Source organism: Papaver somniferum, chromosome 11 (assembly GCF_003573695.1).
Source record: "Papaver somniferum cultivar HN1 chromosome 11, ASM357369v1, whole genome shotgun sequence".
Taxonomy (NCBI): domain Eukaryota; kingdom Viridiplantae; phylum Streptophyta; class Magnoliopsida; order Ranunculales; family Papaveraceae; genus Papaver; species Papaver somniferum.
The window spans coordinates 126122478-126177049 of NC_039368.1; the positions used below are offsets into that span (position 1 = coordinate 126122478).

Here is a 54572-nt window from a genome sequence, read left to right on the forward strand (position 1 = left end):
TGGCACTGATGATGAAGATTCTTCTGAGGGTGAGAAAGAGACTTCTACTCGCACAAAGCTTAAGGGCAAAACCATTGCTTCCAAGTCCCCTACGAAGAATGTCAACAAGAAGACTAATCCCAAAAAGAGGAGGAAGACTTCCTCTACTACCTCGTCTCCTAATCCTTCAGTTCCTCATTCTCATGGAAATGAGCTACCGTTCCCTGATGATTTTATTTCAGCTTCCCCCATGAGCTAACTATCTCTCATCTTCAAAGATTCCTTCGCAGCTGTTGGTGATCATAATTTAGCTCGCACCTGCCAAATGATTTCTTCCATATGTGATGCTCCCACTTTGAGCCATGAATCTCTGCGAGGATCTTCCTCAGCCATATCTCTAGAGTTCCTATTTGCTATGGCTTCCATGGTACGTCTCCTCCTTCTCTTATAGGCTGGGGTGAGTTTAAGCTAATGTTTCTTCTTTGTATTTTAATTATTTTGAATTCCTTTGTCTTCTGGTCCTTACAGGTGGCGCGAGTTTCTCATGCGATTTCCTCTGATTCGCATAGGAAGAATCACTCCTTGGAGGTTGAGTGTGCGAAGCTTAAAGGGGACCTTTTGAGTAAGACACAGGAGGAAGATACTCTTCGTCAGAGGAACAATCAGTTAATATGTGTGTTTCCTTTCGCTCCCTCATACCTTGTGAATTTTTATTGTGTCTGCATATTTTTTCTATTACTTAAACCTGTATAGCTTTATAATTTAACTGAAGAGGCGTCTAGACTTCCGGATGATAATGATGCCCTTTTAGAGCTTCTTAACGCCTAGGTGGACAATTTTCCCATGCGTGGTCTAGAGAATCTTAGCTGGAAGGAATTGAGGCTAAAATCCGAAGCCCTTATATGTGATCATAGACCATTATTAATTTCTAATAGGACTTTTCAACGTCGCGCTCATGAGGATAAAGAGAGAATTAGAATTTTAGAAGCCAAAAATAATACTCTTATAACTGAGAAGGATCAGGTAACCGCTAATGGTGCGAAGTCTTTGAAGCAGTTTCAAGAGGCTCAACTCAAGATTCAGATGGAAAGGGATCGTTCCATAAGTGAGAGGGATGCTCTTCTCGCTCGTGAAAATAAACTTCGCTCTCGTCTTCTAATAGAGAATGATGTTGAGTTTGAATGGTCTGCTAGAGTCCTTGATAATGCTAGGTTGGAGTTGGCTACAAATGTTAGTTTAGAATTTGACCATGCATCCCTGGTTAAAACCATCATTTCCGAAAAAGAAGGTTTCTCATTGTATTTGTTAATAATTTTACCCCTGTTTTATCTCTTGAGTTGCGTACGTGCGATTTTGACTCTTATCATTATCTCTTCAAAGCTGCTGAGAAGGAATTCCTCGAAAAGGAGCAGAAGTATCAGAAAGATATTGAAAGCTTACAAGAGAAGTCTTCTGCTGAGATAGAAAGATTGGAAGCGAAATTCGTAGCTCGTGATACCAAGTGTCGTTGACTCAAGAAAAGGCTCAAAACCACCGTTTCCAACTTAACCAAAGATGCCATTCGCATACGTGATGGGGCTATTAAAGAGGAAGTAGGAGAGCTTTGGTCTGAACATCACATTCCTTTCCCATCTCATTATGAATTTGAGGTTCCTTCGGAAAATGAAGAAACTTCCGAAATCTCAGATAGTGATGCTGAATATGAGGATTATGGTGAAGAAGATCAAGACTCTGAGTTTGATGAAGATAATGCTGGCGAGAAGTAGTTGTTTGCTTTTCTCCTTCTTTTACGTTCTTTGTATTATACCTTCTTCTTTGTACATATACTGAGTATCTTTCATCCTTTAATATAATTCACCTTTTTTATGCTTCTCCCTCCTTCTCCTGACTATTTATCAAAAGAAATATGCTTTCCTTTCTAATAATTTGTGTTAGTTTCAGGGTATCTTATAGAAGCAAATAGTAACCTATGTGCATGAGTTTATCATATAGTAATACATGTGTATAAGTCCATCATGTGTACGAATATAACAATACATGTGTATGAATTTTTCACTTGTGCAAATATACGATTATGTGCACGAATATAACAATACATGTGTATGAACTTATCACGTGTGCGAATATATAATTTCTATCATGTTTGACACGAGGCAATTACGCTAGTGCGAATAACACATGTTTATTGTGTTTATAATCCCATTCTTGCCTCTATTAAATCCTCAGTTATGCATGTTACCTTTGTAATTCAAAATCATACCTTTATGTTTTGATCCTACCTTTGCCTTTGCATTTATTTTATCCTGCAAAAATAATGTTAATGCGGTCTTTTGTGTTTATTCGTGAGGTCTTACTGAGCCTCCCTAATTAGAGGTCTTAATCATCCTCCCCTGTTAATAGGGCTTATCTTTGCCTCAGGGTATTCATTTTGGTCGTGCGACGAAATCGCAGGCGGTCTCTACGCTTTCGCGCAGCGACCCATTGATCTCGTCTTATCATCTTTCGTATTATTGGCTCTGCAGGATTTTTTTATGCACCAATACGACAGGTCTATAATCTTGTTTGAGTTATAGTCGTATGATATTGACGTCTTTTGACACAATTCAACTCCCTAATGGAGGGTTCCGTCCTTATCTTCCCCATGGTTGTCCCTTCAAGAAGGCGTACCCCTACCGGGTTAGGGTGGGCTCCTCCCATCCAGTGATGCAACAACCAGTTGTTTTCGCGGTCTCTTTCGAGACCGCACCCTAAGTGAGGTATCTTTAGGACCGAGTATATCATATCCAGGACTTACCAAGAGCGGTGAGGTACGCTCCAGACGCCCCCGACACCCTTGGCTCAACCGTGTACCGCGACGCCCTGGTCGAGTTTCTACACTCCATGATAGTGAACTTATTACCTTAGTCTTTCAACTAAGGAGTCTCTACCGGGTAGGCTTTTATTTCACCCACAATATCCATGACTCAGGTTCCAGGGATGGTATGGCTTTCGCCCGAGCCATGCATTACTAGGTTTTCCCCAATTATGACGCGCGTTAGCGCTTATTTATATTGCCTCTTGCACAAGTGTGAACTAGGGTGCACGCCACAATTGGATACCTAGCCTCCCTAATTAGAGGTTTTAAATTTTGTTGCCCCCTAGTGAGGTCTAATTTTTGAGGTCTTATTTTTGCCTCGTTTCTTTGCTTGCATGTTAGAAGCATGTGTTGTAGAAGTAACAAAACTTTTCTATTAATAATCTTTGCTTGTACAATTCTGATTTTTCTTTCTCTTCTCTCACAAACAGAAATTTCTTACTAATAACTTATAATAATTTATTAGCTAGTTCGCCCCTTTTACTCCTCCATCCATTTCGCTTATAGGAAGTACTTTTGAATTGATGTTGTCGCGCGTCCTAACCGTAATACTGCTTTAGATATTTCTTGTTATAAAGCCTACTCTCCATTCTCTCCATATTTCTTCCATCTCTTTCCATTAACTTGTACATCCCATCTCCAACATATTTCTTCACCACATAAGGTACAACCCATGCTACTTCTTTCTTCTTACTCCCATGCTTGTGGTATGGTGGTACTTGGCTCATGACTAACTCTCCTGGTTGGAATTCTGCCCTTTCATATTTCTTCGCGTATTCATGCCTTTTTGCTATGTTGACCGTCCTCACCTGAATTTGTTCTGTACTAGTTCCTTCCTTGTTCTCTTTTTGAATCCCAACATCTACTTCCTTTGATGATTCCTTACGTTTATGACAATCATTGACTTCCCCTTCTTTTTCTATGAAGTTCACCATCAATCTTTCGCACCGCTTACTTTCTTCTGCATCGCGCTTCCAATTTCTTCTCTTACTCGGACGCACTTCACTTTTCTCAACATCAATTTCATTGCATGTTTTCGCTTCATTAACATCTCCTATGATGACTCCAACGCCTTGTGGTAATGGAAACTTGATACACTGATGATATGAGGAAGCCACACCCAGAATGCTATATAACCATGGTCTTCCAATTAATGCATTGTATGGAGATTCGACGTCTACGACACAAAAGGTTATTTCTGTAAATATTGTCTTAAGAGGGATTCGCATGGTAACCTCTCCCTTTGTCTTGTTAGCTGATCCATTGAAGCCGTATATTTTATAAGTTGAAGGAATCAAATCTTCATCTTTTCCTCCCATTGTCTTATATGTATGATAAAACAAAATGTCCACTGAGCTCCCAGAATCAATTAGTATTATATTTATTGCCCATGTGAAATCCTCTTCACCTTCTTTCTTATCCGGATTTTCTTTTGGTATTATCTCTAGCTTAACCACCAGAGGGCTCTCATGGAATTCGCCTCCTCCATATACTTCTTCTGCGCTAAATGTGATTGGCTGCTTCTGCCATTCTTTGAGTTTTGGTATCTTTGCCAGGTTCAGTATTTCATTTCCTTCAGCATCCCTCGCATATACTCGGCTCAGCACATTGTCATGAAAGTCTTCTATACTTTTGGATGAGTGTATTATTGAGTTACACTGTAGACTCTTGGCATTTGCTCCCACTTCTATGAGAAAGGTATTTTTGCCTTTGTCTGCTCCTGATGTCTTCCCACTTGTTTTTGGTTGCGATGGTGGTGGAGGAGGTAGTGGTGTAGCTAGGAAGTGGTTAAGCTTTCCTTCTCCAATCATTTTCAATATGATCCGCTGTATGTTCTTGCAGTTATTCGTTGTGTGGCCATGGAAACGATGATAAGCACAAAATTCTTTACTTCTTCTCCCAGATGGTGGTTCTTGACCTAGATTAGGTGGTGGTGTTATATCCTTCATTAATATAACAACTTCCCACACTTTGTCCATTGTTGTGTTAAGTGGTGGCATCCTGACCTCCTCATGGACTCTGTAGTTCGCGTCTTGATTATAATACCTCATGTTTCCTCCATATCCGTCTCCATGATTGTCGTATATTGCAACTTTGTTGTTTCCTTCGTGATTGTTGTATTTCCTCTCTCTTTACTCTCTCTCATATATTTATTGATCTCTGCTACTCATTGCTATTTGTTTTTGTGGTATTCGCGTAGATCCTCCATCGTTATCCTGTCCTTCATCTTGAATATCTGTGTGTACAACAAGTCAGTAGGAAATAGGGCATTGATGAATGCTAAGATGAGATTTCTTTCATCCACACGTCCTGCCATTTCGCTACACATTGTCCTCCATCTAGTATTCATTGCTCGCAGGCTTTCATTTTATCTCCTTCTTAGGATGAATACTTTCTCGATTCTTGGCCTTAACATATTATGGCTAATATATTGTCTCAAGAACAAACTCTGCAGGTGCTGGAATGATATTACTGAACCTACTGGCAATCCCTCGAACCACTTCAAAGCTTCTCCTGCGAGGCTAGCCGGGAAATACTTGCATAAGATCGCGTCGTTATCCTCATATTGCAGCAAAGCTAAACTGTACACCCTTATGTGCTGGATTGCGCATGTAGATCCATCAAAGATGCTAGGAAATATGGGTAGTGTGCATTTTGTTGGTATTGTTACTAATTGTATCCGTGGTGCGAAGGGTGTCTTTGCTGCTTCTGTTATCGCCTCTTATAGCTGCCTTCTTCCTCCATCTTTCCCTTTTGCGAGTAACTCTCTTAGCTCTGCTATCTCTCTTAAAATTTCATTATTGGGGAATGGGTTCTCCTGTTGCTGCATCGGTCTTTTCAAGCGTGCTTGCCTCAACCTGTTTTCGTGCCTGTTTTGACATATAGCCTCCCCTAGTTCTTGTTGTTCATCCTCTTCTCTCCTCCTTTTTCTCCTTTCTTGCTCATCCCTCTCGTGCACTTGTGCGGCTCTATCTCTCTCGTTTTGTCGCCTCAACATTTCTCTTCCATGGAGAATCATCCTTGCTTGTTTTGGATCATTTTCTTGTTCGAAGTTGTCTTGGATGTGGTTATACTCTTCATTTCTCTCCAATCTACCCTCTCTGCGACGTCCTCTTCTGGGTTCATTCTATCATTCCTGTACGTATCGATCTTCTATTTTATTGTGTTCGCGCTCCTCCTATATGTTATCTCCTACCTGAAGATTATTAGCCAAATTATTATCTGTAAATTGTCTCTGTTCATTGCTTCTGTGATCAGATCTGCTTCGTCTGGAGGTACTTATACTTGTCCTTGATCTTGAGCTCGCACGTGTTGTTCTGGATCTAGTTTCTGACCTTTGTTTCTGTAGTCTGTGGTTCTCTTGTCTTAGTTCATCATTCGGGCGTACCAGTTTGCACGTGTTTCCTCCTCCCTTCTTCTTTCATCGACCAACCTTTGCCTCAACTCTGCAATGGTCATGTTCTCCTCGTTTTCTCCTACCATTCCTTCCTCTTGCGTTCTCCCTTCATCTTCTTCTGCAGTATCTGTATCCGTAGTGTGAAGACTTACTTCATCATAATTTTTTTGATCATTCTCCCTTGGTTCCTGCTAGATTTGAGATCTGATCGGTTGAGATCTGTTGTTCCTCAATCCCATTCTTGATGTCTCTGCGATTTCGCCTCTTCTTCTACCTGCAATTCTTCTACTCCTCCTAATCGGTGTTGGATTTTCTCCTGCAGATGTTTGTCTCACCATTTTGTGTTCCTGAAATAATGTTTTTCTCGTATGTTTATGCAAACCAAAACTTCATTCCTAAATGAAAACCGTGTTTTGAATGAGGGAATCCGAATGTTGGAATTCCAAGAAAACAATCGAAATCTTTCACGAAAACAAGAATAACAAGTAAACCTTTGAGAAATATAATCCTTAGGATTACTCCATAGGTTCGAAATCAGCGGATACTCAAGAAACTCAACGAAAACAATTAAAAATCTTTCACAAAAACAAGAACATTAGCAATCTTCGAAAAATCTGTTTTAAACTTTCATAAACAGGTGTAATCTCTTCCCCGAGCTGTATTCAAGCACCAAAATGTAGTAGTGAAAAATGTCACTACTACACCCCTTAGATAATCTATATAACAAACTAGAAAATCATCGTGAAGAACACATATATGAATTTTATTAAGTTTAGAAATCAATACAAGAAAAAAGAAGATAAAACCATAACTTGGGGAGTAAATAACTTTCTCTCTCCTATAGTTCTATCTCAACTCTCCAAAAAGACCCCCCCGACACAAGGGTGGTTGGTCCTATATATAGGAGTTTTACATAGTGGAGGACAGCTAATAAAGCCCCTATTTTCGGATCTGACGTGCGATGTGCTCGTATGTTTACATTTGGTTCTTCTCGCACATGTTCGTGGAACTTCGCACTGGCTTCACACTTTACTCGTGAATTCATGACGTCATTGGTTCCGTCATCCATGATATGCTACCTGCGAACTCAGCTCGCTCCCTTATAATGGTACCCCTTCTCATGATACATATGGGTGCGATATTTAACCCCTACAGTACGTCTTATATTAAGTTTAATAGTTGTATTAGTCCAGTTGCAGCTTAACTGCATTTAGATATGTATCGAATGTTTCACCCTCCTCAATCAGACGCAAGAAAAGATCCAAGGGAGGACTACCCGACAATTTTCGCCATCACCGGAACTCATTGGCGAGAAATTATAGATCAAGCAGAAACAAACAGAGGCAATCAAGTATCGTTCGGGAAATACACCGTAGCATTTGAATACAATATGGATCAAGCATAAACAAACGGAGGCAATCAAGTATCGTTCGGGAAATACACCGCATCATCTAAATACAATATAGTGACTACAACTTTGGATCACTTTCATCGCAACCATCTACCTCCATCAAAATTCCTATGGACGCCGTTGTGTCCATCAAAAATACAGCCTTTCTTGTGGAAAGAGGGCATTCGACCTTCGAAACCCGGAACCATCACCACCTGCTCAATTCCAATATCAACCATCGATGCAAATTTGATTTGAAGACTGATGTTCACATTTTGAACCAATTTGCTTTAGATTCATGGTCTACCAATCCAAATGTAATGATAAATCTCAGGGTACCATGTACCCTCGTGTAATAGCTCTCTAATAGTTTAAAAAAATAATAAACATTACATTGTAACAACGTTCTTAGTTGGCATCCGAGCAACAAGCTGGGCGCCAACCCCTTTTTGAATAGTTTAATAAAATTTATGCTTGAAAAAAAATATATATACATTACCAAATTTGAGCGATAACCGCTGGTTGTCCCCTGTCGCCCACTTTATGGTCCAAGAGTTGGACAACCTTTAATATTTTTCTTTCTTTCCAACGGGTAAAAGCGTCTCTGGGGTTGTGAACATGCCATACACCGATGGGTAGCTTGATAGTGGTAAATCAAATATTTTAATGTCTCGAAAGGTGTTCATATCTATGTCATAGATGTAAAGAGTTACGAAATCTCCCCCTTCAAATGGTTGTTTGATGAAAATAAAATTGATGTCCAATTGAGCATTCAAAAGGAAGCGCAATGGTTTGTCCCAACCATGTCACCTCATCCTCGGATCTCCACAACTTCACCACATTCTTATCTAATCTGTCAACGATAGCTATGTGTCCATCTACGTCTAGGAGATACTCAGCACGCCAACAAATTTTTGGATTCCTACTAGAGCTAATGATAATGTCTGGGATTGGAATCACCCTGAACTTTTCAGTTCCGACGTTAAATGCCAAAATGACTTCAACATCTTGCGGTTTGCTGAATTTAACGCCACGATTCCTTCGGTATATTGAGCCATTTGCATACACAGCAGCTCCAAATGGTATAATTGGTGGTGACTCATCATCTATCGTCCTCCATTTATTTTCTCCTAATGTAAAAACTTGAACAATATGCTCAAGTTTTCTACCAAATCTTGTTACATCCCAAATACACAGTATCTTATATTTGCCGGTGGAAGGGTCGAAACCATAGTTTGGAATTGCATTAACACAAGGCCTTGTCTGTGATGGAACTGGTATAGAAACCCATGGAATAACTTGTCGAGTCCCAAGGTTGTAAATACAAGATAAACCACTAATGCTATCATCAAAGCAAAACAAACCATTGATATGTTTGAGTATAAAAACTTGACTCCACGGAATTGTCGGTTTATAAAGAGCTTCACGGCCTTCGAACTCATATTTAGGCGTATAGACTTGTATGGAACTATACTTGTACATCATGATAAAGAGTTGAGGATGCGATTTTGATTGGTGTAGCTTAACAAAAGATGGATCATAAGTAAGTGATTTCCAACTCTTGGATACACATCTAAATTTCATAAGAGATTTCACAGGAAGGTTGCTAAGTATTTGACGCATTAAGTTGTTGTCAAGAAGGTTTGAAAGGCTTGTTTCTTCCATATTCATCTTCTTCTGGTGCAAAAAAGAGAATCAATTAATTAACAAGCGTGTCTTAGAACACCTCTAGTTATGGATTCTGAAACATTAAATCCTTATTTATATATGTGACGCTTGAAACAGTACACGGACTCGGATTAGGAAATCACCAACGGGTGCCTTCCTTATATTGAATCCTTCTACATCTAGGACTTCTGGTTATAAAAGGAATTCGTTATATTCCACCTCAGAAATAGCCAGGAATATATCTTTGCACTATCACTTATTTTGGATATTTTAGAAAAGAGTTTTCACATCCATCTTAATGCATCCTCGATAGCACTAAATCTTAAGAAGTAGGCTTAATTGCTTATGGTGCACTTAAGCACGTGATATCACTAATATTTTTGAAAAACCCTAGAATATCACTGTTAAATCGATAGAAAAGCATTTCGTTTTCTTGTGCCTCCATTTTAAAAAATCACTGTCTAACCTAAAAAACCCCGTATGTCTTCAAAAAAAAATGCTTACAAGATATCAGAGAAAGATCGAAGCAATGTCAAGCACTCTTAAAGAAATTTACCATGAAATCATATTACGGGTACCGGCAAAATCAACATCTGTCTGCAAGTGTGTTTGCAAAACATGGATGTCGGTAATTTCTAAACCTGATTTTGTTAAACTGCACCTTGATTTTTGCATTCAAAGAAACAATTATAGTCTTATGTTTAGAAGTCTTGACGAGGATTACCAACTCTATTCTATCAGCTATGATTCATTAACACCATCATCGACAATGAAAAATTATGATGATCTTATCGAAATCGATGTCACACTCAATCCAGTAACCTATGGTTATCAGTTGTATGGTTCTTGTAATGGCATTGTCTGCCTTAGGATTTATGACAAGAATTGTTTTTTTTTTGGAACCCGGCTACCATGGAATACAAAGATGTACCTAAATCACCAAATGAATATTTTTACATCCGAAGGGACATAGATCCTTTTGGTTATAATTCCAATGACAGATATGCTTTTGGTTATGATTCCAAGAATGATGTGTTGGTATGCATAAGGTGTTATGCAGTATGTATAAGAAGTTATGCAGTATGCATAAGATGTTATGCAGTCAATATTGGATCTGCATAAGATGTTATGCAGTAAACTAAAACTGATTAAAGAAGAAACACAATTTAACGTGGTTCGGCTATAGCCTACGTCCACGGGAGAAGAATGATTAGGGTTTCTTATTATCAATGGAGGTTTTACAAGACGTGTATATATATATCCTATACATGCCACATATTCGTATAGATAGCAACATATCTAGAGAATATTTTCTTGCAGTGTGAGCCAATCATAAATACAGAAACAAAATATTCTCCTTTGTTCCAACACTCCCCCTCAAGTTGGTGCGAAGATATCAATGGAGCCCAACTTGGATAGAATTCCATTGAATTGCTTGACAGGTAAACCCTTAGTAAAAACATCTGCCAGTTGTTGATGACTACGAACGAAGGGAGTACATATTACTTTGGCCAATACCTTCTCTCTAACAAAATGTCAATCCACTTATATGTGCTTTTTACGCTCATGAAAGGTGGGATTTGATGCGATTTGTATCGCTGCTTGATTGTCACAAAACATCTTAGCTGGCTAAGGTGACAGAAAACCCAAATCTTTAAGTAATGCTCGCAGCCAAACAATCTCACAAGTTGTTGAAGCCATGGCTCTGTATTCTGCTTCAGCACTTGATCGAGAAACAACATTTTGTTTCTTGCTTCTCCATGTAACCAGATTACCACCAAAGAATATGCAGTATCCTGTTGTTGATTTACGATCAACTGGACATCCAGCATAATCAGCATCTGAATATGCTATTATACAGTAGCTAGAAATTTAATAGGCTTCATTCTTTGTCATCAAAACTCCTCTTCCTGGTGATCCTTTTAAATACTGTAGAATCCTAGTTACTGCATTTAGATGTTTAACACGAGGTATATGCATATAACGACTGACTAAGCTTACTGCATGTGCTATGTCAGGTCTGGTAACAGTGAGATAAATTAACTTGCCTACTAACCTTTGATATGACCCAATAGCACTTAACACATCACCATCATTATCAAGTTTTTTGCCAATTTCTGTAGGAGTATCACAAGGCTTTACTCCCATTTTTCCTGTAGCCTTCAGCAGGTCCAACACATATTTTCTTTGATTCAGAAAAATACCCTTCTTTGAGTAAGCAACTTCTAATCCCAGGAAATACTTCAGTATTCCTAAATCCTTGATGTCAAATCTGGAATGAAGCATTTCTTTAAGATTTCTAATTTCTTGTTGATTGTCTCCTTTAATCACAAGGTCATCAACATACACTAGAACTATAGTTGTACCAAGATTACTTCTGTTAATAAACAAGGAAGAATCAACAGAGCTCCTTTTGAACTTATTCTGGATGAGTACTGAACTTAGCTTTGCATACCATGCACGTGGTGATTGCTTTAAACCATATATTGCCTTCTTAAGCTTGCAAACCATATTGCTCTCTCCTTCTCGAGGGTGTCCAGGTGGTATACTCATATACACCTCTTCTTCTAGATCACCTTGTAAGAATGCATTCTTCACATCCATTTGAAACAATTTCCAATCTTTATTAACTGCAAGAGACATAAGAACACGAAAAGTATTCATCTTTGCAACTGGTGCAAAAGTTTCTGTGTAGTCTTCTCCATATCTCTGAGTAAAACCTCTTGCCACTAATCTTTCCTTATAACGCTCAACAGTTCCATCACTTCTGTATTTAATTTTGTACACCCATCTATATCCAACAGTCTTCTTCCCGGGAGGCAACTTGACAATACTGTATGTATTATTTACATCTAAGGACGTAACTCATTCTCCATTGGTGCCTTCCATTTTGGATTAGACTTTGCTTCATTGTAGTTTCTAGGTTCTTGATGACTAGATATAACACTTAGAAATGCAGAGTGTGAAGAACCTACATGATCATAAGTTAAATGTGCTTGTATAGGATACGCAGCGGAATGATATGTAAAGAAGTCTTTGTATTTCTCTGGAGCCTTCTTCTCACGACTTGAGGTTCTGACAATTGGTACCACTGGTTGATGATCTTGTGGAACCATAACCTCATATTCTGGAACTTGATGCGGCACATCTTGTAATCTTGTATTATCATCAGTAACACTAACATTATTGTCTGAAGCTTCTTCATGAACTGCTTCATTATGCACATCCAACACTGCATTAGGTAAGTCCACCAACTCTACCCCACCACCATTATCTCTGTGGGAATCTGTTGCAGTAGGTATCTCAGTAACAACTGGAAGTGGTGCCAAATCTGTGTAACACTCCCCCTGAGACCGACTGCCAGAATCACACTGAAAGTAAGCCACTGCTTCATCAAATACAACATCACGAGAAATCTGTAGCTTTCTAGTTGGTGGATGATAACAAATATAACCTTTCTTTGTAGATGAATAACCAAAGAACACACATTTAGTTGCCCTTGAATCCAGTTTATCACGAAGCTTTGCCTGTAAATGTACATAACAGACACAACCGAAAACTCTGAGATGAGAAATGCCAGGCTGATGACGTTTCAACACCTCTAATGGAGATTTGAACTCAAGCACACGACTAGGCAGACGATTGATCAAATAAGTGGCCGTCAGAGAACCATGAGACCAGAATTTCTTTGGAACATGCATCTGAATCATAAGAGCACGAGTAGTTTCCAGAATATGACGTAGTTTCCGTTCAGCAACACCATTTTGTTGTGAAGTACCAACACAGCTAGTTTGATGGATAATACCATGACTACGCAAATAACCTGGAAGAGTGCCTTTGACAAACTCAGTGACATTATCTGATCTAAAGATTTTAACCTGTGCATCAAATTGGTTGCGTATCATACAATGAAAAACCGCAAATACAGATGAAACTTCAGTTTTGGATTTGAGTAAATAGATCCATGTAGCACGTGACCAATCATCTATAAAGATAACAAAATACTTATACCCATCATAAGCATCAATTGGAGCAGGGCCCCATAAATCAGAATGAATTAATTCAAAAGGCATTGTAGCACGAGTCACAGAATTAGGAAATGGAAAACGAGATTGTTTAGAAAACTGACAAACATCACAGACTTGAGTCTGGACAGAAAAAGTGGGAAAAATCCTAGACAAAACACGACTAGAAGGATGTCCAAGTCGTTTATGATAAAGGAACTGCGGAGTAGATCTTTGAGTAAGACATGCCATATCACTAGAGCGTAACAGGTACAATCCATGAGAAAAGATGCCTCTACCAATCGTCTTCTTCGTCTTTCGATCCTGAAAGATGACCGAGGTAGGGGTAAATGTAACATCACAATTCAGAGAATTAGTGATTTGACCAACAGATAAAACTGAGTAGGAAATGATGGAACAACAAGTGCATTAGATGGCGGACAATCTGGAAAAAAATGCACTTTCCCACTGCCCATCACAGGAGCAGTAGAGCCATTAGCAAGTGACACATCTTTATGAGAGCTGCGAATAAATGCATGAACTGACGAAGGATCATTTGCCATATGATCTGTAGCTCCTGAATCAATAATCCAAACTTGGCGGTTGGAAACAGGCGTAGTAAGAAAGGATAGTAGGTTACCTGAAGTATGGTTGGCCTTGCGCTCAGTCTTATTACCCAACTGGTTAAAGAAATCCTTCAATTGGTCTATGGTAAAGGATGAATTGTCATCTACAGCAGCTCGAGCAAGCTTATTTTTGTCAAAAGTAGCTTTAAGATGAGGATAAATATCCCAACAGCGATCCTTGGTGTGACCAGTTTTATTACAATGATCACAATGAAAAACTTCTCTCTTACCCTTAGCACGAGAATTCTGGTCCTTATCAAATGGCATGGCGCGTCGTTTATCATCTTTGGAGCTCATAAGAGCACTTGATTCAGCTGCATCCAGGTCTATAATGCTTTTAGAATTAGGATTCATAACTTTCTTACGCGTCTCTTCACGTTGCACAGTCGCACAAACATTAGATAGACTTGGCAGTTCAGCACTCATGAGAATAGTGCTTCTAAGAGATTCATACTCTGGTTTGAGGCTACTGAGCACATCAAAGATTTTATCCTCCTCAACCCTCTTCAAGAGAATTTTGGCATCAGTTGTTTGAGGACGATAGGTATCCAGTTCATCCCATTTCTTTTTTAAATAACCAAAATGCTCAGTAAAACTTTTCGTACCTTGTTCAGCCTCAGCAATCTCACGTTTCAGCTCAAACACCCGAGCAACATTATTCCGTAAGCCATACAGACTAGCAACAGACTTCCACAAATCCTTTGCATATTCTGAGAACGAGAAGATTTCCGAAATATGTGGTTCCATCGACTGAAGAAGCCACGTGCGAACAAGTTGATCATCAACAATCCAATCTTCATACTTTGGATCCTTAGCATCTGGACAGGTACTATTCTCACCAATATACCCAGATTTTCTTTTACCCCCAAGAGCAAGAGCAGCATCCCTAGACCAGCTTACATAATTGACATCATTCAGCAAGACAGAGGTTAAACGCAAACTAGTATTATGATCTGATTATGCCATAGCAAACACACAGAGAAACAAAAACTTGATTACAGAGAAACGGTCAGGATCGTTAACGATCCCCTGATACCATGTTGGTATGCATAAGGTGTTATGCAGTATGCATAAGATGTTATGCAGTCAATATTGGATCTGCATAAGATGTTATGCAGTAAACTAAAACTGATTAAAGAAGAAACACAGTTTAACGTGGTTCGGCTATGTTGCTACGTCCACGGGAGAAGAATGATTAGGGTTTCTTATTATCAATGGAGGTTTTACAAGACGTGTATATATATATCCTATACATGCCACATATTCGTATAGATAGCAACATATCTAGAGAATATTTTCTTGCAATGTGAGCCAATCATAAATAGAGAAACCAAATATTCTCCTTTGTTCCAACACGATGATTACAAACTGTTTAACCTGATAGACCCCAAAGGAGTACGTTCTGAGCCGGACTCTCATGGAGTGAAGGATGGTTGGTTAGTCGAAGTTTACACGTTGCGAACGGATACATGGAAAATCATTCCACCTATTCCGTATGAGTTTTATTATGCTCAGCCAGTTTCTGGGGTGCTTGTTAATGGAACGCTTCATTGGTTTGGCGGAAAAAAAACGTGTTGATGCAGACAAAGAGTGTTCTTCCAATGTTATAGTCTCTTTGGATATCAGTGACGAGAGGTTGGGAGATATTCAACTACCTAAAGAACCTCTGGAGAATTAGAAGAAGCATTGGTTTGTGAGTTTAGGAGTCTTGGAAGGGTGCCTTTGTGTTCTTGTTGGTTTTGCGCAGACGTTTGATGTATGGGTAATGCAGGATTATGGAGTTGAAGAATCTTGGACAAAACTTTATGACATTAACTATACAGAGTTTACTTGTCCCTATGATGCTGTGAAGCTTATGTGGTGAGATTCTACTTAAGCTTGAGGATACGGATGATCTAGAATTATACGACCCTGCTAGAAAACCAAATATTGGGTGTTTAGATATGAGCGGAGAAGAGAATTATGTTGAAAGTTTATTTTCCCTCAACACTGGTACTTATATGGGGAAAAGAGGAAGACTAACAGTTGAGAGTTTGAAGAAGAAGAACAAGGCTAAGAAGAAACAGTCGGTTCATTTCTTTTAGTAATAATTCAATAAAAGATCTTATTTGGAGAATGAGAGTGGTTCTGACTTCAAATTCAGGACTCGGAAATGAATTTGTAGCTGCTATTAGGACTAGCTAACCAGTTACAGACATAATTGAGACTCTAAAACAAAATAAAACACACATAATTAGAGATCAGAACATACTAATGTCTATTGAGCTCTTAAATAGAATCAGTATGTGTGAGTTTTTCCGTCTAGTCCAGCTTCTTGGAGTATTGGCGGATGCCAAAAGCTAATCCCAGGATCAATAGAGGGACTAGGAACTGCAAAATCTTTACTCCGAAACCTGAAGTGGTATCCAGGGTTGTTTTAATCTGCTGTCCGGCCGGAGTGTATTGACGTTTCACCGGAATAGTTGAACTGTCGATGTCTCCAATGCAGTATTTCACCAACATATCTCTGGCAGATTCACTGTGACCCACATCCTCAAAATCTTCAGTTGCATCTTTTCCTGCACATCAATTAATATTCATAACCAGATTCTGCAATCACATACAAAATGCCCAAGATTCAATGCAGTTTCAAATTACCAGCTGCTGTTAGCAAGACTTGATCACCGCCAGGATGATCTTCCATGAATTCTGTCACATCATAGACCTGAAAAATAAAATTAATAAGCTTCTTCATCTAATTTGGCAGTATGTAAAACAGTAAAGTGGCAACAACTAGATCCTTAGATCTAATACTGGAAACATGATTAAATTTCTGATTCAAAGTGAAAATTTAACAAAAACAACATGAGGGCAGAGGTCTGATTCTGACCTTGCCAGAGATTAGAAGCCAGCAATCCTTGTTTTGATTGTGCTTCAACAAATCCTCATAAGAATGGGTCTTCATTTCTTGTACTCAAGAGGAGGATCTGTTTGTTATTGATGATGAAAGTACTTAGCCTGATTTACAATTCAAGTGCAGGAATAGTAGTTTGATAAATCTAAATCAAGAGCAGGAAATGAAGAAATTAAATACCTGGAGGTAGCTAAGCTAGTTAGGTTGGATCTTCTTCTTCAACTACTTTTGACTGAGGAAGCTCTCATTTAAATTCTCTCCACCCAACTTTTTGTCACCTTTTTCTGCTGGTAAGTATATTGAATGGTGACTACTTTAATTTCTCTGCCAATTTATTTATTGTACTCACCACCAGCTAGCTAGATCACAGAACAAGAATTATAGCTCTTCATATAAATAAATATAAAAAATATACAAGTCTGTCTTAATTTCCAGTAATTCTGGAGTCTCATTTCTCTGTCAAACTAGAATTTTAGAACTTATTTATATTATTTTAAAAATGTTGATTGTAGTAAAATTTCATGTATTTTCCGTGTTGGAATGGATCTTCTTTTTGCAAGTAACGTGGACAACACACCCGAAGTCAAGTCACACACATACATGGTTGTTTAACATGGTATTCATAGCGTGATGAGGTTAGAGAAATCAAATTGTAAACAAATTTCTCTACAAATTCAAGTTCTCTTCTTCTTTGCAAATCCAGAAGTGGTGTTTCCACTGAACTGAAATTCAAACATTCTGAAAAGTTGTTTAGTCCAAGTTTGGTTTGTTTCCTCATTTTTCCTTTTGTTTATTTTCTCTAACAACAGCCTAATTTTAGGACTCAAATTGCATTATTTTCTATGTAAAAATCAAAACATTAATAATTTATCAAACAATCTCCATTGATTTTTCGTCTTGACAAACCATCGAGAAAGTAACCAAGATATTTTCTTGATGACAATCTCATGCTGACTGGTAGTTATGCACAAACCAAAAGACCCCAAACAGAGAAGACCTACAGATATGAAAACATATGAAGCTTTACAGAAAAAAGCGAAAACACACACCAAACTTTTAGAACTTCTGCTGAATATATCCATTGGAGCTAGCTAGGATAATTGCTGCCGTCACCACTTGGCAGGATTGTCAAAAACAATGGTGTTTTGACAAGAGATATTTCCTGAATTCACTCAGCCGTACGTCTTTTCTATCCCATGTAGCTTGTTAATGACAAACTTTTATTATCTTTGATTCGGTACTGTCTGCATTCTCACCTTCGTGTTGCGCTGCCGCAGGATGAATCTTCTTTTTCTTCTTCAACATTTTAGCCATCATCTGCACACGCATTTGGAAACTATAAATACCAGAACTCACTATTTTTATAGAATGTATACATATTGAAAAACGAGAAAAAGCACTTTACTGACTCGGTGTAATTTTCGTGTTGGCAGACGAGAATATATGAAACAGGATGAATCTTTCCCGGCGGTCAGACAAGGTATTGGCAACTTCTGGATGAATGAGCAGCCGGGTTTTTTATCCTTTGTTTGGACCAGTGCAGCAGAAGCAGTGGGAGGAGTACTAGTATGTACAGTTTTGACTCGCTCCTCACAACTATCGCGGCAATCTGATGGTTTCTTAACATCAGCAGTAATGTTGCCAACATTATTATCTGGATTGCGGAAGAAGTAGTCATCCGCTAAGAACAAGTCAGAAAGCGTCATTTTATTCTTCTTCTCAGCATTGTTCTCATCATCTTTCTCCGGTTGGTTATTAAGCATTTCATTATCAAAGAGACAAAGTTCATTTGCAGTAGCTACACAAGTATCAATGGTCATGTTGGTTTCCTGTCTGGATTCTGTTTCCTGACAACATTCAACAACCAGTGACTTGAAATCTGCAGCTATTTCTTCTGTTTCCAGCCCGGTTTCTGTTTCCGGACAACATTCAACAACCAACGACTTTGAATCTCCTATGTCCTCTTCAGTTTCGGAGTTGAAGGGATTCGACTGATCAAACCCGAACGTTCCAATTGCTAGAATGTCATCTAAGTTCACAGAATCTTCTAACACTCGAGTATCTACAATCTCATTAGCAACATTAATTCCTGCATAAATGTCAACAAAGAAAAAAAGTTAGAAATTGAGAAACAAAATAACATGTAAACTGAAATGTAATCAGTTACTAGCGGCGAAATGAAACCTCTTTTGTGGGAAACCATGTCATTATTGTTGAGCTTCCCTTGCACCCAGTTGAAAATCTGCATTTCCAAAAACAACTTCAGAATTAATACAACTTAAAAAACAGTCTCAAGAATCCCATATCCCTAGTAACCCTGAAGGGAGGGATTCGAAATGGTGACCTATGGCTATGTTTGCTTACCCTCATTTTTGCAGCAACCTCAGAGATGTCTTGGATATTAGAGAACAGTGAAGTCTATTGGTGGTGATGGTGGTGGTGATTGGAAGATGAAGAGTGGAGAGGTGTGGTGGCCTAAATATAAGGCCACCACGTTCATCATCAGGAAATGTAGGAATCCAATAATTAGATGCATAATATTCTGAGCCCAGACATTCCCCCCACACCCATGTTAGCTTTATGTTGAACAATTTTCTTGGGGTCCCGACCATCAAATCTAAGAGTGAATTTGGTATTTCATATTTGGATGCACTGTTCTTTGAATCTTGTTGCTGTCAAGCTTTGTAAAGCAACCATGAAGACATCCAGTGTACCCATCACTTCACCATTATCAAACAGACCAGACCAGATCAGGAATGGAATTTTTTGATATATGCATGAACTTGGATACAATAGATTTCAGATCCTGAGTTAGAATAAAGGAGATTGAAGAAGCAAACTGCCAAAGAACCAGAAAGGCAATAACAATACATTGAACAAACCTCAAAAATACAAGGGCCAAACAATTGGCACTGACAACTTTTTTTGCCATAATAGTACACCATGCAGCCTTATTGCTTAGCCATGGACAAGATGTGCGTTTATTTTTTTCTAAATGTATAATTAATTCGTTTTTTGTACTTAGTAAATATAAATACAACATCACCATTGCCAACCAAACAGCCCAAATTCCAGGTCGGCGATTGACTTGGTTTATAAATAATTGGCTTCGCCGGAAACTGCTCTCTTCTATCGCTTCTACTACTTCTACTACAAATCATAGTCACCGATCAGGTTTCAACTCTGTGCACTTTATAATGAACGAAACCGAATGAATTTACTGTTTTTGAGATAACTAGATTTTTTTTTTGTTTCCGTTTATGTTTTCTTGTTTCTGTATTCGACATCACGCTGAGAAGGCTGTGAGATCTTTCACACAAGTTCCTTCAGTAAAATAATGGGAATATCAATGCCAGGGAACTAAAATGGCCGCCCGCTCTGCTCCAGCTTTCGCTTCTTTCTACAAGGTTCTGTTAAGGTTAAAACCCTTGCAAAAGTTACAAACAAGGGAAAAATAAAATAAACTGGCGGCAGCGGAATCATTAGGGGCTAGATATGTTACTTGAATTACATGGTGCTTTGCGCTTTTTACAGTGATCAGGAATTTGGTTTCTTCAACTCTCCCTTTCTCCTTTTCTGCTACTTCCTTCTTCTCGACCACTCATATAACTTAGTTGTTGTTTTAGCTGCAGTTGCAGAAATACAAATTCAGCTCATGCAGATAATATATAACATTTGGAACATAAACATATTTAATGATATCATCAAGAGGTTATTCGTTTTATGCCGGTAACTGAAGTATGTTAGTTAGCCATCAGAAACATCGCAAAGGCAACCATCATGTCCATGGTAGATCGTAAAAAAGGTTATGCAGAATATCCTTTCATGACATCCATCATAAGAAATTCAATAACGGATCAAATATGACTTGTCCGCTTAGACACTCACCTGTAAGTGTTTCAACTTTTCGGAAGTAAGTTCATCCGTTAAAGTGATCATTCTGCAGAAAAGGGAGGATCTTTAAGCATTTAAATATCAAGTTATATGTCGCTAAAACTATTAAGAATCCACAAATACAGCGAATGCTGAATCGATATGTTAAACCATCATCCAAGCTTATCCTTTAGTTTATGTTTTAATTTGAAGGCATACCTGGCCTGAAGTTCTGACACTTTAAGCAGTAACAACCGCTCTCTTTCGGAAGCAGCTGGGTCAACCTGTCGAAACAATGCATTAATAGTATGGTCAGCCATGAGCCAATTATATAAAGCAGCCATCATTTTCAAAGGCTTTTGACATTCAATTTCACTTTTTGACAGCACATACAGTTATGCAAATCGCTTTACACACAACCAATTTATGTTTGTGTTCAGTCCCATGAAGAGAACAAGATAGAAAACTGCTACTATTAATACACAGTTCTTAAACACAGATGATTTACTTACAGCTGCATTGTTTTCTAAAGGTTGTACTTGCGTATTTCCTGTATGACCACCTGAAACATAGTTGCATTCCATCAACCAAAATGAAAACCACTCATTAATTATTAAAAGGAAACAAGGTAAAAGCAATCTTCCACTCACCATCTACTACGTCAGTTAGTTGCAAGGTACTCAACAAATTCGTAATGAGATCCTGGAAGGGCACACAAAATGTCTAAGAAGGAAGCCAGAGTTTCTTTTACCAGATATAGTTCTTTAAGGAACCTTAGTATCAGTTATGGCAATATGTAAGACTTTTTGAAGAACATATCAAATAATTTTTAGTTACTTGTTGTATCGTGGTCTGCTGTAATATATTCTGAAGGTGAGGCATAAGAAGCGATGTAGGCACCGCGTTGTTGCTCCCTTCCTTTGGTGATAGGTTGTTAGGCTGAAAACAGAAAAAGGACATTGCAATTGCAGCTTATAGTAACGAATAATAATAATCCTGGGGATAACCATACAGACTAGAGTCGTTGCTAATTTGACGTCTCTCAATAAGAACCAACATAAAAACAGGTTTATTGAAACAAAAGAATATTGGTCACCAAGCCCCAAGGTTCTCCTTAGTATACGAGATAGGGCATATATCCTCGGCAGGAACCTTGTCAGAAAGTGTGGTCCTATTTATTGGAATAGACAATCACTTAAATTAATAAAAGAGAATATCAAGGCAAGCACACTTACCATTGGTCTAGCATCAAATAGCCATTCGCCAACACTTGCAGATTTTCTAAGAGGCGACGACCCCTGGAATCACAATAGTAAAATGTCAAAGAGAAGTCCATATTTTATTAGATTATCAAGTAAGAAGCTTACAGAATAGCTTACTAACCGTTGAGGATCCTCGTGGAACTGTACATGAGGGAAAGTCCTGTAGAATGGAGATGTCAACACAATTCAATAAGTAGTAATAGGTGAAGCCCAGATACCAGACGGAAGTTTTCCTACCTTTCCAGGATCCAAACTCTCAGACGTCACTGAAAACCGGCCTTTTTTAATTTGTACCACATTGCCCTTTGATTTATCCTCATCTCTGAATCCTAGAGAGGGAACAGGATTATTGGAATGAGTTACTAATGTTTACTCATTGTTTAAGCTGTATTACAAATTTGCTACTGTAATTACTATCAACTATATTAATAATAACATGATGAGCTGTTCTATCACGACTCCCCCTATCTGATTACCTCCTGAAGGCCATATTGGAGCTGATAAACTGTTTGCAGAAGCTCGGTTTGGGAGCATCAGAGGGCCACTAAAGCTGGGAGCCCTTCGTACATTGGATTTGCCTTTCTCAGGCACTGGTTGGTTCTCCGCCACACACCTTCAGAAATAAGAATACCAGCAATATGATCAACCTCCACTGGTGAGTAAGGTGACATTTATGTAAAAAGAGTTTAAAAAGTAAAACTAAACCCATCTTTTCATTTTCACATATTTTATAGGTCATCTCTAGCTGCACCAAACAAACAACCTTTGAGCCATTTACATCCTGACGACCAAAATATGTTTCTTCTCTAGATAGTGTACACGTGTGTGATTTTCCATCCTCATTGCAAACAAGAGGTGAATCTGAGCTTGCCATTGATGATAAAATATTTAAATTTGCAACACAAAACTAAAGAAGCATTAACACAGTGATCTAAATGATTCATACAAAATGACCACGTACCTTTCATATAAACGCCCTCTTTCTGATTGTGAATGAGAAAGCACAGCATTAGGCATGAGTGGTCCACTTCGAGTTTGGCGGCCTGTAACAGTTTGGTTCTGAGGTGGACCTTGCAACACACCCTTGTCTGGTGTTGACAACACTGAGTCACTACCCAATACCTCTTTTTCACACAGATCAGATTTTTCTTGACTGCCATTATTGCAATTAGGTTCCACAATTACCCCTTTTCCATTCGAGCTCCCATACCGTGATAGTTCAGCACTGCTTACACTACCCCTGCAAAGTAAGGGTGGCAAAATAAGATCACAATCGTGCACAATAGCAATGCAGTACCAAGACGGGCAAAAAACGAAGAACACCTATAACCACAACTTTAAGTTCCCCGCACAGCTCATCGGAGACTATTAAAACCTTAAAATTGAGAAAATACAACATGAAACAGCACCAGAAGATTATACGATTCCAGGAACTTTGGTTAACTCAGCCACTTGAAAAACTTACCTCAGAGCACTTCTATTTGGAGGGGAATTTGCCAAGTTGGATTTAGATGAAGATGCATGCTGCAATAAGAGCAACAATAAGTTAATCTTCCAGAAAATTTGCTACAGATGGATCATAAATGTAAAGACATACTCTTTGGTTATACCATACTCTTTAACTCCCTGGTTTCCCGAGAGCCTAAGAGTTAAGAAATTTAAGGACTTGGGATGATATAGGAAAAGAACCTTGTGATTAGAAAATAAATCCATGGACTCATCTTCTTCTTTCAGCCCTTGCTCATCATCATAATCAAGAACCTAATGAGGTGGAGAAATAAGTAAAGCTATCCCCAAGACAGACGGTAGTACAATATCAAAAAATAACAGTAGCACGGCCGTTCTTTATGTTGATTTCCTTCTAAATGGAACAACTTTGAACCTATAAAGGAATACAAAAATGAGACATACCAGGGACGCTTGAGCTTTCAAGTCTTCAACATCGAAGTTCCACGCACTCACGCCTCGCTTGTACTCGTTCTGTTATACAAAGCACCAGGAAATCCCCGACATGAGTACAGGAAAAAGAATAACCATGCATGTGATAAGAGTCCGGCTAGAAGATCTAAAAACTAGAAAGTGAAAAACTTATACCAGTATCCACAAATGAAATAAAAGACTTCAACAATACTAATTAGAAACTCAGACCTGCGATATTGCTTCTTGCTCTGCTGAGGGCATTTTCTTCAAAGCCAATTGTGCAGCATCTTTGAGCTGTAAGAAGGTAATAAGATCAAAATTCTTCGATAGTAATAACCAAAAAGAACAAAACAAAATCATCTGGGTCACAATGGTAAAAATGACAACCTGGAGGGCCTTTACGCGGTCCCAAAGTGGTGGCAAATCTTTCAAAAGGTTCTTTACAGAAAGCTCTGGAGGTTTTGCATGTTTGAAAAAAGAATGCTTTAATAATTTCTCCGCAGTTGGCCTCTTTGTTTGATCTTTCACCAAGCACATGGCAACCATTTCTTTAAAGGACTGATAACAACTGGAAATCCTCTAATTAGAACATAATTAGTGATACCAAAATCTTATAACAGAAAAACTGTATGAGGCGTAAGAACAACCTAATTAAAGTATGAAACGATACAAGGACTGATCAGTGGCATGGATATGATTGGCCCTCTAAATAATTCACTACCCAGAATGATAAGTCATACCTTGGAAAACTTTTTATCTCGATCATAATCGAGTCCAGGAGGGGCATTCTGGATGGTCATTAGAAGAACCTAACACAAGGAGACACATAAGTCAAAAGCTCTTTCGTAATAATGAAATAGTTGTATAGAAGCATTCACAAAATTGTTTTTACCTTCATCGGAGGGTACTTTGAGAATGGAGCATGACCATGGGCCAACTCTAAAGCAGTTATCCCAAATGACCAGATATCAGCTCTGCAAGGTGTTGATCGAATAGACACTGTCAGTTCATTAACATTGCAGTGAACAGTCCATATATGTTATACAAAGAAAAAGGCAGACACCTGCTAACTCTTATACAGTACAGCAAGAGACAAAAAACCAGCACTCACTTAAAATCGTATCCACTTCCCGGCTGCAAAACTTCTGGAGCCATCCTGTAAAAATGTGGGGTATGTTTCGGAATTCAAATTGTGTATAGCATTGAAGAAAGAAAAGAAGGAATAAAGTAGTAGATTTTCATTTGAGGAAAAAACTTGTTAGGAGGGGGGGAAAAACAACAACTGACCAGCATGGAGTTCCTACAAAAGTATTCCTTGACCGTTGCCTGTCACCCTTGTCAAACATACAAGCTGACACTCCGAAATCCCCAAGCTTCACTATTCCATCGCTATCAAGCAGTATATTTCCAGCCTGCGTAGATCCATTCCCTTAATTCAATTAACCTCTCCAAATAAACATACATATATCCTTTCCATTACTAGTAATACAATTGAATGTGATGAACAAACCTTGATGTCACGATGTATATGCCCATGCCGATGTAGATACTCCAAAGCTTTAAGTGTTTCTTTAAGGATAGTAGCAATAACAAACTCTTCAAATCCATCTGGATATGCAATCTTCATTAGGTGTAGACAAGAACCTTCAGCCATAAATGGCATTACCACCCAAAGACATTGTTCAACAACAAACGAACAAAACGCCTTAATCACATTCAGATGATCAATCAAAATCATTGTTTGTGCCTCCTTGCGTATGTCATCCTACACAAACATTCAATCCATCAAAAAAAAAAAAACCACAAAACCCCAACCCAACCTAAAGCAAGTGTCAACAAGAACATAGAATCCAGATGAACTGGATTTCCACTAAAATTATAAGTTACTGTTAGCTATGTTTCAACAACTACCTGTCTAAGAAAACAGTAAAATCCAATTAATCTTATGTTTCCCCAAGTGTGTGTTTACCTAATTTCCTGATCTAAGATCTTACCAGAACAAGAAATAAATCAAAAGAATCCCAAAAAATCAAATTCAAAATCGAGAAAACCTAAATTATAAATTGAGCTCAATCATTGAAGAAAAAAAAGTCAATTGAAGAAATTAATGAGATGAGGAGGCAATAAAGAGGGGTAGAGAACTGACGAGATTACTATTGCATCGATCAAGATCTAAGCACTTGACAGCAATAACTTCATTAGTAGGAAGATAGATCGCCCTAAAAACAGTAGCACTTGCTCCATAACCTACTTCTTCTAATAACTTATAATCCCCTGGATTTGCGCTGAAATTCTTTCTCACGCTTCCCATTTTACGCATCATCCAAATCAATTAATCACACTCAGCTGCTGCTGCTTGATGTTGATGATTATCCCGATGAGAGATTTTAACAAGAGAAAAATAAATTAAAAAAAAAAAAACAGTCTGCTGCTTTCGGCAACAGACAATAACAACGAAGGAGTAGTACAAGTACGACTCTATTTGTTTCTATCTGTTTGTTTAACAAGAAAGACGAGTGAGTCAATAATACTGTAACTGACTCAGTTGTGGTGGTTGTGATGATGATGAGTTGACCTGACTGACCACCATGAGAAACGCCGTTTTCCTCTTTTAGGGAGAGAGAGTCAGACTCAGTCTCAAACTCAGAGAGAGAGAAAAACAAACGAGAGAAGAGAGTGTTTAACTGATGAGTAGGAGGAGGAGCCGGGGGAGGCACTACTCACTGACTTCGGTTCGGTTGAGGGCCAAATGAGGAGGATAAAAGAAGTTGCTGACGTAGCATTTTAAGAATCCGACACGTGTGCGTACATACCGTACAACAAGGGACGATTGGGTCCTACTCACTCAGTTTTGTATGGACGGGATGATTCAATGATTGATAATCTAGTGGTGATTAGGTAGGTGAGCCTTATTAGCTGAGCTGTAGACGCACTTACGGGAATTAAGGAGCAGCCTAACCCAGCTAGGATCTAACATGCTCTTGTTTTTATTTTTCTCTTCTTGCGCCGAAATGCAGAAGACAGCCAATATGCGCTCTAAAAAGTTTAGGATTGATTGATTGTTTGGAATGCATTTGCTTGGAGGAGTTCTTGATTCATGGCAACATGAAGATTGAACGCCGGCAACAGTTTCGGCCATATTGTTCTTCAAGAACACAGTGGACGTGTGCAGAATCATAAAAAAAAAAAAAATTATGATCACTACTGAAAGAGAACGAATGTGCAGTAGGGACAACAGCTAAATAGATCAAATAAGATTCTAACGAAAAGAAAAGATACAAAGAAAGATGTCCAGTAAGATCACAATCTTAGTCCCACTCTAGTGTTACTGTTAATTCATTTTCGTGATACTATTTGTGATTCTATTCATTTCACATGATATGTTTGGGCAAGTTGACATAAATAGTTATCTACACAGGATGGATTCCTTTCGCATATGGTTGGTTCTACTCACACTAGTAAGGAAATAGTGACCACTAGTACTTGCAAGTAGCAACTCCCATTCTTCTTTCTTAGTACGATACTGCACCTTCTTGGTTGTGGGGGCAGAGAGCCTGAGTATCCGCAACTCCCATTATCTTATAGTACTATGGTACCAGTACTTCTTGGCTGTGGGCCGAGAACCGACCCCATATTGTCCTTTGTGTAGCCGGCAGCAGCCCAGGGGGGCATGTAATCTTCTTGCTATCCTGTAGATTGATTCCTTTTTTCTGTATTAGATTTATCTTTCCTCTTTTACTTTTCTGTCAGTGAGTGGACACTGGGATTTGGTGGATAACTCTCAACAGGAAAAATAAATAAATTAGGGGAAGCAGAATCTGAAGGAAAAGCAATGATAGAATTGGACATAATAATACAGTAATACACATGAAAGAAAACCAAAATATTGCAGTAAAACTCACAGGCTATGGTGAAGCAGTAAAATATTGCAGTACAAGAACATCAGTCTAGGCTTGAGCTTCAAGGCTATGGTGAAGCAGTAAAACTCTCAGCTATAAAGCTGTAAGTTGGAACTTCTTACTGCATTCACAAACCTTGCTGCAGTCACAGACTTGGCTGAGAAGTCACATGAACAGAAAGTCTCCTGCACACCATGTGAGAGAAGAATCAAAACAACTGGACTAGTTGTTACGATTCGATCTGCAGCACACCAACTCCTGGGTAGAGATGGTTACTGTCACTTCTCAGTGGCGTTCAACCCATACTATCCCAACACAAAAGCAGGATTTAACCCTCTATCACAGTCAGTTCTGGGCTAAGACTCAACTCAAGTCCTTTAATCCTGTCTTAATATACCTGGCGAGCTGTTAACAGACCATGTCTAATCCATCGTAAACTATACCCAGCAGCTGGTATCACCATCAGCCTAGCCCACACTGTCACACCACCAAGTGGATCTAGCAAAACACAGTAAAGCAGAGTGATAGCTACCTTTTTTTGGCTCTAATTGGATGAACTTACCTGGATAGGACATCCACTGTCTGCATCCGACTGGCACAAGTAATTAACATTAGTCTGACTTTACAATGTACAGCAGTAACCAAATCTACCTACCAAACAGTCTCATCCTTCCTAATTAACAGGAGTGTGTGTTGCCAAGCGAACCTTTCTGCAGACTAAAGGCTGTGTGAACTCTTTCATGCTAGTAGTACAATTCTTCATGCTGGACGGTGCCGCCCTTGTTTACCCGTTCAATCTGCAAAGCTTCTCCACTTGTTGATCATCTCAAGTTGGACCACTGCTTTTAGTTTATTCAGTATTTAGACATAGGTTTTCAACAAACTCAGAAAATATCTTCTTGTGCTGAGGAACTTCTGGCTAAAATTGAAGTCACTTATCCACATCACTTTTAATGGAATCTTCCATCAAATTTCCCCATCATTTCAAGTGTAACTATTTTGAATCTTTGATGGGAACCCATATCTCAGCCCCATACAAAGTCCCTTCACTAGCAGGAACAGTTAGAGCCACATATTCAATAATTGAATTCAGAGCAACTGAGAGGCGCACATAACAGTAAAATCTTAAACTTCTATATGCCGTATGACTTTACTAAAACCTCATTAATATGAGTTTGAGACACAATAAAGAACATTAACTCAATTTCACACCAATATGACATCAATTCATTCTTTTTCAGCACACAAACTACTAAACACTAGTATGGGATGATGTTTCCACCGGTTGTGTTGCTTTTCAGCCACTTACAGCGTCACCAGTCCTTGCTCGCAACTTGTAATTGGACAACAAGCTCACAAGTCTAAAAGCAACAACACTCACTATAGGAAACACTCACGAAGTGACTCATTTCTAGCCAATACTACTACTTCAATTAAAAGCTAACAATAAGAGATTGATGCCAGATACTCTCGAAAACGAATGAAGCAATTCAATCAGAACCAATTTACAAGTTGTATTCTTCACTAAATTATCCCAAGTTATATATATGGATATATTATTGAACATAGTCTACAATAACACTTAAAGAACAACAACAAAAGAACCCATAATATACAGTTTTCAACCGGAATAATTATACCATGGATGAAATAAAATGAAATGGAATCGAAATGAACAAAATTAAGCTACGAAAAACAGTAAAAGGAGGTTGAATTCTAGTCAAGGAAACCTGTTTTCTGCATAACAGCATTCCGAACACGACGAAGATCTCTACCTTTAAGAGTCCTACCAACACCTTCAAACACTGAAAAAGTAGTCAGATGAGACCTCGCAACAATCTCATGAGGCGGAAGCATTTCAGCATAACTCCCATCATCGTCATCATCATCATCATCCTCATAATAAACCTTTTTACCTCCCGATCCGGATCGGTGGTTTCGATTCGGCCAAACCGGAACATTCACAGGCGCAGATTGATTATAAGGATACTTCCCTAGAGACGAAGAACCTAAGAAACTCCCTCCACCGCCACCACTACCCGAACCACCGCCACCACCGCTACCAACGCCACCGCCATTAGACCTTTGAATTGGAATGGGAGGAATCATTCTAACAGCAGTAGAAGCAGCCGATAAAGGCGAATTCAAACTTCTTTTCCTCTGCAAATGATTATTATGATGGTAATTATCATCAGATATTGCAGCTGATAAACCGAATTTATCACTCCGAAATGAATTTCTCGGAGACGAATTCGACAGAGTCGATGGTGATGATAGTGTTGGTGATGAATTAGATTCAGTGATAATAAAATCAGTTGCTGTTGTTATTGATTGGTTTGGTAAATCAGGTGATGATGATGCTGATGGTGCTGATGAAGACCAGATTACATCACTCTCATCTAATTCGAATGGGAGGTCTGAAGAATCGGAAGTATGATTGTTGTTATTTGTTGTTGCTGGTTGTTTTAGTATTCCTAGGAATCGGATTGTTGATGAAGAAGATGATGAGTTGTTGTATGATGATTCTTCCATGAGATTTGAGAGATTTTTTTAGGGTTTGGAAAATGAATTGAGTGTGAGTGTGAGTGTGAGTGTGTGAGAGTAAGTAAGTAGTACTTTGATTTCTGTGGTCTCCTCACCCACTTTTCTCTGGAAAGGGCTGACCTGACCTGACCACCTCAATCAATTACTCTCCTCACCTGACCTGGTGTGCTCATGTATGATTGTCTGCCCTTATTCTAATCCTACTAGTAGGTGTTTTTTTATTTTGTAGCTTGAGTATCTTTTGGTACTATCCTATCATCCCTAGGCTAGCTTATGACTTTGGGGGATAGAGTGCAGTGTTGAATGAATCCTATTGCAAATTTTGATTTTCATGTTTTAAATGAAAAAGATGGTTTGTGGTGGGTTTAAAAGTTGTTTTTTTTCTTGAAAGAAAAAGGTTATATTAAACGAAAAAAGAACCAAGCCGAGGCCAGGAACCGATAGTTACAAAAACAAAAGAGACTGCAATATACTTCGAACTGCAGAGCAAAAATCAACGCTTTCGCAAAGACTAAAAGCGGCTTACATCGACAACACAATCAGGCTAACTTGAAAGAGCTACAAAAATAAAACAAACCTAACCTGAAAAGTTCCTCGGAGTGAGGAAAGAAACCAGAACAACACTGCAGTTCAAAAAGGAACCTGCAAACCCTCCAAAAATAACACCTTGAGAACTTCAAAACCCTTCAAATTTCAAAGCCCGAATGAAATCTAGAAAGGCTGCAGAAACTTGCACAGGAACTGCAAGAAATTTCAATGAAGACTGCAAAGAATATCTTCTAAAAAAGCACAACACAAGATCTGTACGTAACTCCAATCAAGCTGCAGAAAGAAAAAATTGAATTTTTCTGAAATTTCTGAACACAACCTTCATTGCAAATGAAGATATACTCCCAAAAATGAAACATTTGATGAATTACTAAGCTCTTTACATGTGTAACACCAGCTCCCAATTATGAAGTATTTGGCTGCAATCAATGAACCTAAACGTTCTTTTGTCGCAGCTCCATAAGACCATCTTCTGTTTAGCTTGAAAGACCAACTCATTCACTGATTTAGACCTTCCCCCAAATATTCTACTATTCCATTCCTTCCATATGATCCAAATTAGAACATACGGAAAGATCCACCATAAGTCCCTGCATCTTCCCGTTAAAACATTTCTGTTCCAAGCTTGAAAAAAATCCAAAACTGTAGCTGGAATTGGCCAAGATAGGTGAAACGCTTTAAGAAAATAATCCCATAGTTGAAAAGAAAAGCTACAATGAAGGAGAAGGTGGTTCGCAGTTTCAGTTTCCTCATTGCACATCACACATCTGATACTCTGTAAGTCAACCCTGTGATGAGATAACATTTCTCTAGTAGGTAGAGAATTGTGAAAAACAGCTCACAAGATAAAACTAACCTTATTTGGGATGTCTTTTCTCCATAAGTACTTTTCAAAATTACATTCTGGCAAAGCGCCTTCCAATGCATCGTAGCAAGCCTTTGAACTGAAATTATCTAACATCTCCACTTCATCTTCACCCTCCATTAAAACTGTAACATTACCAAGATCCCTTCTAAACCAATCCCACTCCATTTGCTCGTTAATGTTAAGTTGTTTCTTAAAATCTCCAAACAAACAACCCTGTCTAATCATGTCTGCAATGGAAGAAAATTTATCTCTACTCGCTTTATAAACAGTATGGAATAAATTTATCCCTCCTTAGCCTTTAGTTTTTGTTGCACAATTCTTCCCCATAATGCAGTTTTTTTCTAGTGTATCTCCACACCCATTTTGCAAGAAGAGCTTTGTTAGTAACCCTCAAACTTTTCACACCAAGACCTCCATTTTTCTTAGGCAGACATACTTTGATCCAAGAAACCCAAGCCACCTTCTTCTTACCTTCCACATCTCCCCAAAAAAAGTTCCTCATAAGCTTAACCATTCTCTTCTCAATACTCACAGGCAGATGAAATAAGGAGATAAAGTAAACATGAAGACTAGCAAGACAACTTTTAATGAGAATCAATCTCCCAGCTTTGTTAAGATATTTCTTCTTCCGAGTGGCCAACTTCTTTTGCATTCTCTCGATAACAACTTCCCAAACAGAAGTACATCTAAAACTAGCACCAATAGGAAGTCCTAGATACTTTATTGGCAATTTCTCCGATCTACAGCCCAACTCCTTAACCAAAATTTCCAAAGCTTCATCATCCCCTACACTAACCATAGTGTTTTTATCTAGGTTCAACTTCATGCCAGTAAGAGTTTCAAAAACTGATAGAATAATAAATAATCTAGTGACCTCATCAGCATTAGCATCAATAGATATAAGTGTATCATCTGCAAATTGAAGATGAGATATTACACTACCTGTATCAGTCACTTTAAAGCCATGAATTTGTCCCTTCTCCACAGCATCGTTCATTAACTTAGAAAGAATCTCCACCACCAGCAGAAATAAATAAGGGGAAAGAGAGTCTCCTTGTCTAAGACCTTTTGTAGGTTTAAACTTCTCCGTAGAACCACCATTAACAAGAACCGAAAGATGAGCAGAGTGGCAGGCCCGGGAACGTGTATAAAATTAAGCGCAATGAAAACGCGGGCCTACAGTAATACCGCAAGTGCACGGTCGTCGGTTGTAGCTCGTGCAAGTACGGGTCGATCCACAGAGATTGGGAGTGTTTTGTTGTGTTTAGCTATTTGGGTTTCTAAATTGCTATTGGGCTATGAAGCCTTTTGGGCTTTGGACTTAGGGTACCTTTGGATTATAGGCTTGTTTGATAGTGAAATGAGCTTGGGCTTAGTTGGTCTTGAAGTGCACTAGGCTTTGGCCTTAAACTTAGGCTTGGGCTCAGTGAACTGAAATTAGCCTTGAAGGCACTGGGCTTTCACAATGAATTGGGCCTTAGCTTTTTGGAGTGAGCTGAGCTTTGGGCTCAGTTGGATGGGCCTTGGGATTAAACCTGGGCTTTTAGCCTTAACCTAAACTGTGGGTGGGCCTTAATGAACTGGGCTTTGAGCCTTAATGAAATGGGCTTCAGTTTGTACAAACAATGGACAGTGGGCTTAGAACTGAGCTTGGGCTTTTGGGATTGCTATGAGCTGAACTAGGCTTGTGCTGTGTTTGGAGCAGTAGCAGCTAACAAGGGAAAGAAGGCAGCAGCAGTGGAGCAGCAGCAGACAACAGCAACAGCAGCAGCAGGGGAAGCAGTGCACAGCACAAGGCAAAGATGGAGTGTAAACAGTGGCTCTAGGCCAAATTGGAAGCAAACCAGAGAAAAAAAAAAAGACAAAAACAGCAAAGATTAAACAGACTAAAAACTAAACATCAAAAGAAAGGCAGTGAGAAAAATGGTGGAAAACAGTGTGTGAAAATGTGAAGAAAAACAGTGATACTAGAGCTAAACAATGGCTGTGAGCCAAAGGCAAGAGTGTGAAGACAATACAGTTATAAGATAAAACACTGATGAGAACCTAGGCATACACTAGAGTGGGAAGAGAACTAGCTTGCTCATTGTCACTAGTGAGCACTAGTTTCTCCCCACTACTCAATCAACACAATGCACCCAGGTTTTAATCTAACATTCCATTACTCAACAGTGAACACCAACTAACAGTGAACTAAAGATGGCACTAACAAGACATTAACAATGACTCTAACATATAAACAAGAACTGGAATTAAACATAAAAACAGGTGAGAAGAAACACTAAACAGTTGAACAAAATACTAAAACAATTAAATAACAACATGAAACATAACTGAAATTAAAACATTAGACTAACCTAAACATGGAATTGAAATTGAATTATCCTAAATTGACTGATTTTGAAATTAAACACAACAGGGAATTAAAATTTAACATTAACAGGGAATTAAAATTTAACACTAACAGGAAATTAAAATTAAAACACAAATTGCAATAAAAAGTGACAGCATTTAACAGAACTTGAAATTAAAATTGAAACCCTAAATTGAAATTTAATTGAAATTCAAGAACTGAAATTAAACCTAAACTAACCCAATTTTGGGGGAATCTCGGCTAGCCCAAGAACACCCTCTACACATAATACATATCCCCTATTTATATCCAGGACACCCAATTAGGGTTTACAAACCAAATCCCTAAATTTCCCCCAAAAATCAAAAAGATGAAATTAGGTTTTCTATTTTACCTAACTCGTTTGGTCTTGTCGAACCCATGTGTCTTCTTCTGCTCTTCTTTCATTCTCTCCATGCGCATGTGATGAATCATAGCCATCTACCTTGTTTTCCCATATCAAAACCCTAGCAGTGGGTAGGGTTTGTGCTATGGGCTAACTAGGGTGATGGGTACGTTTCTAGGGTGAAGTAGGGTGGTTGTTGGAGCTGGTGGAAGTGGTGACGTATGGTGGAGAAGGTGGTGGTGTACGGTGGCGGACATGGTGTTCGGTGGAGAAGGTGGTACGGGCAGAGAGGAAGAAAGAGAAGGAGAAGTGAAAATATTAGGGTTTCTTCATTTTTTTGGGTTATATATCCTAGGGTTGTTTTGGTGTGAGGCGAGTTCATCGATTTTTGATGTTCAGCGAGACTAAGCCGTGAGATGTGGAGCTGGTCGGTAGATCGGACGGTGATGCGGAGGCAAGCGAGGATCGACCGTCGGATGAAGGGATACAACGAAACGAACGGTGCTAGATTAGGTTAGGTGCTGTAGTGTAAGGCGGAGATATCAAACTTTGATGAACAGCAAGGGAGCAACCGTTGGATTCAATACCATCTAATCTGAAGGCTTGGAATTTCAGCGCTGTGGTGCTTGGCAGAGACTTCAGATTTTGATGCTCTATGAAGGAGCGACCATCGGATGCTTCTGAGAACTGATCTGATGGCTGAGAACGGAGGCGTTTTTGTGTGTAGAAAATGAGGTTGTGCGCACCATTCTTCGCGGCTTCCTTGCGTGATTTCTCCCGGCTTTTCACTACTTTTCTGCTCTTTTTGCTCCGCAAGTCATCCAGACTTTATTTATTACCTAAAAATGCAAAATTAATTAATAAAAATATTTATTCTTAAAAACAATGAAAATACAGGATATGGGATAAAATGTAGAATTAATGCACAAAAGATGAGTTAAATGCCAACAAAAAGGGATAAATATATACAATATTTGGCACTCATCAAATACCCCCAAACCTGAATTTTACTTGTCCTCAAGTAAAACAAAACTAAGGAAATCATAACTATACCACTGTCGCTGGTCTCTCGAATGCATTTAGCGTATGCACTAAGCCTTTTAAACCACTAAGTGTCCCTAGTGGACGAGTTGAAGTCTCGTGAAGGTTTGCTTAGAACGTACCTACAAAGTTCTAGGTCAAAATATAAGCTCAGATTCCATCAAATGTGACATGTGCAAAACAGTTTAAGCTCACAGCAAAATGGAGATGTCAATCTAGCTATCAAAGGCACAATCCTAGCACTGATAACAAAAAAAGACATGTGATAAGAGTGTAAAGTGTATCTACACATGTGTAAAGAAAGATCTGAAGTTATGACTACTAATCACCAAGAGATAGTTTCTCAGGCTAAGAACTGAGGTCGAAATCTAGCTAGCTGTCCGGACTTTACGAGAATTGTGAATGAGTTGGAGGTATTTCACAATTACTCGCGTTGTACATCAATGGCATACACCCTCCTTGCTTATTACAAAACAACAAAATGACTATTTACATGACTCTTATTTACATTGACTACTCTCTTTTATTTTTGGAACAAGAGAGAATGGAATTGATAAATACTTGATTTTTTTTATTTTTTATTTTTTTTATTTTTTATTTTTTATTTTTTTTTATTTTTTTATTATTATTTTTTTTTTTTTTGCATAAGGAAACACTTTTGATACATATACAAAAGGAAACAAAAGATTACATGACACTTTGCAAGAGGTAGCTCTTTTTGATGCACCCAGTTAAATTCGATGGTTGTCTTTCTTAATGTAACCTCCACCTTCTATCCCAACCAACCAAAGAACAAGCTAGTCAAGTTTCGTTCAGTATTCTAAAGTGATTGGCAATCGTAACTTCCTATCCAACACCTTGAAGATCGAGGCCAAACATGTATTGGTAGATCGTGCGCGTGCAAATTTCTTATCACTATGTGAATTGTGCTAGAATCAGGGTGCCTAAATATCTAGACTAAGACTCCTAATAAAAATACATATTTGCACAAGAGTCAACATTTCAAGGTAAATGAGCTCCATTTTTATGATTTTTTTATTAATTTTTTAATTTTTTTATTTTGATTTTTCAAAATTTTTTTTGGAATTTTTCAATTTTTTCAAAAAGAAGAAGGAGTTCGTTTTCAATTATGGCAAATTATCATGGTATCTACTCTATACCCCCAAACCTAAACTAAACATTGTCCTCAATGTTTCAAAATATGGAAAGAATTAAAATGCAACATATGGAAAGGGACATGCTGAGTAGAGTAAAAGGAGAGAGAATACCCGATTTCGGCGAAAGCAGAATTAAAACTCCGTTATTCAAGGCAAAAATCCAACATATTTCAGCCGAGATCATATTGGATTAGCAAAATATATACAAAAGGAACAAAAGGGTTTTTAAGAAATTTTATCTACTGGATTATATACAAAAAAAATTCACCATACACCAAAAGTCTAAAGAGTTGAGGATCAACCCAAAAGAAAAAGTGTAAAGACATAGAAAGTTTCAAAACACTAAAATTGGACTTAAATGGGAGTGAGAGTGAAAAGCCGAATGAATCACCCCTAAACCTAAATTGTTCAACAGGTTTACTTTTAAGCACAAAATCTTTTAATTTTAGGGGTTTAGGATTCAAAAGGTCTAACTCATAATGGACTGTTTTCGGGATGGGCAAAGAAATGCATTCCAACTGTGGCTCTTTAAAAGTGTTATATTTTGAAGCAAAATAGTCCAAGAGGACTTGGGAGGCACACAGTTCCAATCCTAGATCAGGAATTTTCAGAAAAATCGGTTTGACAATATGGGTACAAACCAAATCTAGGTTGGGTGGAAGGCCATCAGATTGTGACTTATGTAGGACGATAGGCACATCATTATCAATCAAATCAAAATCTCCTAACTCATCTACACATGTCACATCATGCTCACAATCATCAATCAAATTGGCAAGATCACAATTAGAATCATCAACAGATTTATTCTCGTGTATCGGCACATCAGGGGAAACATCACATGGAATACTAGAAGAAATATCATGCATTAAGGTCGGGGCAGAGAAGCCTAATGTATTTGAACCCAAAGGTTCCATAACATTTTCAGTATAGACATGTTCTTCTAACATAACATCATAATCATCGTCATCATCATGATAGGAATTTTGCAATCTAGGATAATTTTCAATCCTAAGGTCGGAGCTATTACAAGAATAAAACTCTAATTCATGGGGGTGACTCATATCATGTGGTGTTGTTCCTGTTTCCCTAACGGATTCCCATTGATGGGTTTTCTCTGCAATCTCGGCTAAAAAATTCCATGCATCATCCACAGATTTATCAATAAACTCACCATTACACATACACTCAACCATGGTTCGAGATTTAAAGTCTAGTCCCTCATAGAGGATGACGACAAGTCTCCACTTCTCAATTCCATGGTGCGGACATTCACTCAACAAATCATTAAAACGTTCAAAATAGTGAAAAACAGTTTCCTCATCCAATTGGACAAAACAATTGATACTTTGACGAATAGCGATGGTCCTATGATGTGGAAAGAATTTTTTGAAAAATAGATCTGCGAGTTGGTCCCAAGTGTTGATTGATTGTGGTCTCAAACCGTAAAACCATGTTTTGGCCATTTCCTTTAAAGAAAATGTAAACAAACGCAATTTCAGAGAGTCTTCGGACATATGATCAGGTTGCATAGTCCGACAAATTTGTTCAAACTCTCTTACATGAGTATAGGGGTTCTCAGAATCGAACCCTCGAAATATAGGAAGTATTTGTATCATGCTTGCATTTATTTTAAAAGGGTTATTGGTTTGAGGTAATACAATACATGATAATGGAATTTTTATTGACGGATACATGTATTCATGGAGAGCATGAGGTTGGCCCATTTTGAAAAGACACAAAGCCCACTATTTGGTTTTAATGGGTTTGGATTTTTGGGAAAATTTTGGTTTTTTGATGGGATATATTTTGAAAATTTGGTTTTGAAATGGGAGTAAAATAAAAAATTTGGTTTAAAATGGGAGCAAGATATTTTTTTTTTTTTTTTTTTTTTAAAAAAAAACAAGAAAATAAAATTTGGTTTTTGAATGGGAGCACGCCCACTGTTTGTTTTGCGTTTGCTTTGGCTCCGCTTGGTTGAAAACTTTTGGTGGAACTGAGTCCAAAATCTCGGCCTAGAATTTGGGTACTCGGCCCACTAACGAGTTCAACTAGCGTGGTCGGTTACAAGCTCAGCTGGGTTTAAACCCAGAATACAAATTACCAGTCCAAATTAAACAAGCTCACAAAAATTAAATACAAGCCCACAAATTAAACAAACAAGCCCACAAAAAAAATTATTACAAACCCAACAGAAAATAAGAGAAGCCCAAAAATTGGCTTTAATATTACATGCCCACAATTAAAAAAATTGGAAGCCCACAATTCGGGTTCTCTTAAATGGGTTACCTTTTAAGCACAGCCCAACTGCTCTGATATTGTTGCAAAAACCCAGTTGGGCTTTGGTTCTTTTCCTTGGTGGCGTCCCAGCAGAGGAAAAACAGGTTCAGAACAGCAGGTCCAACAGCAAATGAAGTGAAGCAGATGCAGATGCAAATGCTATGCAGTGAAATGCAAAAATAGCTAATAAAATAACAAGAAAAACACAGCACCAATCCCCGGCAACGGCGCCAAAAACTTGGTGGCGGCCGGGAGATATGTATATTTCAATGCAAAATGGTCCCCGGCAACGGCGCCAAAAACTTGGTAGGCCTCAAAGAGGAGTGTATACAGTGGTTCTAGGCCAAATTGGAAGCAAACCAGAGAACAAAAGAATGGCAAAAACATCAAAGATTAAACAGACTAAAAACTAAACAGCAAAAGAAAGGCAGTGAGAAAAATGGTGGAAAACAGTGTGTAAAAATGTGAAGAAAAACAGTGATACTAGAGCTAAACAATGGCTGTGAGCCAAATGCAAGAGTGTGAAGACAATACAGTTATAAGATAAAACACTGATGAGAACCTAGGCATACACTAGAGTGGGAAGAGAACTAGCTTGCTCATTGTCACTAGTGAGCACTAGTTTCTCCCCACTACTCAATCAACACAATGCACCCAGGTTTTAATCTAACATTCCATTACTCAACAGTGAACAACAACTAACAGTGAACTAAAGATGGCACTAACAAGACATTAACAATGACTCTAACACATAAACAAGAACTGGAATTAAACATAAAAACAGGTGAGAAGAAACACTAAACAGTTGAACAAAATACTAAAACAATTAAATAACAACATGAAACATAACTGAAATTAAAACATTAGACTAACCTAAACATGGAATTGAAATTGAATTATCCTAAATTGACTGATTTTGAAATTAAACACAACAGGGAATTAAAATTTAACATTAACAGGGAATTAAAATTTAACACTAACAGGAAATTAAAATTAAAACACAAATTGCAATAAAAAGTGACAGAATTTAACAGAACTTGAAATTAAAATTGAAACCCTAAATTGAAATTTAATTGAAATTCAAGAACTGAAATTAAACCTAAACTAACCCAATTTTGGGGGAATCTCGGCTAGCCCAAGAACACCCTCTACACATAATACATATCCCCTATTTATACCCAGGACACCCAATTAGGGTTTACAAACCAAATCCCTAAATTTCCCCCAAAAATCAAAAAGATGAAATTAGGTTTTCTATTTTACCTAACTCGTTTGGTCTTGTCGAACCCATGTGTCTTCTGCTGCTCTTCTTTCATTCTCTCCATGCGCATGTGATGAATCATAGCCATCTACCTTGTTTTCCCATATCAAAACCCTAGCAGTGGGTAGGGTTTGTGCTATGGGCTAACTAGGGTGATGGGTACGTTTCTAGGGTGAAGTAGGGTGGTTGTTGGAGCTGGTGGAAGTGGTGACGTATGGTGGAGAAGGTGGTGGTGTACGGTGGCGGACATGGTGTTCGGTGGAGAAGGTGGTACGGGCAGAGAGGAAGAAAGAGAAGGAGAAGTGAAAATATTAGGGTTTCTTCATTTTTTGGGTTATATATCCTAGGGTTGTTTTGGTGTGAGGCGAGTCCATCGATTTTTGATGTTCAGCGAGACTAAGCCGTGAGATGTGGAGCTGGTCGGTAGATCGGACGGTGATGCGGAGGAAAGCGAGGATCGACCGTCGGATGAAGGGATACAACGAAACGAACGGTGCTAGATTAGGTTAGGTGCTGTAGTGTAAGGCGGAGATATCAAACTTTGATGAACAGCAAGGGAGCAACCGTTGGATCCAATACCATCTAATCTGAAGGCTTGGAATTTCAGCGCTGTGGTGCTTGGCAGAGACTTCAGATTTTGATGCTCTATGAAGGAGCGACCATCGGATGCTTCTGAGAACTGATCTGATGGCTGAGAACGGAGGCGTTTTTGTGTGTAGAAAATGAGGTTGTGCTCACCATTCTTCGCGGCTTCCTTGCGTGATTTCTCCCGGCTTTTCACTACTTTTCTGCTCTTTTTGCTCCGCAAGTCATCCAGACTTTATTTATTACCTAAAAATGCAAAATTAATTAATAAAAATATTTATTCTTGAAAACAATGAAAATACAGGATATGGGATAAAATGTAGAATTAATGCACAAAAGATGAGTTAAATGCCAACAAAAAGGGATAAATATATACAATATTTGGCACTCATCACAGAGGAAATACACCAGTGAATCCAAGAAATCCACTTCTCACCAAAACCATGTTTGTGAAGAATACACAATAAGGGTTGCCAATTCACATTATCAAAAGCTTTCTCCATATCAATCTTACATAAGATACCTGGATTTTTCGACTTCAATCTACTATCCGCACATTTAATAGCTATTAAAAAACCATTCAAAATCTGCTTCTCATGAATAAAAGCACCTTGGAAATCAGAAACCAACTTTGGCATCACAGTTTTAAGTCTCTCAGCCAAAACCTTAGATATGATCTTGTAGACCCTCCCAATTAGACTTAAAAGCCTAAAATATTTCGGAGTACAAGAATCTTCCTTTTTTGGAATAAAAGTAATGAAAGAACAATTGATTCTCCAGTCAAGAGAGTCATACCTGTAAAAATCATTGATTAATCTCATAAAGTCTCCTTTGATAGTTCCCCAACAACTTTTGTAGAATTCAGATGTAAATCCATCTGAACCAGGAGACTTATTAGAACCCATCTTCTTTATCACTGACCAAACCTCATCTTCAGTTAATCTTTTTTCTAACTATTCTCTACTCTCCTCTCCCACATTAGATAACAAAAAGAATTAAAAGAAGAATAAATCTTACTCTGAGCTGTAAATAAATTGGAGTAATAATTTTGAATCTCCTCTTTGATAATGTTTTGATCAAAAAAATGCTCTCCACCAATTTGTAATTTTGCAATAGTGTTTCTTTTTCTCCTAGCACTTTCAATTCTGTGAAAGTAACCTGTATTAACATCACCCCACCAAAAACCATTTTGTTTGGCTCTAGTATGCCACTTTCTTTCTTCAAGATTCTCCACCACCCTTAGTTGACTTTTATATCTTAATCTTTCTTCTTGTTGAATAGGATTAAGAGCGCCACTCTCCTCCAACAAATTCAGTTTTCAACTTTCTCTATAAGCTCCTTTTTCTGCCTCTTGACAGATCCAAATTCCTGCAAACTCCAAGGCTTCATAAAAAACTTAAGATTTTGCAATTTAAGAAAGAAATCTGTGGTAGCACTTCCACTGTAACTCATTGCATTCCACCAAGCTTCCACGTTTTTTGAAAAATCCCTTTGCTCTACCCAACTCCTCTCCAATTTAAAATAAGGTTTACCTGCCACCATAGGGTTAGTAATTAATACCAGAGGATTATGATCAGATATATTTCTAGTTAAAGCAATTTGAAACACCCTAGGATAAGCTGCGTCAAAGTCTAAACTGAATAAGAATCTATCCAATCTACACATAAGAGGGTCACTATGATTGTTGGACCAGGTATAAACTCCTCCAATCAAAGGCTGATCAACCAAATCATTGTTCAAGATGATCAAATTATTGAGAAAAGTAGTATTCCGAGCATCTCCTTCTCCTCTATTTCTTTCTGCATCCGTTCGAATAGAATTGAAATCTCTGGCAACACACAAAGGACCATTCCACCATTGTTTGATCTCCTCCATATCATCCCAGAAAACAGATCTAGAGTTATATTCGCATGGGCTATATACATTTGAGATTGCCCATTTGAATCCAATCACCCTATTGTGCAGCAACGTAGAAATGTTTTTCAATCCAATTCTCTCATCTTTTTTATTTAATTTGCTGGTGTCCCAAATATAAAGGATACCGCCACTTGTCCCAACAGAAGGAATATAAGTCCAGTCGAAACTATCATCATACCACAGTTGCCAAACAAACCAATTAGAAAACTTCATAATTTTGGTTTCCTGAACAAGGCACACTGCACATCTTTGATTATCTATCAAATTATTTAGAGCCGTAATCTTATCAAAGTCATTCAAGCCTCTGATATTCTAGCTAATGATTTTAAACTCCTCTTACAACATTATCCTCCCTTGAATTACACATCTTCATTCTCTTCATTTAGATTATCACCAATAGAGTCGTCCTCCTTTGAAGTATCATGAGACACTATATCTTCATCTTCCCCATCATTAACTTCCGTCCTTGTGAATCTGTTTTTATATCTCAGAACAAGTTGTATCATATTTTCTTTGATAGATTTAATATTTTCTTCACTTATGTGTCCGTAGCTACAAGCTAAGTTCACAAAAAAAATCAGTTGTTTTGTTAACCACTTCAGCTTCGTTGCTTTATCTCTCTTGGTCTCATTTATATTTTGGACCATATCATCTTCTAAAACATTTATTTCTGCCCAACATCATCATATTCTTCTTCATGCTCCGTATTTCCGTTCACACTATCTTCCTGCTCACGTAATACATGAAACCTAGAGTTTTGTTAGAGCATAGATCGGTTGAACCCACCAAGCGTTGGTATGTCAAGATTGGTTGTCATATTTTAGTGAATCAAAACTCATGTTAAAAGTTGTTTTATTATGTACTAGAGTCAACTTCGTATAGGTTAGCTTGAAAGTATTAGGATATGAGACTTTACAAGTATTGCGAAGACTTGAAGATGTGAAGAAGCAAGGAGCTACAACGACAACAATCATCATTCCACTTGAGGTTTGTGATATTTGACTTGAACTGTTTCATTCCCTAACGTATCTTTCAAGTCGTGCATATTGAAAAAAAACTGCGAAGCATATTTGAACTCTAGATAGACATATTATTAAGGAATACAATACGAGGTTTATTGCTTAACCATTATACTTTGTAGATAAGACATCGCCATAATCATTTGAATGCTATTGTGATTATGTATGGGTATGAGGTGAGGATTTCATCCTAGGGAACAATGTTTTACATGTGTTCTAAGGAAGTAAGTTCATAAACTTGTTTGTGAATCGAAAAGGAAATCGCCAGGCGTTATTGGTTTTGTTATTCATTGCATATCTTATGAACAACCAATATATGTGACTGAGTATAACCATTCAAGACTTGTTGTGTTCTTGGTAGAACTATTCACAAAGGCCTGCCTTATGTATTGGTATGACTTTTATTAGTGAAACCGATTTTAAGTAATCACTTGAGATGGTATGATCGAGTTTGTGATTTTTTGTCTGACCAAATATGGGAAAGGGGAACCGATCCTAGTAAGAGGTGCAGTACATCACAAAGGGGAACCGATCCTTGTATGAGGTGCAGCAAGGTTTATAGCAGAAAGGGGAACCGATCCTATGGACATGTGCAACACATATAAGTTAGATACCATATATATGTGGGGAACCGATCCTAGTACCTAGTCAACCGAATTTTGGAAAACTAGTGTGACTATGCACAATACTCACATGGAAGTTAGAAACGAAACTTGTTTTGGTAGAACCGTTAACCCCATGATTGTGATTGAATGTTATTTTATCGATCACATGGTTCTTGAAAGTCAGATGAACCAATTCTAAACTTGTTTAGAAGTGTGGCAAATCGGTTTCAAGGTTGTAAGTGTGAAAGAGAACTTGCAAAGTTAAGATGTCGACATACTTTGAACACGTGATATGAATGTTTATTTCTTTAATTGTTCAAAGTTATTCCTTAATAGCTAAGGGAAGAGAATCCCAGGATCGAAACATAAATAAGTTAAGAATCTTTTAATTAAGGTATTTAACTTCATTTGGTAGGGAAATCAGAATTAGTAGTGTGCATTTACTAATTAGAGATTTTCCGAGAGATTTCGATCATTATTTTTGGACAGAGCATTTCCAGGAATTATGGAAACCGAATTTGTGATTTAATGAATATCTGGAGAATATTTTCGGTTTTGGAAATTCCTTGGTGTCCAAACTTCCTTGTCTATAAATACTTGAAGTTTACCTTTCTTGCCTTCGTAACAATAGACTTTCTCTTTGTTGTGTTGTTACTGGTGTAGCCGCCTATTCGGAGAGGAGAGTAACCTAATTATGCGAAATCTCTTACGGCCGCTCAATTTAAAGTCTTCTTTGGTATTGAGAAGCTCTAGCGTGTACCGCTGGTGGGAAACTAGATAATTGTGGTTTATCTTTTATTTTCTTTAATTTGATTGACTAACGGTGGTTGAACTTGGATTGCACCTAGTTTGTTTATGCTTGAGAATCTTCTCTTCTGATATAAGATTCACTCAAACTAGTTCAGAGTTTCGACAGGGATCTTTAGACTGTTGTTAGTTCTAAAAACGATCTTGTGATAATCCATTGTTAACAGACTCCGTTCTGTGCGTGATTGATCACAAGAGATTCAAGTGATTGTGTGCAGGTTTTTATTGAAGATCTAAGAAGATTTGAGGACGAAGAAGATATTGAATATTTCTGGTTTGTGGTTTCATAATCTTTGGTGTGCACAATACTTGTTTCGGTCATAGAGGATCCAATTAATAATCAGTTTATCTTTGTGATAGATTGGATTGATTAATTGAGTAGATATCAACACAGTTCTTTGGATTAATAATTTTGTTGGCTTAATCTTAAACGATTACTTCGGTAATTGAATATAAGATAGATCTAAGAATCTGACGAAGGAGTTTATGTTAAGATAAACGGAAGAGCCTTTGTCCGACTCATATCACTTGGTTGAATAGAGTTGATACCAAACAGATTTGTTGTTCCTTTATTGTTTGGAATACGAACCAAAGGAATTGTTCCAAGTACGTGACTAAGGTCGTAGGCGTGGGAATACAGACGAAACTAGGTGAAATATAGGTTTAGTTGCTTGGTCTCAACTATACGAAGTTAGGTGTAATTTTGTGTAGCGACTTAATCCTGAGAGTATTCAATTCTGCACAAGGTCCAGGGGTTTTTCCGCATTTGCGGTTTCTTCGTTAACAAAATCTTGTTGTGTCATTTACTTTATATTTTCGCATTATAATTGTTTTATTATAATTAAAGTAAATTACACAAACGTTAATTCCTATTTACTTGATAAGTGAATCCTATTGTGTTTGGTTAAGTCCGAACCTTTTTATCAAGTAACATACTTAGTTGTTGTATTGTCTCGGTATCGTATCCATAGACGATCACACGAAGTGTGAACCAATTAGTTGTATTGTCTCGATTCAGTCCATAGACAATCACTTTCGGAGAAAGGACTTATAGGTAGGAAAAGTTTTAGCATGAGGTATATTTGGGTACCCTTGTCTTTTCAAGTTCGACTCTTGGATTTGACTCAGTGAGTGACTCATATTCTGGATCAGATTAGTACCATGTTTGCTTCCCGTAGGCTTTGATACAAAGATCCAACTACCCTCCTCACCATCGTGAACTACTTGGCCCGACCCATTAGTTAGTATTCTGTTGATCGTAGTTTGAGTCACTATCCTTTTATTATAAGTTGTTAATCTCACCAACTAAGGGCATGTCTAGCGTTTTTTGATACCAGAAGCATAAAAAATCGACTTTATTTTTTCGTTTAGACGTCGTTCTGAAATTTCACACTCAAACTAAAATCTAGAAGTCAAGAATTTACTGCTGCATGTTATCAAAAGGCGCTACCGTACCACTGCAGAAGTTGTTATTTGACTTCTGGAAGCAAAAAAGTCAGAAGTAAGTTTGAGTGCACAAATCACAATGACTTCTAGAAGCGAAAAAGTTAACTTTTTGTGAATCAAAAACATTATACTTCTGACTACTATTTCTGGTATCCAAACGAACTTTTAATATGATATATTTATTGATTTCGCTTCCTTTTACCCATTCCGCTCGAAGGGTTGATAAAAGGAAAGTGCATCAATCACACTACATCTGTAAGAGACGGTTTAATCCTCTTCCCCGAGGATCCCAGAAGAGGAACCCAAGGAAAGCCACTGACTCCAACTACCATCCATTTATAATAATAGATCTGACCAACTGCCCATCCTACCTTATAATGTTCTTGACAACTTATCTCTGTCTCAGTAGAGTCTTTCAATGGCGACGTTTACTCGATAGAAAAGAGAAAGTAACATGGAATTGACACAATGTTAAAAAAAGGTTTTTGAGTAATAGTTTTCTAGGTATCTAGGTTTTTGAGTAATAGTTTTAACAACTGTTTAGATGAAATTTTTTTAAGTTATAATGGCAAGGTTATAATGACAACAACAGAAAAGATGTTAAACATAAAGACATTCGGTTTTTATTTTATTTTATTTATTTGTTTTGTATCTCCAGGGTGCTCATCAATTAGCTCTCTAATTGTATTTTACAATGTATTGAACCCAGTCATGAGTTCGATTTTCCATCCTGCTAGTCACGATCAGGCTAAGTCTTGTGGGCTAGATTTGACTTCTAGATTAGATAAAAAACGTTGTCTACTCTTCAACACTACTTTTCTCTCCAGATATACCGTTAGTTGCACGGTTTCATTCAGCTAAACCAGAATTCTACTTTTTGCGAAATGGTTCAGCGAAATTGATTTATTATTTGATCCACGGATGAGATGGTTGGCGTTGTTCCATTTAGCGCGACACTGGAGATGGTTTAGTGCATCTACATGCTAGATTAAAAGACTTAGGCTGTTATTCTTGTTGACGTGGCTTTCCAATCTAGATGCTAGATTAGAAGACCATAAAACTAAGCATCAGGGAATCCGGTCTCTTTTTTTATGAACTTGGTTTGTTTAATAAGAAATGCTACGACAATCAATCAATTTACCATGTACTTAAAGAGACACTAAAAGCTTCAAAGATATACTGGACTCCGTTGGTATTAAATTGAGAACAGAAGTTCACAATGTACTGAAACAATCTATGAGTATGATTTTCGAGCCTGCTAGTCGGGAAATTCGGGCTTTCCTTTTTATGAACTTGGTATTTTTAAGAAGATATGCTTCAACAACCAATGAATTTACCACGTACTTAAAAGAGACATTAAAAGTTTAAAAGATACAACCATCAGGGGGTAGTCCAGTTGGCCAGAAGTCTGATTCTCAAGTAGGAGGCCGGCGGTTCGAGTCTCCACTCAAGTGTAAATTAACTTTAACATGGGTTCAAGAGGGATGAATTTGCTCAATGAAGAGTAAGTCGGTGGCTACGCTGCCAGGGGCAGGACGGGCCTATGCCTAGCATCAAAAAAAAAAATAAAATAAAATCATTTGACCAAATTTCTTAAAATGATCTCTTAACCAATGAGGTGAATATATATTTTGGTTAATGGACAATGACGTCTATGTTCTTTAGATCAAACTAATACATCCTGCAATCATGATTGTTTTACATAATTCATGGAATATCCGGTAGTTCATAATTTTGGACCATGAGAGCATTCCTCGTAGCTAATGGGATCCCCCTCACAAGTAATCTATAATATGAGGAAAAATGTTGCCACAACGGAAGTCATATATTGGACGGGATGCCATAAAGAAATCACAAGGATAAGAAATAAAAGATATGTCCAAAACTGTGATTCAAAAGCATTCTTCGAGTTCGAGGCATGGTGACACGTATGCATGAGTTAACCCATTGGATGCCCAATTATGGATGGAGACTTGGGTTGGTGGGTTTGCATGAGATGGTGACACATTCACGCCGTGAAATATCATTATGCTGCTGATCTACGCAAATTTAACTTAGCCAAAAATCATACGGTTTGTTTGTTTAACACACACGAAACAACAAATTTGGTCACCAGAAGTTGCTTTATTCGATACAGACAACAATACTCTCTAAAACTCTCGTCTTTGGACCATGCATGGCATGTTAACATGTCACTTGTATTATGATAATATTTTATATCAGCAGCGAGGTTGTTTTCCTGGTTGAGCCTGCTCGGGAAAGTTGGCCGGATAACATAAGTCAATCTTAGAAAATAAGAAGCAAAAACAATTTATTTGGTAAAAGGTCAATTCTTTCCCTAAAAAAATAAATGTCATTCTAAAATTTTATTCCCAAACTAAAAGAGTGTTTTGTATACTAGAAACACAAGTCAATTTTATAAATCAGAAGCAAAAAAAATAAAAAATAAATCGTTTCACAAAAAAATTAACTTGTTTACTTTTAAAAGGCATCCTGAATTTATGCCATCAAACTACATTTGACTTTCTAAAAAAACAGGTTACGTTTTTCTTAACATTTTTGTTTCACCAAAATGAAACGTAACTTCTTAAATGGTATCCAAACATAATATTCCCAGTAGAATAATAAAAGTGGACATCACATTGGATGAGTGGCGTTCAATGTTTAGGCAGTAACGAGATAACATGGATTATTACTCATTTACTTGCTAAGTTGGGTTTCTTAAAAATTTGCTTACTTTGGATAAATTTCTCTTCACTACCAGTAGTAATCCAAATAATGATGGTGATTGATAAAATAAAGTCTTAGCAGTAATAGTGTTTACTTTTTATTGATTGATTAGATTAGAGCAATGAGTCGATGACGATGATAACGAGCACCATAATGATGTGATTACCATTAAGCAAGAGAGGATATGGATTTTTGTAAAGTATCTAATCACACAGAAATCAAATGTTTGGTAAACTGAATGACGAATCCTTTATATAGGATTAGCTTAATTAGATTAGATTACTGGATTAGACTAGTAGATTAAATTAGAATCTAAAAATTAAATTGCAATCATCCTCTCTTTATCATAGGGGTGAGCATAAAAACCGTAACCGCGGATTTGACCCGTATCCGTCCGCAAAATTGCGGATTTCACCCAGACCGCAAGATGTATGGGCCGGACACGGATGGAGTTCTCAAATCCGCACGCGGTGCGGTTGCGGTTGCGGTTGTCTTTTAAAAACCGCGGATTACCCGCACCGTTGTTTCCGAATATGTTATAAAGGTAGTTGTGTTAACAAATGAATGTTTAATGTGTGTGTGGGCGTAACTGGATACGAGGGGTCTTTCTTGAAGGTCTGTGAAGTCACGCTTTCGGTGCTTAAAACACACAGACAGACTAATGAGTTCTTGAAACTTTCATTCATGATCCTCATGTAGAGTGGACGAAATCTCACAAGTCTAGTGGAGTGAAATAGTCATTTCTTTCTCTCTAATTCATTTCTCAAGACTTCTCTGTATGTGCAAAAATGAGGAGCTTTCAGATTGATTAGGATGTGAAAATCGTAGAGTTAGTACACTCAGCGACCATGCCCGGGTCAGAGACAGACAACACACATCGTAGAGATTTATTTCCTAGTCCTGCAATCATGCTAATCTAGTTCCTCCGCACCGTTGCGGTTCTCAAAGCCCATTTATACTAAAGCTGTTAGTGGGCTTGGCCGAAATGGAACATTTTCTGCTCTAAAATTAGTGGGCTTGGCCTAACAAATTCGCGGTTAATCCGCAACCGGCCCGTACAATCCGCGGATCCGCGGATGTAAAATCCGCGGTTGATTGGGCCGGTCACGGTTTGATTTTTCAAATCCGCAACTTTGACGGTTTGGTTGCGGGTGACCCCTAATCCGCAACCGTCCGTCCGTTGCACACCCCTACTTTATCATACAACAAACAGATTTCACTTATGCTCATAGGGCCATAGGCTGAGCTCATTCATATGGCTATGGCCCATTTTCAATATGGAGCCCAGCTAATATTTAAACCCGCAACAGTCGTGACTCATGATGATTCAACATTATGAATTCAAATGGGACCAAAACCCTAGAGTAGTAGAGTGGCAGTGGTGGTTTTGGTTGTAGCACTAGCACTCTTAGCTAGTGAATTTGATTCCATAAAAAGTAAAAGTTATATGATAAATAATAATTGTGGGAGCATTAGATTTTTAAGCTTGATTTTTATAATTTAAGATCCATTGATTCATGATATTGACAGTCCATATATTTGAATCTTACAACAGGTTTTGTTAGGTGTAAAAATTTCAGTTTCTTTGGTGTATGTGGAAAGCCCTCACGCAGGCTAGCTAAGATTAGGAGAAGTTTTCGAAATATCGAAATGAAATTTGTATGTTCTTTTTAAGAGTGGTTCTACTATGTACCGCCCAAAAAAAACAACGGAAAATGGGTCATTTGTTCAAATATTTTTAAATCACGGTTCAAATGGACGAGTAAAAAATAGTTTGGGTGAAATGGTCAAAAAAAATTTAGCAAGGATGAAACTGGATTTATCCTAGCTTAAATTTAAAAAATAGCAAGGATGAAACTGGATACATCCTGTGTAAATTAAAAATAAGAAAAAATATTTGAAAATGGACACGATGAAACTGGTTACATCCTGCCTATTTTTACATTTTTGTCCATTTAAACAGTATCAAAATCTAACTGTCCATTTCATCCAGGAATTGTTGATTTTGATTTTTTTAACCAATTTTGTGAAAAAATAACCCAAAAAGAAAAACCAAACTAACCCCCACTCAGGGCAGAGTGAAAGTTTTGCGAGTGATTTTTTTTTTGTGTTGTTTGGTTGTGGGATTGTTTATCTAGCATTTTTCTTTAATCAGTACTAGTATAACATGCATGTGCGATGCGCCTGTCATTTTTTTAAAAACAAAAAAATCGAACTCTATATTCAATAAATTTCAATCTATAGTATTTGTTTATACAAAAATGATACTTTGAGTTTCTCTCGGAAAAATTCAAATCGGATGCTATTAGTTTCTTTCTAGTAAAAAATACATTAAGCTCCTTTTAATTCCCAGCTAATTGTTCGTTTCAGTCCATAATCTTTTAAGACATAAACGTCCCTGCGTGTTTCACAAATTATAAGTTAGTTTCAGTCCATAATATTTTAAGACATAAAGAGTCCCGCGTGTTTCACAAATTATAAGTAAGTTAGCTTTTTACATAAAATGAGACCACCAAAGTACAATTAGTAGTATGTATGACTTATAGAGCAGAAGAGAGTGAATATGCACAAAAGAAATGTCAAGATCTTCTCATTCTTATGTTTGAGCTTGCTATGGAATTTTAGGAATTCCATGGTGGTTCTCTATTGTGGTCGAGCCTTTTCTGTGATTTTAGAGCTACGCCGGGGAATACTTAGCCCGCCCTACCATATTAACAACACTTCATGATTACATAAAGATTCCCTTTTATATATTGATAGAATTCTATGTCATTATAGTAGTTGGTATAAACAATTCACTTAGGAATAGAGTAATCAAGATTTAGCCCAGAGATGAGAATGGCTCTACTAAGATTATGATAGGGTGAATTTTCCTGGAATACGGAACATGATTTTTTAGTCGAGAATTGTGGATTTCTACACCTAACTTATCAAACATCATTAAATTTTCTCATAGGCATTTTCGCAAATATTTGGCACGCAATCTGATAAAGATTCCTAAGCATTTCAACATACAACTACAATTTACAGATTAAATGTCTTCTGAGTTATGAGGGAAATGTTGAAATCATGAAACCCATTCGGAAAACACAGTTGAAACCGAACTCGACTAAAATGGATAAACCTGTACATGTCTCAAAAACAGAGAGTTGTACAGTAGAAAACAAAGATATTTTAGGTCAGATAGAAAACAGAAATAGTTGGATAAACCTGTCCATCACCATATCAAAGATAGTGGTATAAGAAATCTCAAAAACAGATTCAAATGAGCAAGCAAAAACATTAATTGAAATCATTGTCTCTCGCACAAATCTCAAATATTTCTATTCTTTTCTCCCTATTTTTATGACACCCAAAGCTGTTTTGAGGGTAATTAACTTCGTATCACAAATTGCAGAGCTATTGAGTATAACAATGAAAAAACCACATTGTTATTAACTTCGTATCACTATTGTTCATACTATAATACCAGATACACAATTCAAACATTTGTTCCCATTCAAACATCAATACTACAATATGAAGTTGGGAAAGTAACAAGTGAAAGAAAAGAATGAACACCGATTTGCACAATCAAAACGAAAAGTAAAAATTGGCCTGAGCTGCACATATAGAAGTAACCCTGGAATTTGAAATATAGTTATTTGTTTGCAAGAATTCATCACACTTATTTCTTTCTATTAAGGTCTAGAATGCACATCACAACATTCCTTTCTATAAGTTCAGAATACAAATCGCAACAAAGATGGAATAGTTTCTTGCAAGACTAAGGTCTTTTTGCTGCAATATAAATTTTCTTACATAATAATTTGCACGAAGAAATAATCACAATTCATAAGGAAATTTTCATGAATCCATTTGACTTTTCATGTCATTTTTCTATTCCAGATGCAGCAGCAGAGAGATGCTAAAATAACCGAAAAAGTAGTCCCCAAATAGTTGGACTGACATTACTGACTCAATTATTTCAGAAAAACCTGGAATAGGGAATGAAATTATCATAACATCATCTGAACATCTGATATGTGGCCTGAAGCTTTAGTTCAATCCTGCGATTTTTAATCATCAGTTTCGATTTTATTCAGTAATCGAAACCAATAATCTTTGTTGTCAACTCAATTATTTCAAACTAACCTGGAAAAGGGAATGAAGTTATCACAACATCATATAAACATCTGATATGTGGCCTGAGGCTTTAGTTCAATCCTGCCATTTTTAATCATCAGTTTCGATTTTATTCAGTAATTGAAACCCATAATCTTCGTTGTCGACTCAATTATTTCAAACTAACCTGGAAAAGGGAATGAAATTATCACAACATCATCTGAAAATATGATCTGTCACCTGAAGCTTTAGTTCAATCCAACAATTTATAATCTCCAGTTTTGATTTTATTCAGTAATTGAAACCCTTAATCTTCATTGTGGACTTTATTCAATGTCAGTTCGTGTGTTCGTTTGAAACCCTAATTTGAAAGTAAAACCCCCTATGAAAAGATGAATCGATGTGGTTATGTGAAGTTTGACATTAGCATCTCAAGAAGAATCGATGTGGTCATGTGAAGCTCGACATTAGCATCTTAATATTTTTGTTGAATAATAGAGATTGAAATCGAAATCAGAAGTTTCAATTAAAATCTGAATAGTTGGAATTGGGGGTGGGATGGATTATTATCTTGTGAAAAAGTGGGGGTCTAACAACACCACCCAATATTTCGCTTAGCAATTTGTATGGACTAACTCCGAAATACTTTGCTAGAGAATCAACTAGACAGTCAGACTCAATCTAGATAAAAGTATCTCAAGGAGTTAATATCTCTCTCTTGTTTTTGATATTACTCAAGCTAATAGAAATCAGCGAGTCCTAATCAAACACAAGGAATACTTGGATGGTACCAAAGACCAATGTCCAAGGATCAATCAATATCAATCAACAACCAAAGGTCGGATTTCCAATTGATGATCACAAACGCACAACCTGTATTATTTCAATTATATAACAAAGATAATGCAAAAATAGAAATAATACAAACACAATAATTTTGTTAACGAGGAAACTGCAAATGTAGAAAAACCCCGGGACCTACTCCAGATTGAATATACATTGTATTAAGCCGCTACAGACACTAGCCTACTACAAGCTAACTTCGGACTGGACTATAGTTGAACCCCAATCAGTCTCCCACCGATCCAACGTACAGTTGTACTCATACGCCTCTGATCGCAGCAGGACACTGCGCACTTGATTCCCTTAGCTGATC

At 37.6% G+C, this 54572-nt stretch overlaps 6 protein-coding genes across 13 annotated transcripts; all 6 read right to left on the reverse strand.

Annotated features, from left to right (window-relative positions):
* Positions 1-13121: 13121 nt before the first annotated feature.
* Positions 13122-15016, reverse strand: LOC113320765. Of its 4 annotated transcripts, none has more exons than XM_026568664.1 (2): positions 13933-15016; positions 13122-13166 (listed from the first exon to the last, which is right to left on the reverse strand). In XM_026568664.1, exons 1-2 carry the CDS (start codon positions 14663-14665, stop codon positions 13162-13164), a joined length of 738 nt encoding a protein of 245 aa, XP_026424449.1. In that variant the 5' UTR covers positions 14666-15016; the 3' UTR covers positions 13122-13161. The 4 variants fall into 4 exon arrangements, with proteins under 4 accessions (XP_026424449.1, XP_026424450.1, XP_026424451.1 ...); XM_026568665.1 differs by lacking the exon at positions 13122-13166 and having other exon boundaries at positions 13317-14244; positions 14524-15016; XM_026568666.1 differs by lacking the exon at positions 13122-13166 and having other exon boundaries at positions 13317-14422; positions 14524-15016.
* A 955-nt stretch (positions 15017-15971) lies between these two features.
* On the reverse strand, positions 15972-17279 carry LOC113322756 (cytochrome b5-like). Of its 2 annotated transcripts, XM_026570899.1 has the most exons (4): positions 16992-17279; positions 16788-16884; positions 16556-16622; positions 15972-16476 (listed from the first exon to the last, which is right to left on the reverse strand). In XM_026570899.1, the coding sequence occupies exons 2-4, from the start codon at positions 16860-16862 to the stop codon at positions 16220-16222; spliced, it is 399 nt and encodes a 132-aa protein (XP_026426684.1). In that variant the 5' UTR covers positions 16863-16884; positions 16992-17279; the 3' UTR covers positions 15972-16219. The 2 variants fall into 2 exon arrangements, with proteins under 2 accessions (XP_026426684.1, XP_026426685.1); XM_026570900.1 differs by lacking the exon at positions 16992-17279 and having other exon boundaries at positions 16788-16969.
* Positions 17280-17677: 398 nt separating this feature from the next.
* Positions 17678-19298, reverse strand: LOC113322754. The gene is made up of 4 exons (XM_026570898.1): positions 19176-19298; positions 18996-19053; positions 18221-18900; positions 17678-18128 (listed from the first exon to the last, which is right to left on the reverse strand). Exons 1-4 carry the CDS (start codon positions 19179-19181, stop codon positions 18018-18020), a joined length of 855 nt encoding a protein of 284 aa, XP_026426683.1. The 5' UTR covers positions 19182-19298; the 3' UTR covers positions 17678-18017.
* A 353-nt stretch (positions 19299-19651) lies between these two features.
* On the reverse strand, positions 19652-26562 carry LOC113323133 (germinal center kinase 3-like). 4 transcript variants are annotated; one of them, XR_003347455.1, is made up of 23 exons: positions 26013-26562; positions 25377-25631; positions 25154-25278; positions 24978-25022; positions 24759-24840; positions 24607-24675; positions 24254-24424; positions 24095-24160; positions 23858-23926; positions 23636-23707; positions 23412-23470; positions 22908-23186; positions 22423-22559; positions 22184-22275; positions 22068-22106; positions 21920-21982; positions 21522-21623; positions 21335-21386; positions 21197-21246; positions 20904-20968; positions 20700-20751; positions 20314-20437; positions 19652-20211 (listed from the first exon to the last, which is right to left on the reverse strand). XR_003347455.1 is itself a non-coding variant. In XM_026571401.1 (23 exons), exons 1-22 carry the CDS (start codon positions 26187-26189, stop codon positions 20366-20368), a joined length of 2193 nt encoding a protein of 730 aa, XP_026427186.1. In that variant the 5' UTR covers positions 26190-26562; the 3' UTR covers positions 19652-20211; positions 20323-20365. The 4 variants fall into 4 exon arrangements, 2 of the variants coding, with proteins under 2 accessions (XP_026427186.1, XP_026427185.1); XR_003347454.1 differs by having other exon boundaries at positions 19652-20221; XM_026571401.1 differs by having other exon boundaries at positions 20323-20437.
* Positions 26563-29246: 2684 nt separating this feature from the next.
* On the reverse strand, positions 29247-30467 carry LOC113323134 (suppressor protein SRP40-like). Its single transcript, XM_026571403.1, has one exon. The coding sequence runs from the start codon at positions 30295-30297 to the stop codon at positions 29482-29484; it is 816 nt and encodes a 271-aa protein (XP_026427188.1). The 5' UTR covers positions 30298-30467; the 3' UTR covers positions 29247-29481.
* A 1557-nt stretch (positions 30468-32024) lies between these two features.
* LOC113325076 lies at positions 32025-32723 on the reverse strand. Its single transcript, XM_026573313.1, has one exon. The coding sequence runs from the start codon at positions 32721-32723 to the stop codon at positions 32025-32027; it is 699 nt and encodes a 232-aa protein (XP_026429098.1).
* Positions 32724-54572: the final 21849 nt, after the last annotated feature.

What these genes read in the sequence shown, in the direction of transcription:
- LOC113325076 (XM_026573313.1), bottom strand. Translation starts at nt 32,723, where the DNA reads ATGAACGATGCTGTGGAGAAGGGACAAATTCATGGCTTTAAAGTGACT.
- LOC113320765 (XM_026568663.1), bottom strand. Translation starts at nt 14,665, where the DNA reads ATGGAACCACATATTTCGGAAATCTTCTCGTTCTCAGAATATGCAAAG. An exon ending in CAAGGCCAACCATACTTCAG is followed by an intron (nt 13,617 to 13,932) that starts GTAACCTACTAT and finishes GTCATCTTTCAG; the next exon opens with GATCGAAAGACGAAGAAGAC.
- LOC113323133 (XM_026571401.1), bottom strand. Translation starts at nt 26,189, where the DNA reads ATGATGCGTAAAATGGGAAGCGTGAGAAAGAATTTCAGCGCAAATCCA. An exon ending in GAGATAAAAAGTTTTCCAAG is followed by an intron (nt 24,425 to 24,606) that starts GTATGACTTATC and finishes AGTTGTTATCAG; the next exon opens with TCCTTTAAAGAAATGGTTGC. An exon ending in TATTTGATGCTAGACCAATG is followed by an intron (nt 21,624 to 21,919) that starts GTAAGTGTGCTT and finishes TTCTGTTTTCAG; the next exon opens with CCTAACAACCTATCACCAAA.
- LOC113322756 (XM_026570899.1), bottom strand. Translation starts at nt 16,862, where the DNA reads ATGAAGACCCATTCTTATGAGGATTTGTTGAAGCACAATCAAAACAAG. An exon ending in GGCTTCTAATCTCTGGCAAG is followed by an intron (nt 16,623 to 16,787) that starts GTCAGAATCAGA and finishes TTTATTTTTCAG; the next exon opens with GTCTATGATGTGACAGAATT. An exon ending in AGTCTTGCTAACAGCAGCTG is followed by an intron (nt 16,477 to 16,555) that starts GTAATTTGAAAC and finishes ATTGATGTGCAG; the next exon opens with GAAAAGATGCAACTGAAGAT.
- LOC113322754 (XM_026570898.1), bottom strand. An exon ending in CATGGTTTCCCACAAAAGAG is followed by an intron (nt 18,901 to 18,995) that starts GTTTCATTTCGC and finishes ACATTTATGCAG; the next exon opens with GAATTAATGTTGCTAATGAG. An exon ending in CAACACGAAAATTACACCGA is followed by an intron (nt 18,129 to 18,220) that starts GTCAGTAAAGTG and finishes ATGCGTGTGCAG; the next exon opens with ATGATGGCTAAAATGTTGAA.
- LOC113323134 (XM_026571403.1), bottom strand. Translation starts at nt 30,297, where the DNA reads ATGGAAGAATCATCATACAACAACTCATCATCTTCTTCATCAACAATC.